Here is a 72,089-nt window from a genome sequence, read left to right as displayed (position 1 = left end):
GAACTGGGTTCAAGTCCCACTACAGGTAGAGGCAGCCCCTTGTGACTCTGGGCAAGTCACTTAACCCTCCATTGCCCCATGTAAGCCGCATTGAGTCTGCCATGAGTGGGAAAGCACGGGGTACAAATGTAATAAAAATAAAATAGATACTATTGGAGATTCTACTTGGAATGTTGCTATTCTACTAGCAACATTCCATGTAGAAGGCTGCGCAGGCTTCTGTTTCTGTGAGTCTGACGTCCTGCACGTACGTGCAGGACGTCAGACTCACAGAAGCAGAAGCCTGCGCGGACATATTGGTGATCTGCAAGGGCCGACTTCTATATGGAATGTTGCTAGTGGAATAGCTCAGATAGTAGCAACAGTGGAGGAGTGGCCTAGTGGTTAGGGTGGTGGACTCTGGTCCTGGGGAACTGGGTTCAAGTCCCACTACAGGTAGAGGCAGCCCCTTGTGACTCTGGGCAAGTCACTTAACCCTCCATTGCCCCAGGTACAAATAAGTACTTGTATATAATATGTAAGCCGCATTGAACCTGCTATGAGTGGGAAAGTGCAGGGTACAAATGTAACAAAAAAAATTACAGAGAAAGAATATAAAAAATTGTAAAGATTATTAGGACTGATGACGATGCTGATGAGTCATGAACACTATAAACTTAGTGTCCTTGTGAAATATATCACCGCTGATGGTCTGTTTAGATATATGCTGTTGTATGATTGGTTAGAAGACATTTTCACTCATGAAATTTATACTCATGTAGTGTTTACCATTTATTTGGTATGATAAATGTGCTGAGATTTTTCTCAAAATTTCATTGTTATTCTCCTGCATTGAGATTTTTGTGACCATTTAAGTAATTGGACTGGAGGCATTTGGTTAGAGCATTACTGTGTCCTGCATAAACAGTATTACAGTGATCAAGCTGGGAAGCCACATGAGTGTGCGAGAGTGAGAGCTGGTCTGACTTGTCAAGAAAATAGTGGATTGATCTGAATTGAACCAGAGCCCATAAGAACAGATGAAAAATATGTTAGCTTTCTGGTGTGCTTGGATGACAACCGGAGGCTTTATTCAATGACTGCACATGGGAACCACCAAACATGACTCACTTGATTTAAAGAAGGTTGAGGAGTGGAGGAGTGGCCTAATGGTTAATGCACCAGGCTTTGATCCTGGTGTCCTAGGTTCAATTCTTGCTGCAGGTCCTTGGGACCTTGGGCAAGTAACTTAATCCTTTATTGCTGCGTGGCTTTGTAAAAGCGAGTGTAAGATTGTGAGCCCTCTAGGGACGGAGGAACTAACCACATATGATACGTTGATGATACGTTGAAAACTTCTGCTCAATGTGCTGCTGCAGCTAGGAAAGCAAATAGAATGTTGGGTATTATTAGGAAAGGGATGGAAAACAAAAATAAGGATATTATTCTGCCATTGTATCGCTCCATGGTATGACCGCACCTTGAGTATTGTGTTCAATTCTGGTCGCCGCACCTCAAAAAAGACATAGTGGAATTGGAAAAGGTGCAGAGAAGGGCGACAAAGATGATACAGGGGATGGGACGGCTTCCCTATCAGGATAGGCTGAAAAGGCTGGGGCTCTTCAGCTTGGAGAAAAGGCGGATGAGGGGAGATATGATAGAGGTCTGTAAGATAATGAGTGGAATGGAACGGGTCGATGTGGAGCGTCTGTTTACGCTTTCCAAAAATACTAGGACAAGGGGGCATGCGATGAAGCTGCATTGTGGTAAATTTAAAACGAATCGGAGGAAATGTTTCTTCACTCAACGCATAGTTAAACTCTAGAATTCGCTGCTGGAAAAGGTGGTTAAGGCGGTTAACTTAGCGGACTTCAAAAAAGGGTTGGACAGGTTCCTGGAGGAAAAAGCCATAGAATGTTATTGAATGGATGAGGGAATACAGTATTTCTAGGATGGGCAGGACAAATTGCTTGTTCTTTTGGCCGCTGTCGGTGACATTGGTGCTGGGCTCGATGGACCCTTGGTCTGTCCCAGCCTGGCGATACTTATGTACTTATGTAATGTGTGATTGTTCTCCACCTTGAACTTGATGATTAAGCAGATTATAAATGCCTAAATTAAATTATGGAATTATTTAAAATTTTCTAACATTTTTGGTGAATTGGTACTCTTTTTAAAAATATTGATATTGTTGGTTTATCTGAAATGAATTATTTGCTTGGATTTTCGTTCATTAATAAGCATTTCTTTTTAAACATAAACCACTATTCTCTCCTAGAAGGGAACCCAAAGCGGTTTACATTTAAAAAAAACTGCAATATGATATAACATTACAGTACAATAATAAAAGTCACTAATATAGATGTACCACAATCTTACTCTCACTGGAGCAGAGATAAGTTGCTTCAGATAGTTAAGCACTAACACTCCCTCCCACTCAATACAATAAAATCCTCACTGCATCAACCCATTTTCAAACAGACTTGGAAAAGTACAACATAATACAATACAGCAACATGACAATTTGCCCTGCTGCATAAGATTGATTCATCTGCCCTTTAGTCCTTGACTAAGGCAAGTTCAAAACACATAACTTTAGTTCATCACTCAGTAGGCTTTATTGAAAAAAACAAAAGAAAACACTTTTCCCATTCTATGCCTGAGGAGATAAAGCACAGACACTGGAAAATGGCTTACTTTAATTTGGACAAGTATTGCCTCTATATTATTTCTTTATGCTATCTAACTCCGCTGATGCCTTACATATCTCATGCACCTTTCAGCCATAGATATCGCCCGAGACAGGCAAGGAGAACAAACCACTGGATTCCATCTTTCTACAGGTACAAAGCGGGTTTGAGTATCAGGAGCAACAGAGTAACTTGAAATCTCTATGGCAGCCTCCTCTCCTGTGGGCAGCTCTGAATCTCTCTGTATTCTGTACAGACTTCGCCTCACCCCTTCTTCACATTCCCGATTGGTACACTGCTACCAGGATCTGATTGAAGGGACCAGGAGGCTGTTTAATGGAACCATAGCTCAGCTGGCTCTGTCTGTGATCTGTTTATACCCTTCCCATATGTAAGAGCACCATATTATATTTAAATCTGTTTATTCTGGAACAAGACATAATGTGACACATCAACTAGATACATCTACTACTTCAACCGTACATCATTGCAATTATTGCATAACTTCCAGCTGTCTATACAATAATCATCCTGCTCCATACATTTTCCTTTTTCCTCCCCTTCCTCTATCACCCCTTTCCCCCCCAATCCCTCCCTATCCCTCCCTCCCGTCCTCCCATACCCTCCGAGACTACTTTACACAGTACTTCTCTATCCTCCCTCCGTAACATTATTTTAAATTATTGTAAATTATTATAGATTTAACAAATGTCCCCGTGCTGCTGGTGTTAGTGTTTGCCAGAATGGTGCCCATCTCCGTTCAAACTGCTGTCCTCTTTTATTGTCCAAGTGGACTACATCAATTCTCTCCATTCTCATTAACATTATCATCTGAGTTCTCCATTGTTGTAATGTTGGAGCCTTTGATGCCATCCATTCCAGCAGGATCACCTTTTTGGCTGCAAGAGCACCATATTATGATAGGAGATTAAGGAGTACTGGGTTATAGGGCTTCCACTTCTCCCTAGGTTTATGTGGGACAGGAGTGAGGGTGAGGAAGGAGCACTCCCTTAGGGTCATACCTTTGTGGGCATATCTCTGGGGTATATGTGCCCCATCAATTTCTGGCAGAATCAGCAAAGAATTTCACTGCCTGGCAATGTTCCCTCTAAGCATCATACTGAAGCACCACCCCCTATCGGAGGGGCATAAACAGAAGACTCCCTGCAGCTTAAGAGCTGCTTTCAGGGAATGCAGCTGTCTAGAGAGGTAATGGCTGAACAGGAATAAAAATCCATACTGATGTAAAAGGCAATCTTCACTTTAGCAAAACAGAGACGCACAGTTCTATTTCAGATAAAACAAGAAATCATAGCATGACTGCACGCTCCTACTGAGACTTACCTAGGCATTCCTGGAGCAAAGAATCCACTCCTTGTTTTCTTTCTTTTTGCACCTCGGGATGTTTTCTTCTTCGTATTGTAACTCCATGAGTGTTCCCCTCTGTGATGAGACAGAGCCAAACTGAGGATCTTTTCCCTAATCCCTGGGCCTGGCTGGCAATAGAAAAGTTAAAAAGGGCAAGAAAACTCTTCCTGCTTTTTAAGTTACTCTCCATAGGTATTCTGGCCACAAGGGCAGAAACCTCCAAAAGGATAAACATTTCCCTCCCAATTTGGGGCTTTTTTTTAGAGGTAAATTTAAAGGGCCCGCTATTCAGCCGATGGCAATCAGCATTTTGCTGACCTCTGTCGGTGTTATCCCTGGAAATTCAGTGATGAGCCTTGTCTGGGCTCTGGCACTGAATTTCCAAGTTTATGAAGCTGGTGAAAACACATAGCCGGTTAAGTGTGATATTCAGCACTTAACTGGCTATGAAGAACTGTATAAAGATAGGATCGCATAGAAGTCAATCCTATTTATGCAGTTACTTCGACTGGTTAATTGCTGAATATTGACATCTAACCAGCCAAGAGCTAACTGTCCCTGGAATGCCCCAAAATAGCCAGTTTTGAGTTGGGTGCTAGGTTGTTAAGTCTAAGTGCTTTGAAAATTAAGTGCCACTAAATATGACCAGTTAGCCCTGAACAAGTGATTTAAAATTATAATCACTGGTCTTTGCACCATTTTCATTATTGTTCAGTGGAAAAGGCAGTATTTAGGTATTGATTTTTGAAGTGATTTTTCCACATCCTATTGGTCAATATTTATTCGTGATAAAAACAGGTCTAGCTCAAAACATCTAAGTTTTAGTCCTGGATGTCTTTGCTTTGTTCCATTATGGCTGAAAGACATCCAAGTCTTAAGAATGCCCAAGTCCCGCCTTGAACACGCCCCTGGCATGCCCCCTTGAGATTTGGATGTCCTTCTGACGGACTTCAGAGAAAGACGTCTAAAAAGAGGTTTCGATAATACTGATTTGGACGTTTCTGTGAGATAAACGTCCAAATGCTGACTTATGTCACTTTTTGGACGTCTATTTCTTTTGAAAATGAGCCCGATAGTAACCTATGGAACTTTGTTAAGTCCAAGTGCTTTGAAAATTAAGTGCCACTAAATATGACCAGTTAGCCCTGAACAAGTGATTTAACCAGCCAGGAGCTGTTTTGGGATGGTCAGGGCTTTGTTGAGGGGGTACTTGGGGGTACTGAGTACCGGCACCTTTTCCATTGTCTGCAAAAATTGACCCATGGACCCCAAGTTTTAATGAAAGAGCTCAAGCTCTACACACCAATTCTGCCTTGTTGTAGATTCTGTGACTGGTTGCAGGGGGCCTAGCTATTGTGGGGTGGGTCCCTTAGTGATCACCTCACCCCCTGAAAGGTGGCCTGGCATTTGAGTACCGGAACCTTTTTTGCTAGAAAATATGCACTGGGGATGGTTAAATAGCTTTGAATATTGGCTCCATAAACTTTTTCTTTGTATAAAACTTCGATATATGCACAAAAAAGGACTCATGAAATTAGGTCACACCTGAAAGTAAACACTGTGCTGGCTGGTGCATCCTTGCATACTAGACATGATTGGAGACAGATTTTGGCAGAAACTGGGTGGAACTGGTATTTATACATGTATATTATGCGTGTAATCCCCTGGGAAATTGGGAAGTGAGGAAACTGAATGGATTTCCCCAGGGGATTACTGAGATTGGCATCAGGACCTCTCCAGGTTAGTGGAGGGGTGAAGAACCCAGCCCAAACAGGGAGGCATTGGAAGCTGAGTAACAAGGGATGTCATACAGGGGGTGGAGTTGAATGTTATAAAAGTTGTAGCATTGTAGATCACATGATCTTTGGTTGCCCTCACCCTCGTCAAAACCCGTGAGGAGAGGGGATATCCTGATCAGGCTCAATAACCTAAGGCTGAATAAAGCGGTAGTTTCTGCTGGAAGAGCAGTAACTGAGAGGAGAGCTCCAGGAGGGTAGGAAGAGAAAACCCTCTGGGAGCAGCCTGTTCTGTATCAGAGGGGGTAGTTGAAGAAGTGCACCTCTGAAAGTGGAAGCTCGGACAGAGAGGTCCTGCGGCAGGGGAAAAGCCCAGCGGGACGCTTGCCTGCGGAAGGAGAAGGAAGCCACATCCTCGGATTGCTCTACCAGAAAGGATGAGTATGGGAGGACTGGTCAGAACTGTAAATATGTAAATACCCTAGGTTTTTCAAGAGATTATCAATTCAGTTATTAAGACCTGGAGAATAGAGACAGACCGTTTCAAATGAAAAGCGCTACCAAGACCCTGAAGCAGTTTTACAAAACGCTGGCCACCGTTGGCTTGGAGCGGCATAAAGAAACGTTTCCAAAGTCTTCTAGTGAGAAAGATAAGTGTTCTTTCAACAATATCTTGCCGATTTGAAGAGTGTAATTCGTTGAAGGCTTTGCACAGAGTATGAGTTAGGCATAAAAGAGAAGCCACTATAGAAAATTATCATAACGATTATCATAAGAAAGGTGCAGCGAAGGGCGACTAAAATGATAGCGGGGATGGGACGACTTCCCTATGAAGAAAGACTAAGGAGGCTAGGGCTATTCAGCTTGGAGAAGAGACGGCTGAGGGGAGACATGATAGAGGTATATAAAATAATGAGTGGAGTGGAACAGATGGATGTGAAGCGTCTGTTCACGCTTTCCAAAAATACTAGGACTAGGGGGCATGCGATTAAACTACAGTGTAGTAAATTTAAAACAAATTGGAGAAAATGTTTCTTCACCCAACGTGTAATTAAACTCTGGAATTCATTGCCGGAAAATGTGGTGAAGGCGGTTAGCTTAGCAGAGTTTAAAAAGGGGTTGGACGGTTTCCTAAAGGACAAGTCCATAAACCGCTACTAAACGGACTTGGAAAAATCCACAATTCCAGAAATAACATCTATAGAATGTTTGTACGTTTGGGAAGCTTGCCAGGTGCCCTTGGCCTGGATTGGCCGCTGTCGTGGACAAGATGCTGGGCTCGATGGACCCTTGGTCTTTTCCCAGTATGGCATTACTTATGTACTTATTACGATTTTTCAGAGTGCAGTATAGATCATTACAACACACAGGAGGTTTTTTGAGCCAATGATGAACAGAGGATAGATCTGTATCCGTTTTAGCTCCAATAGACAGTCTTAAAGTCTAGGAGCTCTGTAAGGCTCTTTTTCCTCCTTAAAAACCTAAACTTAATTGAGAAAATTATAATCACTGGTCTTTGCACCATTTTCATTATTGTTCAGTGGAAAAGGCAGTATTTAGGTATTGATTTTTGAAGTGATTTTTCCACATCCTATTGGTCAATATTTATTCGTGATAAAAACAGGTCTAGCTCAAAACATCTAAGTTTTAGTCCTGGATGTCTTTGCTTTGTTCCATTATGGCTGAAAGACATCCAAGTCTTAAGAATGCCCAAGTCCCGCCTTGAACACGCCCTTGGCATGCCCCCTTGAGATTTGGATGTCCTTCTGACGGACTTCATAGAAAGACGTCTAAAAAGAGGTTTCGATAATACTGATTTGGACGTTTCTGTGAGATAAACGTCCAAATGCTGACTTTTGTCACTTTTTGGATGTCTATTTCTTTTGAAAATGAGCCCGATAGTAACCCATGGAACTTTGTTAAGTCCAAGTGCTTTGAAAATGAGCCTCAAAGTTATTCAAAGTAGTTAACTCGCATGAGTATTGTGAAAAATTGCAAGAGGTCCTTATGAGACTGGGAAACTGGACATCCAAATGGCATATGATGTTTAATGTGAACAAGTGCAAAGTGATGCTTGTGGAAAAGAGGAACTCAAATTATAGCTACGTGATGCAAGGTTCCATATTAGGACCAGGAAAAGGATCTAGATGTCATCATTGATGATACTTTGAAACCTTCTGCCCAGTGTGTAGCGGTAGCTAAGAAAGCAAATGGAATGTTAGATATTATTAGGAAAGGAATGAAAAGCAAAAATGAAAATGTTATAATGACTTTGTATCGCTCCATGTTGCGACTGCACCTCGAATACTGTGTGAAATTCTGGTCACCGCATCTCCAAAAATGTATAATAGAATTAAAAGGCACAAAGAAGGGCAACGAAAATGATAAAGGGGATGGGATTTCCCTGTGAAGAAAGGCTAAAGCGACTAGGGCTCTTCAGCCTGGAGAAGAGAAGGCTGAGGCGAGATATGATAGAGGTCTATAAAATAATGAGTGGAATGGAATGGGTGGATGTGAATCACTTATTTACTCTTTCTGAAAATACAAGGACTAGGGGGCATGTAATGAAGCAATTAAGTAGTAAATTTAAAACAAATCAGAGAAAATATTTCTTCACTCAACATGTAATTAAACTCTGGAATTCGTTACCAGAGAATGTGGTAAAAGCAGTTAGCTTAGCAGGGTTTTAAAAAGTTTGGATAATTTCCTTAAAGAAAAGTCCATAAGCCATTATTAAGATAGATTTAGGGAAAATCCATTGCTTATTTCTAGGATAAGCAGCATAAAATGTATTGTACTGTTTTGGGATCTTGCCAGATACTTGTAACCTGGATTGGCCACTGTTGAAAACAGGATACTGGGCTTGATGGCCCTTCAGGATGTCCCAGTATGGCAACACTCATGTTCTAATATTCTTAGGTATCCCTTAGAAAATAGCACATTTTAAAAACCTCACTGTAGTGAGGTACCCAGGGTCTTCCTTCTTTCCTTCCCACACAGAAATAAACTATGTTAGGGGTTATTTCGGAGGGAAACATTGTGAGAGGCCAGATGGCTGTGAGAAATGTCTCTGAAGTCTATCTGGGTGATTCCACTGGATCACCAGGGTCTTTACTCCCGCCATAAGATTGTGCCAGTGCATGGCTGCAGAAGGGTGCATGCCTGGCCCCTTTGGAGCCACATTTGAGATGGTTGGACTAGTAGTGAGGAGTGGTAGAGCATCACTGGAATAAGCATGATTGGGAAGATGTATTGGACAATTGATCAGCTGTTGGCTGGTTGAGAATCTGAGATAGTCTCCTGTTTTCAGGACTGCCTGGTTTGGAAACTCATGTGGGATCTCTGGAGCCTTTAGATCCTTGCAAGCAGCAGGAGCTTCAGGGTTTAAAGACAGTTTAATATTACATCATAACACTGAATTTTTAGAGAATCAGGCCAGATCAAAATTTAGAGGTGTTTGAATTTTTCCTGCTTTCATCTAGTTTCAGCTGAATGTTTATTTAGACAATATTTCAGAGAAGTCCTATTGCTACCTGATGCTGAGAAAATGTCTCCCGCCTCCCCCTTCCCCCACCCCAATTGTTATGTAATGTGGTTAGACAAAGCAGACAGGAGGGAGTTCTTGACGTAATGGAAAAGCCTGCGGATTAAATCTTACTCAATTTCTTAAATCATCTCAGGATGATATTGCTACGAGAGCTACCCTTCTTGGTACTTTTGTGTCTGAACAGGAGAAGATTATAGTTATGAAGGCTTACTTTAAAAAGAAGGATGTATTATTTTGTGGTCAGAAACGTCAGATGTTTCTAGATCTGGCACATTCCACTCAGGTATGCCAGAAGGAATTTCTTAGCTGAGACCTTGTGTTTATCATTAGGAGCTTTTTTCTTGTTGAACTTTCCATGTAGGTGATGAGTAGAGAGGTGTGGTAGCCGTGTTAGTCCACTTTTAAAGGTAATCAATAGAACACTGTACCAGTGATTTCATGGTAAGAATCCTGAAAGGGAACTTTAAAACAACACAGGAACGTAAGACCTTTGAAGTCAGAATGGTTAAATATTTTAACACCCACCAGACAGGACTTAACAAAGATCTGGGTTTTCTAGCCCATTATAAACCATAAAATTGTATTGCTTTGACACCCTCCTGTCTCCATGCATATCTCTCTGTCTCTCACCTACCCACCCTCAGACTGTCACTGAAATGCTTTGATGTTTCACTTATATATACTGTCATCTACCAACATTTGCTTATTTCCGATCTGACCTTCGAAAGCTAATCAAGAAATGTATTAAGTTATGTCTAATAAAAAAGTATCATATTTTCTTTTCCATGTTTTATTTTGTTTTATTTCTATTGATGATAAAATATCAGGAAACTTATTTTATTTTATTTGATTCTTCCACAATTGGATAGTTTTCTATTGGATAAAAATGATTGATGAGATTTCACTCCCCCTCCCTTAGTAACGTTAGAAGCAGATGAGTGGGGGATGTCTATTAATGCAGGTTGGTTAGTAAGGGATTTTTGTACTCCTTAGATTATTCTCAGTTTTTCCTTCTTTTTGGTTTCTCTATTCTTCTCTAAAGATTTGGGCATGTAATTGGGGACCCTGATTTATTCATTGTATTTTGCGTTGATGCTACCTAACTTGCTCTTGTTTTAATTTCTATTTTGAAATGTTTTATAAAATGATAACCCTTTTTAAAAAGGGTTATTTCAGAAATCCATCTGAGATTCCTTTACCACCATGACCTAGAGAGCCGTCTCATAGTCTTACTTCTGGGCAGAGAGCCATGCACTCAGATCTTATTGTCCACTTCAGTCTAGGAGCATAAACCGACTCATTTGCTTCATCCATGCTCTCTGGACTCACTTCCATCTAATGTGGAGGGTCTGCCAGATCAAAATATTCAGTTATCTTCTCCACAGGGAGAGCATCTGACCCTTCTCCTCCACCACTGACGAATGAGCTTCTGGATGGGAACTTTTTCTATCTTAACTTTGCTAGCAACATAGCTAAAGAAGTTCCTTTTCCCTTTCAACAGGAAGTGGAACTCAGATCGGATGTTTTTGGCCTTCTCAAATATAGAGAGGCCCCCAAGAAAACAGTAGCCATGCTCAAGGACCAACAATTCCATCTGTGGCCTATTCTAAAAAGGTGTAGCCTGCATGCAGCTTCAGTCAAAGCCCTAAACCAAAAAGGGGGTAACTGCAGAGAGAGTCAGTTACAACCCTAACCACCTTACTGGACAGTCTATATGGGTCATGGTGGTCTTTATCTGCCATCATCTACTATGTTACTACGTTATTCATATGTGTTGCAACTCTGTTCCTGGGAACATCTACATATGGTCTACGTGAAAGTAGGTGCCATATTTTGGAGCACCTACTTTTTAAGTGAGTATATCCATACGTAGTTTTACAAGACACTTTTCTGTGCTGTCACCAGGGAAGCTCACATGCCTGCCTGAGTCCTGAAAAATCAAATCAAAATAACTCTTATTAACCACTATCTCCCCTTTTCAGGGCTCAATGCAGTGTACAATGGATTTATTCACTAATAAAATACAGAAATCAGAACAATATAAAATTAAATAGAAGCTATCCCTCTCATCCAGCTAGTTACTAGCATTATCAGGAAACAACATTTTGAACCTTTTCCTTAAAGCAGTGGTTGCCAAACCTGATCCTGGAGGCACCCCAGGCAGTCAAAGTTTTGGGATATCCACAATAAATATTCATGAGAGAGATTTGCATGCAGTGGAGGAGGTGCATGCAAATCTCTCTCATGAATATTCATTGTAGATATCCCCAAAACCTGACTGGCTGGGGTGCCTCCAGGATCAGGTTTGGGAACCACTGCCTTAAAGAGAAAGGGGCCCTTTCACAAAGCAGCAGGAAGCCCAACGCAGGTTTACCGCTTGCTAAAAGGGAAGTGTACCACCAGGCTACCGCAGCAGCACCCCCAGTGCATGCTATTTTCAGTGCTAGAAAAATATTTTTTTATTTTTGTAGCGTCGATGTGTACCCGGCAGTAATTGGGCAGTGCTGCGCTCTGTCCGGTTAATGCTGGGGTAGCGCGGAAGCCCTAACCACCACCTCAGTGCTCCCACCCGAAATGGGCACACAAGTGCTTCACTTGCTGTAATCTATTTCTTTCAAAAAAAGACCCCTGCCTTTTACCCGCTATGGTAAGAGGGGGCCTTGGCATGCATCAAAAACACACGCCAACGCCAGCACAGGCCTCTTCTGCCACAGCTTCTTAAAAGGATCCCTAAGTAATTTTTTTCTAATTTAATATATTTATGAAAAGAATTCAAACGTTGACTTGCCACCAGGGCTGTGCCAACACGGTAAGCGCAGTAAGCGCCGCAGGAGGGCGCCTGCCTTCAAGGGCGCCGCACCATAGTTGTATTTGTAAAAAAAAAACCTTACTCCTCTGCTCCATCCCCGATTCCCCGGCATTTTAAATTTACCTCTCTCCGCCTCCAACATCTGCGTAGCGTCAGTGAAAGCGCTGCCTGTCTGACGTCTCTCCACCAGCCTTCCCTTCGCTCGTTCGTTCCCTCTGTGTCCCTCCATCAAGGAAATGATGTCAGAAGAAGGCGGGACACAGAGGGAACGAATGAGCGAAGGGAAGGCTGGTGGAGAGACGTCAGACTGGCAGCGTTTTCACTGACACTGCGCAGACGTTGGAGGCGTAGAGAGGTAAATTTAAAGCGCCGGGGAATCGGGGCGCATGCGTGCACGCACCAACTGATAGTCTGCAGGGGAGCGCCAACTGATGGTCTGCAGGGGGGCACCAGAGACCATAGGCATGGCCCTGCTTGCCATAGGTGCAAAATTATAATTAGCAATTCTTAAGAACTGGACATTCTTAAAACAAGGCGGTTGTAAAGTCACTTGGAGGTATATTTTCAAAGCACTTAGAATTACAAAGTTACACGGAGGGGCATTTTCGATATGACTAAGTCCAACTTTGGACATTTTGCTCAAAACGTCCAAAATTCAAGTGGGGAATATAGCCATTTTTAAAACAGAAAATGTCTAATGTTTTTTGAAAATGACTATTTGCTAGATATTTTGTGCTCTATGCATTTATCATTTTGGTCCATTTAGAAAAGAAAAAGTCCAAGTGAAAAACGCACAAAATCAAGCCATTGGGATGTAGGAGGAGCCAGCATTCTTAATCGACTGACCAAACAAACATCCCAGAAGAGCAGTGGGGCACCCTAGGGGGCATTACAGTGGATTTCACATAAAAGGTTCTAGGTACACATCTCACTGTTGCTCCCTTATATTCAGGGCTTTTTTGGAGGGGGTACTTGGGGGTACTGAGTACCGGCACCTTTTCCATTGTCTGCTAAAATTGACCCATGGTCCCCAAGTTTTAATGAAAGAGCTCAGGCTCTACACACCAATTCTGCCTTCTCATAGATTCTGTGACTGGTTGCAGGGGGCCTGGCTATTGTGGGGTGGGTCCCTCAGTGATCACCCCACCCCTAAAGAGTGGCGTAGCATTTGAGTACCGGCACCTTTTTCACTAGAAAAAAAACACACTGCTTATGTTATACAATGAGCCCTCCAAAAATTACCAAACACCTACTGCACTCAACTGTACACCACTACAATAGTCTTTATAGCTGCAGGTGCCACCTGTATATGGGTACAGTAGGTTTTTGGTGGGTTTTGGGGGGACTCACACTTTCCACAAATGTAACAGTTAATCTATGGACCTGCTTTGCTGCTCTAATAGGACTGGCTATAACATCTGAGGCTGTGATAGAGGCTGGTATGTACAGTTTTTTGGGGGTAGGAGCTGACCAGTGATCACTGGGGGAGTAAGGGGGGGGGGGTGTCAGTCCTTTATTTCTTCAGTGGTTATCTGGTCATTCAGGGAACTTTTTTGTGGGTTCTAAAAACAGGTCTAGTTCAAAATGTCAGCTTTAGTCGTGGCCGTTTTTATTTTGTTCCATTATGACTGAAATAACGTCCCGGTCTCAGGAACGCCCAAATCCTACCCTTAAAACGCCCCTGACATGCCCCTTGAGATTTGGACACACTGCAGGCAAACAGCACGGAAATTGTGAAAAATAAAACATCTAAATGCTGCTTTATGCCACCTTTTAAATGTTTTTCTCATTTGATAATGAGCCCCGTGGAGGGGCATAATTGAACAAAGACGTCTATCTCCATGGGCGTTTATCTCCGAGAACGGGTCCATGAAGGGGCGGACCGAACTGTATTTTTGAAAAAAATAGACGTCCATGTTTTATTCGACAATTTGTGAGCTGGGCGTTTTTGTTTTTCAGTGATAATGGAAAATGAAAGCGCCCAGCTCAAAAACGAATAAATCCAAGGCATTTGTTCGTGGGAGGGGCCAGGAGTCGTAGTGCACATGCCAGGACACCAACCGGGCACCCTAGGGGGCACTTTTACAAAAACAAAAAAAAAGGTAAAAGAGCTCCCAGGTGCATAGCACCCTTCCCTTGTGTGTTGAGCCCCCCAAATCCCCCTCAAAACCCACCGCCCACAAGTCTACACCATTATTATAGCCCTAAGGGGTGAAGGGGGGCACCTACATGTGGGTACAGTGGGTTTGGGGGGTGGTTTGGAGGGCTCCCATTTACCAGCACAAGTGTAACAGGTGTGGGGGGGATGGGCCTGGGTCCACCTGCCTGAAGTCCACTGCACCCCCTAATAACTGCTCCAGTGACCTGCATACTGCTGCCAGGGAGGTGGGTATGACATTCGAGGGTGAAAATAAAAAGTTGTAAAACGGCATATTTTGTGGTGGGAGGGGGTTTGTGACCACTGGGGGAGTCATGGGAGGTCATCCCCGACTCCCTCCAGTGGTCATCTGGTCATTTAGGGCACTTTTTGGGGCCCTATTCGTGGAAAAACAGGGTCCAGGAAAAGTGCCCTAAATTCTCGCTAAAAACGCATATTTTTTTTCCATTATCAGCGAAAGGCGCCTATCTCTGATCGGCCGATAACCACACCCCAGTTCTGCCTTCACCATGCCTTTGACACGCCCCCATCAACTTTGTCCGCATCCGCGACGGAGTGCAGTTGAAAACGTCCAAATTCGGCTTTCGATTATACCGCTTTATTCGTTTTTGAGAGATAAACGTCTATCTCCCGATTTGGGTCGCAATATAGGCGTTTTTCTTTTTCAATTATAAGCTGGATAGTAACCTATGGAACTTTGTCTAAGTGCTTTGAAAATGAGCCCCTTGGTCTTGTAATCAGGATGAAAAGCCAAACAAAGAAGTCAACAGTGTTTTAATAAGTAATTGAGAAATAAATCCATATAGTATCTGAAAAAGTGAGCATGCCACCTTAAAGCTAATTCTATCCTTAACAGGAAGCCAGTGTAATTTCATTAAACGTGATGGAACACTGCTATATTTGTTAAGTTTAAAAAACAATCTTGCTGCAGTGTTTTGGATAAGTTGTAGTTTTTTTTGAATGTTTGGAGCTAATGTCCAGAAAAAGGACATTGCAGTAGTCCAAAAGAGTCTTATTACTAAGATGTGCTACTGTTTTTAGCCAAGACACAGGCATCTCAGCATTTAGCGCCAGCTAAAAATGCTAGCGTACCTTAGTAAAAAGACCCCCCCAGCTGAGGTAGTATTAACGTTTGGACCAATAGAGCAAATGCATTTTGATGAAATAAAGCTCTTATCAGATGCAGTTGTCTCAGTTTATACAACCTTTACTTCCGTAGATGAATAATATGAGAATCATATGACAAAGAGGAGTCAAGAATTATTCCAAGAAACTCTAGTCTCCGACTCCACTGAGAGAACCCTGCCATTAGATAGAATAAGAGAAGGTGTGATGGCATTCTGATTCTTAAGCCTTAGAAAATCCATCACAGCACCACCCATTGGCTACAGAGGCAGAGAATTCACTGATCTCTGAGGACACGGGCCTGACTCTAGACCCCTCCAACGTATTGTAAACACTGAGTCAACTGGCTTAGAAGACCATATACTTTAATACTTTCAAATAAACAAAACATCCTTCTCTTCAAATAGCTTGAAAAAGGATCACAGGATTTACTTTCTATTCCTAATATTCCACCAGTTTCCAGGGCTAGTCTCTTGCTTTACAAGCTCTCTCTCACCCACACCAAACTTTTCCTTCTGCCCTCTTTCTTTGTAACGCTTCTCAGAGAGTGCTGCCCTGCTCCAGTCCTGCCATTAGATTTGGGCCTGGTTTAATTATTCATAACACAAACACACTCTCACTTTTCTTAATAACGTTACTAGTTTTGTGTCCCTCTTTCTATCACTTTCTATCTTCTCTTGTGTGTGTTGAAACTCCTTCCAGTCACTTCCTAGAGTTTCTACTGGGGTGGAACACTTCAAATACTTAATTCTACTTTAATAACTCTAGCCATTACTTCCTTCCTGGTTTGGCTTCTTGCCCAGGGTAGCCGTCCCCTTTCAGTATCTGATTCCTGAGGCTACCTCAATCTCCCATAACCCTCAAGTTTCCCTTTTTTCCTCTAGCCCTCGAAGATCACCTTTCAACCTTTAATTACTCACTGTGGATGAAATTTTCTCCTGTGCTGGCCTTTACTACCTTTTCCTTCAGCTAAGAGAACAATGTGAAGAAGAAAAATTCAAGTACCTCACTCCCGAAGCTTATTCAGGGAGCTTTCCTACTCTGTCTCCCTATTAGCCTGTTTCTTAGCCTTCTATTCCTCGGTAACACTTTTTTCTGGGGAGCTTTCTCTCCCTCCCTCCCTCCCCCAAATGTTTCTCCAGGTGCTTCATTCCCCTTTCTCTTTTTGGGCACTTCTCTGCTGCACATAAGTCTTTTAAACTTGGCCCCTAGCAGCCTGCATTTCTCTCAGCTGTGGAAGGTGCCAAATGACATCCCCCCTCCCCCCAAGACTGCCGCAGCTGAAAAGCCCAGTGCCTTCTGGGGCATATAGTTCTTCAGCTTTAAAGAGCCTCCACTTCCACCTTCTGGATTCATAAGGTATCCTTCATTTCTTTCCTGACAAGTAGAGCCAGCTTGCCTGTTACAGTGCGTAAAGCTTGCTTTTCCCATGGAAATGCTTTATAAAGATATATATTTTGGTAAACTGTCCAGCAGCACTCCGGTGACATTGGTAGTATATCAAGTGCCTGTAAATAACATAAAATAAATGTGTGTGTACATGTAGGTGGTAAGGGCAGGGATCTCATGGTGCAAGGAATAGCAGATAAGCAATATGTAGAAATCTTCACTTGTGGAGCACATCATTTAAAAATTAAAAAACCTTTAGTTTTGCGGTTAACTAAGGGGTCGATATTCAGCCGGAGACCCTCAGTGTTTTGCTGAGTGCCACCAGCATTATGCCCATGTCAGGCTCCAGCATTGAATTTCTAGGTTTACAGAGCCAGCTACACCATAGCCAGTTAAGTGTGATTTTTCAGCACTTGGGTGCTCACGTTTTTGATGCGCGCTAAAATTGGGGGGACAGGGACGTGCTAAACGTTACAGACACCCATAGGAACGCATTGGTGTCTCTAGCATTTAGCGTGTGCCAAAAACATGAGCCTGCCTTAGTAAAAGATCCTCTTAACTGGTTGTGGTGAACCACATAAAGGTAGGATTGACTTTTATGCAGTGACCTCCCCCAATATAACCAGTTTTGTGTTGGGTACTAGTTGGACATTTTCAGTGGCACCAAACAATTTAACCAGCCAGGAGCAGTTTTTGGCCAGTTAAATCGCTTTGAATATTGCCCCCCCCCCCCCCAATATTCTAGCAGGACCATGGACAGGTACAATATTTGCTGATACTTAAAATCAAAGAGAAATATTCAGGATCTACAGTTTGAGAGTTGATGGACCTCAGTGATTTAATCAGTGGCATAGCCACAGGTGGGCTGGGTCCACCCACTTTGGGCTCAGGCCCACCGAGCAGTGGTTACCTTTGCTGTACCTTGGGATCCCCAGACCCTGCCAGCTGAAGTCCTCCTCAAAGGAGCTCTGAACTGCCTCCAGCGTAGGTCGGTAGTCAGTGGCTGCTTTAGTGAGCTGATGGATGCTGGCATTTTATTTATTTATTTTTTACATTTGTATCCCACATTTTCTCACCTATTTGCAGGCTCAATGTGGCTTACATAGTACCGTATAGGCGATCGCCAATACTGGTTATAACAAATACAAAGTGAGGTTGTGGTAAAGTAAAGTTCATGTGTGACAGACACATTGGGGAATCGTAAGAAGAAGAGTTAGGTTATGTCCAGTATGTCCAGTATGTCCAGTACGAGCTTTGGTTTTGTTGTGTTGCTGGGTTAAGGCATTTAAGTTGGATCGTTAGGGTATGCCTTTTTGAACAAGTTAGTTTTTAGTAATTTCCGGAATTCAGCACAGGCTCAGTTTTTGCACATGCACCAAAACCAAGCCAGTGTCAAGAGGGGTGGGGATGTTATGTAATGGAAAACTTGGTCACATTGATCATCATTTGTTGTTACATATAAGTATTTGACTGTTTGTAATGTTGTTTGCTGCACAGGTAGGTGAAGACTGAATAAAAGAAAGCTGCTGCTGATTGCTGAGCTGTGCTGGAAAGAATTCAGGGCACCTTTGAGGAAGTCTTCAGCTGGGGGGACTTGAGGATCCACCCCCCCTCCCCCAGCTTAGGTATTTAATATTTTAAATCGGGGTGGGGGGCGGGGAGCTCTGGATAGGATATTGTGCTCACCAACTTTTCCTGTAGGTCCACCAAAAAGTTGAGGGCTAGCTATGCCACTGGATCAAAGTTGTATTTCTTGCCATTTGTGTGAGATTTGCCGCTCGTTAGAATGGATGCTAATCTGATCAGTTTATAATATTAATGCATGCAGCGAGAGGCACTAACCATGGTTTAATACTTTTGCTTTATAGATAGCAATAAATGCTAAATGGGAGGGAAATTTTAAAATTGTCATGACTAAAGGGAATGTCTAGGCAAAATAAAGCACACTTATGCTCTCTTAACACAAACTTTAATAGCACTTATAACATTACAGATGTCACTAACCACCAAAGAAATATATTTTCAGGGACATTCAGAATAACCACTGCATCCAAAACCTGCCCCATCCCTTGCCTCCCTCTATCCGTGGCCTCTCTTCTCTTTTTTCTGTTCAGGAAAGTCGTCAGTAGCAGCTGCTGTGAAGAAGAATGCTGTTACCTAGTTCACCCTTTATGTATTTCCCTAAAACAGGGTCACAAGATGCAACCCAATGACCTGAGGTTCAGTGGCCGCTGTAATAGAGCAGATGCTACATTCCCAACAGTGTGATAAACGTCTCTAAGAAACCTAGTGCCCACCCATGCAGAACTCAAAATGTCTTCCTTTGTGTGAGCGAAATAAATGAAATTTCTGAATTCTTAAGATATCTCTTATGGTTCCCACAGACACAACCAACCTTTGCCTCTTCATGATAGACTCTGCCCCACATTTGGATATTAATTACAGACAGACCCCTGTCTAACGTTGCATCCTCATCATATGTTCAGCTACATGTGCATTACTGAAAAGGATTAAAGAACACCACTAATCACAATTTAAATTTTGCCTTTATTGCATCACTTTGGTTTGAAGCATTAAAGGCCAGGATTTGACTACAGAGGTTTTGTGCTTTGAGAAGAATTTCTTGTAAAAGTGATGCATTAAAGTCTTGCTCATGACTGTGGCATTTTGATTTCACCGAGTGATACTTTTTATGCCTGGCAGATATTGAGATAATTTGAACAATCCAGTGTGCAAGACTGACTGGTATAGTTGCAGTTGAGGTACTGCAGCGCTCATGTCTGCATCTCCTGCTGCAGTTCTTGACCATCATTGAACCAAATACTCATCCACATCTCTCCCACAGGCTCAACTGGCAACTAACACAGCCCAATTCTACATCTTAGATAAAGTCCGGCCCAATTCATTTCTGTATTTCTACTGTGGACTCAGACCCACCTCTTTATCCTCAACAGACATACAACCCAGCTCTGCAATTCTCACCTTGGATTTGACACCATTCTGCAGCCTTCATCACCAATCATCCTCCAGAAATTCAGCTCTTTTGTATCTTCCTTGGTGGACCCAGTGTTTATTGCTAAAGAAAGAGTAACTTTTGTTCATCTAGTTTTCCTAATTCATTTATCAACATCCAAAGCCTATATCCAGTAATTGACTGACTTTGCTCAACTTTACCTTTTTTACACTCAGCTAACAATGACATGTGCTCTAAATAATGACATTCTGCCCCCTTTTTCCATCTGTCTGTATCTCCCTACTGAAGACCCTAGAATAATAGTCCTGCTTTCTCTCTGCAAAAATGTTTGAAAGTTTGTAACTTGAATAAACCTTTGCCCTGGAGACCACTGAACCCAAGATCCAATTTGGGATTTATTAATATGGTTCTTGAGACCTGCATATCTCAAATTTAGGTTAAAACTCTGAAAGACCCACAGTTGACTTGTATACATATTAACACTGGTTTTGGAGACTCCTGTGACCAAGTTCTTTTTGAAAACCATTCCTTTGAAATAGCAGCTGTAAGTCCCCCCCCAACTGCGTTCTTCTTCCCAACAGTCTACTGTTTGTAGTTGTTGGCACAGCAGTGTTAGCCAGAAGGATAATAAGGTCCATCACTGTGGTAATTGTAGTCAGGACACACTTTCTGTACCAGCCTATAGTCTATGGTATAGAAGGAGATGTAAATGCAGACAACTGTGAAAGGTTTGGAGCAGGTCCATGAGACGTGGGTCTGTGTGTGCTCATGATAGCATATCTTGAATGGGTCATAGGTACAAAGTCCTGTCTTAGTTGCTCGATCAACCTTTTCATACTCTACTCTGCAGTTAAAGACTTTTGATTCCTTAGCCTCAATGTATATTTGCTGTTCGAGGTCAAACTCCAATGTCTTGGTTGGTGGGACCAGGCTGACTGATACGTTACCCAGACCAGTGGAATTGTGCCGGAAAAATACACTGAAAGTGCCATTTCCATGATCAACAACCTTGCCTGTGATCAGCAGGTTTAGTTTTACAGTCTTTATGTTGGAGTAAAAGTCCCCCCAGCCAAACATTTTCTTAAGCTTGGCAGTCTTTACAGTTGGTCTCCGGCGAATCCTGGAGTGGGGTGCCTGACCCTGTTGAGAGACGCTTCCCAGGACATCCCACAGCTCTGGAGTGTTGGAGAGCAGCTCTAGGATTGTGGCATTCTGAAGTGAGCTTTGGGCTGCCCTTGACTTACCAGAGGCTAATCCTCTCTTCTTCTGTACTCTTGGCCTTTGCTCAGCTTTGCTGTCTGAATGTTCTTCTTCCTCAGAAGTCTCCTCCTGTCCACATATTACCTGAAGTAAAGACAAAGGAGGAATAAAAATGTAGATCTATTAATTGCCTCTCTTCCTTAGTCATCAGGGCTGGTCCTGCCACTAGGCAGACTTGGTGTCCACCTAGGGCAGCAGCAGCTGGGGGCAGTAATGGGTCAGGGATGCTGTATGTCATCTTCCTCTTTTTCTCTTTGCTGCTGCCACCACTGCTGGAGCAAAAGAGGAAAGTAGATTCAGTGTCATCATGGACACTGCTCTCCCCAACCTCTCTGAGAGGAAGTCCTGCATCAGAGGGTGTAAGGTTCAACAGCGCTTAGTGCGGGCCTCTGCCATAATACTTTGCACCAGTGCCTCCTATGCTCTTGGAGAGGAGGACGGTGGTGGCAATAGAAGCAGGCCAGGTAGGAGAAAGGAAAAGAGGGAGATGCTGGGCACTGTATATGGGGGATGGGAGATGCTGGTCTGTTGGAGGGGTTAGATAGAGAAAAGGGAAATGCTGGGAGGGAAAAGAAGGAGATGCTGGATACCGAAGAACAGTAGATGACATGCTGAACAGCAAGATGATAGGGAGGGGAAGGGAAGATGCAGGACTGTTGAGAGGGTAGGGAGAGGGAGATGGGAGATGCTGACTGTTTGATGGAGGTTGTACATGACCTTGAGCTGCCCTGGGGTGGTGGTGGGGGGGGGGTCACATGGCTGAAGGTTTGCCTAGGGCATTGGGTACTCTTTGGCTGGCCCTGTTGGTAATCTATAATAACCTCCTCTCTCCCATGTTTACACTTATGTTTATTTGAATTTGTTATCCTGCCATAGGCGGTCGGTGGCCAAACTGGGGAGGCTAAAGGGGGTGGGGTTAGGGGTGTGGTCAGGGGCGGAGCTTACATCCATAATTGTCTGACAGCACACAGAAAAAAAAATAAGTAAAAATAAAATAGTCACAATTAATACCTTTTATTAAATTTAGATATTAGATATGTATCATATGTCAAAGAATAAAGTGGTTGCTCAAAGCATATACTAACCACAATCACTCAACTGCAAAACACTATGCACAACTTTGTGCAAAAACACACTCAGAACCTTACTGTACCATAAATATTACACTGAGCAGACCTTAATACACCAATATACCACCCATACGGAAAATGCAGACCGTCAACAATATGAAACAAGGGATCATAATATCACAATTCTCATGTAGAGCCACAAAACACCCTTTTAGGGTGGATAGTGTTCACAATGAGCTCCTTTTATTAATGACCAGATAGAGATAAGAGTTTTCAAATTTCAATTTTGGCACAGTATAAGTCATCATAAACAAAATATAGGAAAACCAAAAGCATTAGGGGCTTATAGCCCATTTAGTTATGTTTAAACAAAAGAGATCTGCATGAAACAAAATATTAATTTTTTTATTTTGACTTAAACCCTTCAGAGTCAGCACCTACCTCTCCTGAAATCCAACGTGCGCTGCGTGCCACAATTTCCTCGAATTATTATGGTCTGGGTCTGGGAAGGAAGTGGGAACACCTCAGATAGCCACTCTTAACCAGCCTTGAGCCTTCCCTACTCAGTGACGGCACAAAATAAGCACTGTATGTATCCCTCATTGATAAGTCTCTGACTCTAAAGTTTAGCAATTTCATTAAAGCAAAATGTATTTTCACATATCACAAACTCTTCCTATCAAAAAAAAAGCAATCAGATTTTCACTTACCAGCTCTGTCAACACTATGGGGCTCATTTTCAAAGTACTTAGCCTCCCAAAGTTCCATAGAAACCTATGGAACTTAGCCTCCCAAAGTGCTTTGAAAATATGCCTCCATGTCAGCTAAACTTCCTCTTTGAACATACTGTTGGAACCATCAGCCAATGAAATGGCTTTTAGCTGTAGCTATCCCAGGTTACCTGATAATTATGCACACATCATTGCAGTCATGCCCTCCTCTCTGTGTACATGCTCATAAAAAAACAAAACAAAACTTTGAACCATTTAAAGATTTTAAGAATTACACTATTTATTTTTTATTTCTCCCCAGTCTCACTTGCACACCTCCCTCCAAACCTGTTCTCTTTAATTTGAATGTTGTTCACTCCAAGCTCACCCCGAATGAGAAGTTCTTCCCACACCAAAGACATATATAGCACTGGTTGTATTCTTTTAAGCAACTTCAGCAGAGCATGCCTGCCTCAGTGAGCATTGCTGCGCTGCCAGGACGACTAGGGCAGGGGAGAGAGGAAAATCACAACTTCAGGTAAAAGATTTTGCAAGTGAGCAGACCTGAGCTGGGGAGGCTTAGCCTCCCCAAGCCTCTTATACCAGGCGCCTATGTATCCTGCCCTTCATAACAAATATCAATCTAAACAGAGAAAAGGAAACGGAACGCCATCTTACACTGAAGGCCTTCTCCTTTTATTCACTTTTCAGTACTCTCTTTTTATTTAACCAGGCTGTCTATCCTGTTTTATCACTTCTAAGCAATTTTCCCTAATTATTTTTCTTCCTCCTTATTTACATTATCATCCACTTATTCATCCAGATAACTTCCACTTTGCCCATGTTGTGTCATCCTTGCTTATCTCCCTATGAATCGCTTTATTTCCTAAATCATCCTATTCCCCCTCCACTCCTCCTTACAGAGGAAGGCAGGTAATCTGGATATTTTGGGGATCCACTACTTTTAGGTCATAGTTTTAGTAGTTACCTGTCCTCACACAACCCTTCTTATCCTTTTAACTCACCTCTAGTCCTTACAAAATTCACCCCTTTCATAGAAATACAGAAACATGACGGCAGATAAAGACCATATGACCCATCCAGTCTGCCCATCCTCTGTAACCCCTAATTCTTCCTGTTCCTAAGCGATCCCACATGTTTATCCCATGCCTTTTTCAATTCTTGAACAGTCCTCGACTCCACCACCTCCACCAGGAGGCCATTCCATGCCTCCACCACCCTTTTTGTGAAATAATACTTCCTTAGGTTACTCCTAAGCCTATTCCCTCTTAACTTTGTCCTATGCCCCCTCATTCCAGAGCTCTCCTTCATTTGAAAAAGGCTCTCTTCCTGTACATAAATGCCCTTGAGATATTTAAATGTTTCTATCATGTCTCCTCTCTCCCTCCTCTCTTCCAGCATATACATGTTGAGGTTCAGAAGCCTGTCCCTAAAATTTTTGCATTCAAGACCGCTTACTAATTTCGTAGCCGCCCTCTGGACCGACTCCATCCTGTTTATATCTTTCTGTAGGTGCGGTCTCCAGATCTGCACGCAGTACTCCAAATGAGGCCTCACCAGAGACTAACACAACGGTACTATCACCTCATTTTTCCTGCTGGTCATGCCTCTCTTTATGCACCCAAGCATCCTTCTGGCTTTGGCCGTCGCTTTTTCTACCTGTGTTCTTTGTTCATTCTTCTCATAATAGATTTACCCTGATCTTCCATATTACCTGTCCCATCCTGATTTTCTTTTTCTTATTCACTAACTAGGTGACCCATTTACTACCTGGCGGTAGGGCTACCGCTGGGTTTGCATGTGTGAAGTCAGTTCTACCGCTGGGCTTGCTCAGGAGCCCGGCGATAGTTCCGGCTTCCGGCGTGCACTGTCACTGGTTCTAGGAATTTATCTAATTTTCTAGCACCGGGGGTGTGCCCAGCAGCAATCGGCACTGTTCGGTTCCCGCCAGATTAGCACTGGAGCCCTCACTGCCTCCTAAATAGGAGGCAGTAAGGGCTCCCGGCTGAATGCAATGTGTTTTGTTAGTACATGGGCATTTACTGGCCCTTTAAAGAAAAGGACCTTTTACCCATGGCAGTAAAAGGTGGCCTCAGCGCGTGGCAATCCTGCGCATCGACGCCATGGTGGGCCACCTTTTACCGCAGTTTCGTAAAAGGACCCTTAGGTGTTTATACTGTATCTCACTCATTAACTTTCTTTGAAGAAGAAAAGCAGAGTTCTCTTGTTTGGCCTAGGTCATTGTTTCTGTTTTGTGTCAGTTCCCAGTGCTTTTCTCTCTTGCTCCTTCTGAGCATCTTTCTCTTTCTCTAGTTCACTTCCACTGTCTTAAATAGCTTTATCTGATCTTGTCATAGGCAATCCGTGACACAACTGGTTGGGGAGACTAAACTGGGATGGGGCGGGGCTGGGCTGAGGCACATTACAGTCCTTGGTCAGCAGTAAAAAGACAGTGTGGTCACTTTTTTATTAAGTTATAAGTACATAAGTATTATTTCATCCTCACGACTATGTAATAATGCACAAAACGTTTTTATTAATCAGCTTATCAAACCTGTATGCAAATATTTTTTCTATAGCTCATTCATTAAACCAACTAATTACAGAGAAATCATACTCATGTATCTTTCATTCTCACACATACACTCTTCATACAACTCTCATCACATAACACTTCAGCATTTTTAATATACTTAAAGTACCATCATCTCTTAAACTGCTGCAAGTTACCGATACCATAAATTCAATACGTTAATAGTGCATATGCATCAAACTGATACATAGATCACTTTATAATCTTAACTAGACTCATGTGGCTCCTTGTTGTCTTGAGCACTTTATCACTCATTATCGCTAATTGTCATTCACTGTTGTTCACTAGTGTCCATATAATTACAGAGTCTATCAAGTTATATAATCAGTTGTTTCTGTTCGGCTAATTCACCGCTCTTATTCAGTTCATAAAAACTTGTATGTTGTCCATGCAACTTGTGAGATCAGGAACCAAACATTCACATTTTTATAATTCAAAATGTGATGAATCTTCCAACTTTGATGTCATAGACCAATTTTCAGAAACACTTCAATTCTTTCAGGATCCTACACGGAGCCGTGTTTCACTCAAACCGAGCATCATCAGGGGTCTTTGTCTGCTATCACTGAGCATGAACAGAAATCTTCCCGGATGGCTGGGGCAACCAACAGAAAGTCCTGCTACTACAGGCTCTCACAGAAAACGCCTACACATGCTCATCATGGTTGGGGACCCCCACCAGCAAAGGTACCCGATGACGGGGGGAAGAGGGGGTCAAAAGAGTTGGCACTGTGGGGGGTCAAAGGTGGTGGTGGCGGTGAGGAGGTCAAAAATGACAGGGGGGGAGGGGGTTTACAAATGGCAGGGGGGGGGGTCGGCAGTGCCCACTTACCTCGGGCTCTGGACCCCCTCCCGCCGAAGTCTGGCTATGCCCCTGTCTAGAATTCCCCCCATGACAAGTAGGCAGAATATTTATATATGACCTGGGTATCAGTGTGTTTGTGACAGGAGCTGGGGCACAGCATGGGCAGAATGCCATTGGTTATAAAGGGCACCTTATGCATTTTTTAACCTGCTCCTGAACTGCGGTAAGTGTGTGCATCCGCACTGAAGCCGGGATTTTGGCACATTTTGTGTAGGTATTTTATAGACACATTGGTGCCTCTGTGTCTTTATAGAATAGACTCAAAATAAGCACCTACTGGCCTCCCCTTATAAAATAGGCAGGGGGTATATGAATGTATGAAATAATCTAATCTAATCTTGACATTTTTATTCCACTTTACCAAAAAAAGGTTCCAGGTGGATTCCATCAAATAAAAAAGGATCGACGAGACAATCCCTCATTATAATGATATATTTCCTCGATAATAATCCCAAGTTCTATAAAATCAAACACCTATCAGGTATAAAGTAAAAAGAAAACCTTTAACCGATCTCCTAAAAGTATTGTAACAGGTAGTATTACACCTATAGCACGGCAATTCGTTCCAGGACTCTGGACCCTTATCAATCAAAGTTCTCTCCCTAGTATTCGATTTTTGACAAGTTATTGTTGTTGGGATACATAGAGAGGCATAATCGAATGGGGCGCCCAAGTTTTCATGAGGGTGTCCTCGCAGGATGGCCCCGCGAAGGGGTGGGGAAACCCATATTATCGAAACAAGATGGGCGTCCATCTTTCGTTTCAATAATACGGTTGGGGACGCCCAAATCTCAACATTTAGGTCGACCTTAGAGATGGTCAACCTAAATGTTGAGATGGTTGACCTTAGAGATGGTCGTCCCCAGTTTTCAGCCATAATGGAAATCGAGGACACCCATTTCAAAAACGACCAAATCCAAGCCCTTTGGTCGTGGGAGGAGCCAGAATTCGTAGTGCACTGGTCCCCCTCACATGCCAGGAGACCAACCGGGCACCCTAGGGGGCACTGCAGTGGACTTCAGAAATTGCTCCCAGGTGCATAGCTCCCTTACCTTGGGTGCTGAGCCCCCCAACACCCCACTCCCCACAATTTTACACTACTACCATATACCACAGCCATGTTTACATGTGGGTACAATGGGTTTGGCGTGGGTTTTAGAGGGCTCACATTTACCACCACACGTGTAACAGGTGGGGGGGGGGGGGGTGGGCCTGGGTCCGCCTGACTGAAGTGCACTGCAGCCACTAAAACTGCTCCAGGGACCTGCATACTGCTGTCATGGAGCTGGGTATGACATTTGAGGCTGGCAAAAAAAAAATTTTAAGTTTTTTTTTAGGGTAGGAGGGGGTTGGTGACCACTAGGGGAGTAAGGGGAAGTCATCCCCGATACCCTCCAGTGGTCATCTGGTCAGTTCAGGTACCTTTTTGAGGCTTGGTCGCAGTGGCATACCAAGGGGGGCGGTGGGGGCGGTCCGCCCCGGGTGCACGCCGCTTGGGGGGGGTGCCACGCGCCTGTCTGCTCCGCTCGTTCTGTGCTCCCTCTGCCCCGGAACAGGTTACTTCCTTTCGCCGGGGGTGGGGGGCGCGCTGCACCCGGGGGGGGGCGCATCGGCGATCCGCCCCGGGTGTCAACCACCCTAGGAACGCCACTGCTTGGTCGCAAGAAAAAATGAACCAAGTAAAGTCAGCCAAGTGCTCATCAGGGACGCCCTTCTTTTTTCCATTATCGGCCGAGGACGCCCATGTGTTAAGCAAGCCCCAGTCCCGCCTTCGCTATGCTTCCAACACGCCCCCGTGAACTTTGGTCATCCCTGCGACGGAAAGCAGTTGAGGACGTCCAAACTCGGCTTTTGATTATGCCAATTTGGGCGACCCTGAGAGAAGGACACCATTCTCCCGATTTGTGTTGAAAGATGGGCGCCCTTCTCTTTCGAAAATAAGCATGATAGTCTAACTTCCTGAGCGGAACGCAACATCCTGGGAGCAGAGTAGGCAGAAATTATATTTTGAAGATGTTCTGGGGCTAAACCATATAAAATCTTTTTTTAAAAATGACAACAATTTAAAACGTATCCTCACCTTTACCAGCAACCAATGCAGTTCAACAAACATTGTGGTGACATGGTCATTATAATTTCCTCCTAATATTAGCTTTGCAGCCGCATTCTGTATAATTTGAAGTTGATGTAACTGTCTTTCCATTAACCCTAACAAAGAAATGTTACAATAATCAATTTGGCTTAATACAATAGATTGCATAATAGTTTAAAGTTGAGACATCTGTGTTTGCTGTTACCTCTCAAGATATGTTTAAAAGATATATAAAAAAATTATGGACTTGTCTTGCCTCACCAATTTGCTTCATTTCTTGAAGGTGTGAATAAATATGTGGACAACGGTGCCGGTTGATATAGTGTATCTAGATTTTCAGAAAGCTTTTGATAAAGTTTCTCATGAGAGACTCCTGAGAAAATTAAAGAGTCATGGGATAGGAGGCAATGTTCTGGTGTGGATTAGGAATTGGTTATTGGACAGAAAATAGAAGGTAGGGTTAAATGGTCATTTCTCTCAATGGAGGAGAGTGAACAGTGGAGTGCCAGAGGGATATGTACTGGGACTGGTACTATTTAACATGTTGATAAATGATATGGAAATTGGAACGATGAGTGAGGTGATTAAAATTGCAGATGACACAAAACTATTCAAGGTTGTTAAAACTTGTGCGGACTGTGAAATATTGCAAGAAGACCTTAGGAAATTGGAAGACTGGGCATCCAAATGGCAGATGAAATTTAAGTGGGCAAATGCAAGGTGATGCACATTGGAAAGAATAATCCAAATCATAGTTACCTGATGCAAGGGGTGGGGAGTGGGGGGGGGGGGGGGGATCAGCACTCAAGAAAATATCTAGGTCTCATTGTAGATAATACGCTGAAATGTTCTACTCAGTGTGCACCGGTGGTCAAAAAAGCAAACGGGATGCTAGGAATTATTAGGAAAGGGATGGTGAATAAGACCAAAGATACTATAATGCCTCTGTATCACTCCATGGTGCAACCTCACCTTGAGTATTGCATTCAGTTCTGGTCACTGTATCTCAAAAAAGATATAGCAGAATTAGAAAAGGTTCAAAGAAGAGTGACCAAAATGATAAAGGGGATGGAACCCCTCTCGTATGAGGAAAGGCTAAGGAGGTTATGGCTCTTCAGCTTGGAAAAGAGTTGGATGAGGGGGAGATTTGATTGAGGTCTACAAAATCCTGAGTAGAAGGAAATTGATTTTTTTACTTGTTCCAAAAAGTACAAAAACTAGGGGAAGTTACATGAAATTAGTTTTAAAACAAGTAGGAGGAATTATTTTTTCACTCAATGAATAATTAAGCTCTGGAACTCTTTACCGGAGGATGTGATAACAGTGGTTAGCATATCTGGGTTTAAAGAAAGGTTTGGACAAGTTTCTGGAGGAAAAGTCCATAGTCTACTATTGAGACAGACATGGGGAAGCAACTGCTTACCCTGGGATTTGTAGCATAGAATATTGCCATGAATTGGGTTTCTGCCAGGTACTTATGACCTAGCTTGGCCACTGTTGGAAACAGGGTACTGGGTTAGATGGACCATTGGTCTGACCCAATATGGCTACTCATATGTTCCTGATCAGTCTTTGCCGTTTACAGGACCCAGACCATTAAAGTCTGTCTGGCATTGGTCTTACTTCCCAGTCTCTGAAGCTGCTGTCAAAGCTCACTCCAGCTATGAAATCATTTAAGTTTTCTTTTAATTTGATTCTCTCTTTTTTCTGTATAGTGATCCTCTGTGTTTATCCTATGCATTCTTGAATTCTGTCACTGTTTTTGTCTTCACAGTGTCTCCTGGGAGGGCATTCCAGACATTCACCACCCTTTCTATGAAAAAGTAGTTCCTGATATTGCTTCTAAGTCTCCCACCAATTCAACCTGAACTCATGACCTCTAGTTCTACCACTTCCCCATCTCTGAAAAAGATCCAACTTAAATGCCTAATCTCTGCAACACAACCAAACTAAAGCACGTAATGGACATAACACAACTCTTCCGTTCTCCGATTCCCTAATGTGGCTGTGCCACATGAACTTGATCTTACCACAACATCACCCTTTATTTGTTCACACTGGAGCCTGCAAAGGCCTCTCCGGTACTATGTTAGCCACATTGAGCCTACAAATAGGTGGGAAAATGTGGGATACAAATATAACAAATAAATAAATTAGTCTGCATATTACTATCTTTTAAATATTTAAACATCTGTATCATATCCCCTCTACTCTTCCTTTCCTCTAGGGTATACATATTAGAGGTCTTCTAGTCTCTTTTCATATGTCTTTTGGCACAAGCCTCATATCATTTTTGTCACCCTCCTCTGAAGCACATCTAGTCTTTTGATGTCCTTAGCAAGATATGGCCTCCAAATTTCAACACAGTACTCATCAAATGGGGTCTCACCAACGACTTGCACAAAGGCATTAACACCTCCTTTCTTTGACTGGATATGCCTCTCTCTATGCAGCCTAGCATCCTTCTGGTTACAGTAACTGCCTTGACACATTGTTTCACAGCCTTAAGATCCTCCAACACTATCACCCCAAGGTCCCTCTACTAGTCTGTGCATATCAGCCTCTCACCCCCTAGCAAATACAACACCTCACATGCCTCCCCGGCACATATGTATAGAAAGATACTCCTTCCTTGAAGCTGGTGTAACCTTATACCAGAGCTTTCCAGGAGGTTGTTTAATAAAGGCACCTAACAGAACAGAACATTGATATTTATATACTGCTATAACCGAGAAGTTCTAAGCAGTTCACAAGTCAATCAAGAAACCAGAATAAACTCCCAGGAGTTACAGAAATCCCTAAATAATCTAGTCAATAACAAATTTCTGAAAGAGACGAGTTTTAAGACACCTCCTCAATAAAGGACAAGCGTTAGAGTGAATGAAACATACTCAGAATTCTTGCCAGCATTTAGGGGCTTGGTATGCTAACAACATTTCATGTATTTTCAGTCTTTTATAGCCTTTAACAGAAGGAAAACTAAAAGGCACAATGGAGAGATTCAAGATGGCTACCACTGCAGAAGCACAGTTGCTAAGCTCCTGAAGTTTGTCATATTATCTTGTACCTTCTAAGATGAATCAAGGGAAGCAACATCTGACAGAATCCAAATTAGATGTTACTGGACTTCTAGAAACATCTGGAGAGTTTGAGGGTCTTTTACCAAATGGTGGTAAAGGTGGCTCGCGGTAGCATCAGCGCATCGGATTGCTGTGCACCTCGGCCACCTTTTCCCATCGCTGGTAAAAAGGCCTTTTTTATTAAAGGGCCTAAAAAAATTGCCACACGACCTTTTACTATTGGAGCTGTTACGGAGGCGGTAAGAGCTCAGGTGTACCGCCGGGCATTCCTCCCAGTGATAGAAAATACAAAGGTATTATCTAAAGCCAGAAATGGCACGCAGGAAAAGAGGACCTACCACTGGGCTCCTGGCCAATCCTGGCGGTAGAGTTGATTTGCTGCATGCCAAGCTGACGGTAGCCATACCGCCCTTTGGTAAAAAGGCCCCTTTGTGACTGGAAGAGCAACTCTGATGGTATCGTTTATTTTTGCTCAGGATACCCCTTTGAGGAAAACTACATTGGCTACCAATCAAAGAACGCATCACCTTCAAAATCTGCACTATGGTTCACAAGATCATCTATGCTGAAGCACCGGGATATATGACGAACTTGATCGACCTATCAACCAGAAACACATCCGCATCAGCACGACAATACCTAAACCTCAACTACCCAAGCTGCAAAGGACTAAAATACAAATCAACCTACGCATCCAGTTTTTCCTACATCAGCACACAACTATGGAACGCACTACCAAAAACCGTGAAAACCACGTACGACCACTTCCAATTCAGGAAAAAACTAAAAGCCCACCTGTAACAAAAGGCTTACCCCACCGACCCAACTTAAATACCTGAACTCCGTGACACTTTTAACACCACAGTCCGTACTGATCACCAAACAATCTCATCTGTTCTTGCTATCCTCTTTATGGTCCCACCACATGTTCTTTCATGTGGTCCCTACCCTTCCTACTTCAACTTAACCATTATTTGTATTTGTTTTACTCCGGAGTCTATCAACACCTCTCCGGTACCATGTAAGCCACATTGAGCCTGCAAATAGGTGGGAAATGTGGGGTACAAATGTAACTAATCCTATATAATAAAACGCACCTCCAACGTTCTGAAGCCGAGAAAGTGAAGCCTTCAAGCCTTGAAGCATTCCTGCAATGTTCTGGAACTACGGCTTCAGGGTAGATAGGACAATCGCTGGGTGGCTGGAGGGGGAGCAGGAGACAGAGGAGACTCGCTGGGTGACTGAAGGGGGACAGGGGACAGAGGAGACTCGCTGGGTGGCTGGAGGGGGCCAGGGGACAGAGGAGACTCGCTGGGTGGCTGGAGGGGGGCAGGGGAGAGAAGAGCGTCGGTGGATGGCTGGAGGGGGGGCAAAGGAAAAAGTAGAATCGCTGGGTGGCTGGAGGGGGAGCAGGGGAGAGAGGAGAATCGCTGGGTGGCTGGAGGGGGAACAGAGGAGACACACTCTCACCCAGCAGTCTCACTCTCTCTCTCTGAAACACACACACACTCACACATTCACTCTCTCTCTCACACACACAGTCAATCTCACACATACTCTCTCAAACATACACACTCTAAGGAAAACCTTGCTAGTGCCTGTTTCATTTATGTCAGAAACGGGCCTGTTTTACTAGTAATAATAATAAGGACGTCATCATTTGTATATTTTTTTTATATCAAAACTCTGAATTTTTTGGTTCTAAAGTTAGAATATTTCCTGATATTTGTAAGAGAATCCAAGAGCGCAGGAAATTGTTTCTTGCTTTGAAAACAAGTGGCCTTTGCTCTAAGGGCAATTTTTTTTTTTTTTTTTTAGAATATCCATGATTCAATTGTGAGAAGCCTCCTTTATATTTTATGAGCCAACTCAGTTGCAAACATTCATTCAGAGAAAGAAATCAAGGGCTTCTTTAACTAAACTGCGCTAATTACTAATGCACGCTTAGCTCCGGGTTAAAAAGCACTCCAGTGGGGTGTGCTCAGGTGACCTGCAGTGGTTTTGGAATTGGTGCTCACTACGCACGTGCTAAAAAATAGAATACATTTTTTTGTGCTGGGGACGTGACGGGGGGGGGGGGGGCAGGGAATAGGCATGTTCTGTGTAATTGGTTAGCGTAACTACATCGCTGTGTGCATGATTAGTGCGTGAGCCCTTACCGCCTGCAAAATAGGCGGCTGTAAGGGCTCATGCGCTAATGGCCATGAGCTAATGGGGAAATTAGGGTGTGGCCATTAGGAAAAATGAGGCTGTTTTACTGCCGCACCAAGAGGTCCTTTTACTAAGCTGCAGTAAAAAGGGCCTGCGGTAGCGGTGGGGGACATTTTTGCCATGTACCAGGGTCCTTTTTACCACAGCAGGTAGGGGTAGCTCTTACCGCCACCCATTCAGATGGCGGTAAGGGCTCCCATGGTAACCCGGTGGTAACCGGGCAGTGTGCGGCACTGTCTAATTACCACCAGGTTAGTACCATGCTAGAAATTACGGTAATAATTTTCTGTACCTCTGGAAATGGCTTGCGCTCGAGGCAGAACCACCCCCGGCGGCTGCGTTGGGCCAGTGGTAGTTCTGGGTTGCCACGTGGCAACCCTTTAGTAAAAGGATTCCTAAAAGTGGTCTTAGCGTGTGGGAAAGACCCACGCTGGGGATAGTGCAGGCCACATTTTAGCATGGCGCAGTGAAAGGGTCTCTAAACATGGCATCGCCTGCCTCTACGGTTTGCATTTAGGAGATTTATGCATATGGACTGGTTTTAATCTCACATTTTCTTTTTTCGATATCTGTTTCCTATGGATTTATTATTAGATCTGGCTTTTTTTTTCTTGAATCTTGGATCTTTCTTATTGTGCTCTACAATTTTCTTCATTTTGTGATGTAAGAGCTTTGTGTTACTTGCTATATGTTTATTTCTTGTTTATAATATGTCTTAAATTTGGATAATTGCTTTTCTAGACGGAATTGTCTTGATGTAATAATTGAAAATTTTAAAAAAGCAAAAAAAAAAAAAGAAAGAGGAATAGCAAATGCACCTATGTGCCTTCAAGCATTATATACTGAGCTATAATGTTTCCCTTTTAGATTGTTTTGTTATTTTATTTCCCATAATATACAAAAATACATGTCAAGCACATCTTGACATTGATATAGAAGACAACAGCAACAGAATGTCAGGAGACACCAAACTGAGGTACAGTATCTTTCTATCAGATTATGAGGGATAACAAAGGAAAAACCGATAAACAGAACAGGCGGGAGGTACCAGGCTGCCGCCCCGCATAACGCCATCTCCTAGACTGCAAGCCTGGAACTTGCCTTCAGCTTCGATTTAGAGCAGGCGAGTAATTAAAAAAAAAGAAAAAAAGAAAATCTAAACCAATCCAGTTCTCAAAGGGCAAATATACACAGGAGAACTGGTGCAGGGCTGTCAAACAACAGTTTTAATTAAGGGAGGCCAGTGGCTGGCAGAACCTTTAAACTGGCAATATAATGGCTGGGAATCCCAGGCCATCTGACTCCCTTGGCTCCCTGCATGCCCCCCCTCCCCCAAATCATCTTTCCAAAGCAGCTCAGAGGAGCTGTGTGGTCTGATCCTGAGGAAGCAGCAGGTTGTGAGTGAGAGCAGGGATTAAACCAGTGCACATTTACCAGTTCACATCATGGCCTCCCACCCTGCTCCAAGCTCGAAGTGTGTTACAAATTCAGGTACAAAGGGTTTACAATATATTTATTTATTTTGTTACATTTGTACCCCACATTTTCCCACCTGTTTGCAGGCTCAATGTGGCTTACATGGTGCCGGAGAGGTGTTGGTAAACTCCGGAGTAAACAAATACAAATAATAGGTTAAGTAGTGGTAGGAAAAGGTTCAAGGTTCATGTGGTGGGGCCACATGAAGGAGAACAGGAATAGATGGAATAGTTTAGTGATCATTACGAGCTGTAGTGTTGTGGTGTCGCGAAGATCAGGCATTTATGTTGGGTCGGGAGGGTATGCCTTTTCAAACAGGCAAGTTTTTAGTTTTTTCCTGAATTGGAGGTGATTGTACGTGGTTTTCACGGCTTTTGGTAGAGCGTTCCACAGTTCTGTGCTGATGTAGGAAAAACTGGATGCGTAAGTAGATTTGTATTTTAGTCCTTTGCAACTTGGGAAGTTGAGATTTACGTATTTTCGAGCTGATGCGGTTGTGTTTCTGGTTGGTAGGTCGATTAAGTCTGTCATGTATACCAGTGCTTCGCCGTAGATGATTTTGTGAACCATAGTGCAGATTTTGAAGGTGATGCGTTCTTTGATTGGGAGCCAGTGTAGTTTTTTGCGTAAGGGTGTTGCGCTTTCAAATCATGTTTTTCTGAAGATGAGTCTGGGAAAATGGTGACCTTTTAAATGAATTGATAGGAGATCGATCTATGGCTGCATCTTCTGAGCATTATTGAGTCATGGTTAGGTCAACATGACTGTGTAATATTTAATCATTTGTGTCCAAAGCTGGTTAGAGGTTTTTGTTATTCTTCTGACCATAAAAGAGGAGGGTGAGAAGGAGTATTTCAGTCTAGGGAAGCAGTACAATTGCTCACAGTATTGGGGGTGGAATATTTGTTGGTAAGAATGGGGAGAGTGCACATAATTGGTATTTTGATGATCTATCCAGTGCGTAATGGTTTAAGGAAAAGGATGATTAAACCTTTTTTGGGTTTCAGTTGAAACTATAACTGCCACTGAGAACATCTGAACGTTTTCAGCTAAAATTGAAACTTCAGCCAAAATGCATCAGCTGGTTTACGCTGAAGTATAAGGACTAGATTCACTAACGTGCATAACGTTGTTAGCATGTGCAAGTGCCCTTAACAAGCCTCCCTGCAAGAAACGGGACCCACACTAAATAAAATTCAATGTTCAGGGTTAATAAATATTTAATTTATTACCCATTGGAAGCCCTTCTAAGTGGTTTACCTTCATTGAATTAAAATAAATCAAGTAACATGCATTAGCACTTTTCAGTAAATCTAGTGTGGAATAATGGAGGATGAAAATGAATTGTCTAGGTCACAAGGAGCATCAGCAAGAAACATGGGATCTGAACTCTGGTTCTGCTGCTCTTTCCACAAGGCTACTGCTCCATTCCAAGCACAGCCTAGTTTAATTTACTTGATAGATGGCCAGTCAGTCTTACACATTCTCACAGGCATCCTGCTGCTGGCCACTATACCCAGAACCGGCCTGTATGTTTATCCAAGCCGCTTCAGGAATGGTGAACTGGAAAGACATAAATAAAGAAGTGGCAGTGTAGCTCAGTTGCTAGGAAAACAGGGAAAGGAGGGTTCAAACCCTGCTTCTCTCACTGACATGCATAAGTCAAGTCACTTAACCCTCCACTGCCTCAGAGACAAAAGTGCCTCGGGTGCAGGGACTGTCTACAGTGTTGCCAGATGGAAAAAATTTTCCACGCCCAAAAACCGCACAAAGTCATTTGCATATGAATGACATCATTAATAAATATTGAGTCCATTTGCATACAAATGATGTCATTAAGCTCGCCTCCGTGGGGCTTCTATTGGCAGCGGCCGCAGAAAAACCAGCCAACCTGCGGCTGTGTGAAAAAACTGCAGCTGGCAAAAAAATCGTGGTGGGGCAAAAAAAAAGCTGCCCAAAATCCCGCAACCCGCACGCAGCGGGAAAAAGCCGCAGCGGGTCGCGGAAAGGAGCCCAATTGGGCGAGAAACCCGCAGCCCTGGCAACTTTGACTGTCTACTGAACCTGCATGCAAATACAAAATGAGTGAAACCCAGGGAGGGGCCATTAAAAGACTGAAGGGAGTGGAGAGATAGGAAATAGATGAAGCTCTCTGGTGGGGCTCTGCACAAAGCTTTGCTTAGGGTGAAGTGTAATGTTAATTCTGCCCTGTGTCTCAGTAGCAAAGTCCTACCTAGGGTAGACAGCAGTATAGTGAAAGCAAGAGAAGTGGTGGATTGGGCACGCAGTTAGCAGAAAGGGAAATGGGACTTGATATACTGTCATTCTGAGGTTTGTGCAACTACATTCAAAGCGGTTTACATATATTCAGGTACTTATTTTGTACCAGGGGCAATGGAGTGTTAAGTGACTTGCCCAGAATCACAAGGAGCTGCAGTGGGAATTGAACTCAGTTCCTCAGGATCAAAGTCCACTGCACTAACCATTAGGCTACTCCTCCACTAGCAACATTCTATGTAGAATCACCAATAATAGCAACATTTCATGTAGAATCTCAAATAGTAGCAACGTTCGATGTTCCACTGCACTAACCACTAGGCTACTCCTCCACTAGCAACATTCCATGTAGAAGCCTGCCCTTGCAGATCAGCAATGCGGCCGCGCAGGCTTCTGTTTCTGTGAGTCTGATGTCCTGCACATACGTGCAGGACGTCAGACTCACAGAAACAGAAGCCTGCGTGGCTGATCTGCAAGGGCAGGCTTCTACATGGAATGTTGCTAGTAGAATAGCAACATTCCATGTAGAATCTCCAATAGTAGCAACATTCCATGTAGAATCTCAAATAGGGAAAGGGAAATGGGACTTGATATACTGCCTTTCTGAGGTTTTTGCAACTACATTCAAAGTGGTTTACATATATTCAGGTACTTATTTTGTGCCAGGGGCAATGGAGGGTTACGTGACTTCCCAGAGTCACAAGGAGCTGCAGTGGGATTCGAATCCTGTTCCCCAGGATCAAAGTCCGCTGCACTAACCACTAGGCTACTCCTCAAAGCTGCCTTGCCTCTGGACATATAGAACAACAGGACTGGAGGAGGAGGAGTCTACTAGTTAGGGGGACTGGCTTCAATTCCCACTGCAGCTCGTGACTCTGGGCAAGTCACTTAGGGCCCCTTTTACTAAACAGCGGTTAAAGGGGCCCTGTATTTGCCACGTGCCGAGGCCCCTTTTATCGCAGAGGGGTAAAAAAACAAACAAAAAAAAAGCAAATGGCTGTGCGGTAAGTGCACTCTTGCTGCGTGGCCTTTTTCAGGGTGGGGGGGAGTAGCCCTTACCGCCAACTATTTAGGAGGTGTTAAGGGCTCCTGCACTAATCCAGCGGTAAAACAAATTTCTGTCATGCCAGAAATGGTGCACGCTGGGGTTGGCAGTACCACCGGTTCCTGTGGAAGGCCGATGGTGGCGCCAGATTGGCGCACGACAACACTACGGTAACTCTACTGTGGCGTTGTAAAAATGCCCCTTAATCCTCCATTGCCTCAGATACAAAATGAGTACCTGTATCTAATATGTAAACTGCTTTGATTGTAACCAGAAAAAGGTGGTATATCAAATCCCATCCTCTTTCTTTCTTGTCTGTTTCTGGATCTGGGGAACTGTATGTGCGGAGGAGTGTGTGTGTGTGTGTGTGTGGGGGGGGGGGGGCTGTTGGTCTCTATCTGCTGTGGATATTTAGCTAGGACTAAGGAACAGCAGGTGTCAAATGAGCTGCTGTAAGCAAACCCAGTGGGGTTTAAATGTTCTGTTCAGAGAAAAGCTGGGGAGGGAAGAAAGCAGAGAATCAGTGAGCTCTCCTCACACAGCAAGACCTCAAGCAAGAGCTGCAATCAGCCTCGCAGGCCAATGCTCAGAATGCCCACAGTAAGCCAGCAGCGCAGCAACCTAGCTTCCCAATGCTCAAAGCAAATTATTTTCAAATTCTATGTGTACTGTCAAAAGCAAAAGGGGGAACGTGCTTGGAGTACGCGCAGAAGGGTTTCGCGGTAAGTTCAGCTCTTGTGCACATGCACCTGGCGTACCTGAATGTCTGTTTTCAGCACCTTTAAATGTGTGCTTCACTTTTAGATTTGCTCTGACTCGCACACAATTCGTTTCTCACTACCAGTGCTTAAGGGCTTGTACGGGCTTCCTTCAGCTTCCAAATTATATAAAACCCATTAGATTTTAAAGAAGAATCATGAGAAGTCCTCTCTTCAAACACCCTAATGCCTGCTCCAAGCTGGCATAATTTTTTTCAGCAGTAAGGTGGCTTTGTTTTGTGTGCTGTTCTCTGAGCATTGGGAGGGAATAGGAAATGACCTTATTAACATCCGTTTTAGTGCATTACAATGCTACTTGCACTAATCTTTGGCGTGCACGTTGTCTCCCATGCTAGAGCCTCTGAGCATTCTGCGCTCACTAATGTGGGTGCTAATCTGGCGCTAATCACCTCTAGCACTTGCGTTTGGCTCTGAGCATTGGTCTGTCAGTGAATGAGAGGAACCAACCAGGCTCATATATCACAGCGGCGTAGCCAGACTTCGGCGGGAGGGGGGGTCCAGAGCCCGAGATGAGGGGGCACATTTTAGCCCCCCCCCCGGCGCCACCGCCCCCCACCACCTTTGACTCCCCCCAGCGCCAACCCTTTCAACCCCCCTGCCGCCGTCAGATACCTTTGCTGGCGGGGGTCCCCAACCCCCGCAGCCGAAGTCCTCTTCTCTGGCATGGCCATGTTGCTGATCTGCAAGGGCAGGCTTCTGTTTCTGTGAGTCTGACATCCTGCATGTACAACGTGCAGGACGTCAGACTCATAGAAACAGAAGCCTGCCCTTGCAGATCAGCAACGCGGCCGCACCAGTGTACCAGGATGTCAGACTCACAGAAACAGAAGCCTGTCCTTGCAGATCAGCAACGTGGCCGCACCGGTGTACATGCAGGACGTCAGACTCACAGAAACAGAAGCCTGCCCTTGCAGATCAGCAACGTGGCCGCACCGGTGTACATGCAGGATGTCAGACTCACAGAAACAGAAGCCTGCCCTTGCAGATCAGCAACGCGGCTGCACCAGTGTACCAGGACATCAGACTCACAGAAACAGAAGCCTGTCCTTGCAGATCAGCAACGTGGCCGCACCGGTGTACATGCAGGACGTCAGACTCACAGAAACAGAAGCCTGCCTTTGCAGATCAGCAACGCAGCCGCACCGGTGTACGTGCAAGACGTCAGACTCACAGAAACAGAAGCCTGCCCTTGCAGATCAGCAACGTGGCCGCACCAGTGTACATGCAGGATGTCAGACTCACAGAAACAGAAGCCTGCCTTTGCAGATCAGCAACGCAGCCGCGCCGGTGTACGTGCAAGACGTCAGACTCACAGAAACAGAAGCCTGCCCTTGCAGATCAGCAACGCGGCTGCGCCGGTGTACGTGCAAGACGTCAGACTCACAGAAACAGAAGCCTGCCCTTGCAGATCGGCAATGCGGCCGCACCGGTGTACATGCAGGACGTCAGACTCATAGAAACAGAAGCCTGCCCTTGCAGATCAGCAATGTGGCCGCACCGGTGTACATGCAGGATGTCAGACTCACAGAAACAGAAGCCTGCCTTTGCAGATCAGCAATGCAGCCACGCCGGTGTACGTGCAGGACATCAGACTCATAGAAACAGAAGCCTGCGCTTGCAGATCAGCAATGCGGCTGCGCTGGAGAAGAGGACTTTGGCTGGAGGGGGTTGGGGAGCCCCGCCAGCAAAGGTACCTGATGGCGATGGGAGGGGGGGGTTGAAGGGGTTGGCGACGGCAGCGGGAGGGGGGGTTGAAGGGGTTGGCGACGGTGGGGAGGCCAGGACCAAATCTACGGGGGCCCATGCCCTCGTGGCCCCACGTAGCTATGCCCCTGATAATCACATAATGCGCAGAGCTGCCAGGTTACCCAATTCCAGGAGTGACATTTTGTAGCCAGTCCTGATTTTAAACTTATATCCCAAAGCAGCACAAAATCTTTTATTTATTTATCTATCAATTTAAAATATTTACAGCCTGCACTTTTCACAGCTCAAGGCAGGATACAATATACATAATATTTTAGACAATACCAACCTAAAATGCAATACAAAGTGAAATAAAATGTCCTTGATCAAAGCTACTGCACAGACTCAAATTATCAGTGCTGCAGGTCCCATAATGCACCTGGGAGGCTGTCAGAAATCCTGACTTGGCTTAGAAGCTCCCTCCTGGATGTAGTAACTTAGCAGCTCTGTGGGTGAGGTTAGGATAACTATGATTCTGTCTGATCATACACAGTGATACTGCAGTTCTGTCTGTGGCTACAAACACTGATGTGACCAGCTAGCATTGTTGATGAAACTGGAATGAGGGTGAAGTGCGTTCTTTGGTCCCTGCACAAACAAGTGGAATGAGACTCCGATGCCGCAACATTTCCCATGCACAAACTGCTAGTCAATCAGTCCAGCCAACTGGAGACTCTCACATGATGTCACTATGGGATCTTTACCCATTGCATCTTGCAGAGCAGTTTAAAGGTTATGGACGTGTGAACTTGTTCATGATAGAACTGATAAAGCTGGATTTCAGCCTGGGTTTCATTCAGCTGGTATTAGAAGCAAAAGCTCATTTGATTTTCTTTTCTTTTACATACATCTGAGGTGGTAAGATCTGCAGCTGGCTCATGCCATAACTATTATTATTATAAAAAAAAATCTTAGGTTTTCAGATAAAAATGAGTTTAACAGATGTACTTTCCCAGAGATCTGAACATCCTTATTTAAAAGCATGACTCACTATTAAAATAAGATCTACCTTGTAGAAATGTAAAACAAATACTCCTGGGAATGTTACATGTAGGGTTCTTTTTCAGACTCCCTTGTAATTTTTCCCTCTGAGGAATCCAGAGAAGAATCCGATGCAATTTGTGACATAACAGTTCATGTAGACCGATGGGATCTGTTGTGATGAGATGATAATGTCTTTATTCCCCATTTTCAGTGCAATACATTTAATGCAGTCTTAAGACCACATTTTTGCACTGAGTGCCTCGTTTTCTTTTTGGGGATCATTTTTATCATGGATACAGATTCTGGAGGTTGGACTGGCAGAGGAAAAAGGAGCAGAGGGCAGGTTGCCTCTCCCAGAGTATCAGCTGGAAATCCCATCCCAAAGTCTGGCTTGGAAGTCCTCTTCCAATGGTTGCTTTTGACCCCTGTGCTGATGCAGCAGTGCTGGAGCAGTTACTGGAGATCACTTCTACCTAAAGCAATGAAATTGAGCTGCTGACAGCCTTGCATATAACCAGAGCTGCTTTCCATAAGCAATTGACTATTGGTAAATCCACCCTTCATGGGTCTTCCACAGTTGGCCTTCAGAGAGCTGGTAAGGCAGTTTCGCCTCTGGTTACCAGTGCACTCACTGCTCTGGTGCTTCAAGGTTTCCAGGTAGAGGGAACGGGAACTGCTGCAGGGCATGCACTTTGAGAAGTCCGCATTGGCTTTCCTCCTATACCTGTCCCAGCAGGGCAGTCTTGGGGCCCTCCGCACTGGCTCTTTGAGTGGAATTTATGCTACTGTTGACAGACATACTGTGTTAATTTAACTTTCAGACCCATTTTTGTCTGAGCCCCTTTTGTTGCCACATGGCTTATCCCTGCCTGTGTCCAGCACAGTGTACAAGCATGCAAGATGATGTTTTGGAGGTCAAATTTAGATTTCTAGTTAGGAGAATGAAGTCTAGAATCTCCTGGGCAGGATTTTCAGCTGTGTTCCCAGTTCCTTATGCAGGGACCCAGAAGCAGAACTTCAGGTGCAGTCCTGTCCTCCTTCTCACAACCTAGCCCTGTCAGTCTCCTATTGCACTTATCTTTACCGCCTGTTGTAGGGCTTTCCCAGCCCAGTGAAGATGGAATTTCTGATCGCCTCCTGCCAGACAGTGGCTGTTTATGGCTCCCATGGGAGGGAGATAGATTGGGATGGATAGCTTGGCCCCCCTGGCTGTCTGTTGAGGCAGCAGGCAGCATTTGTCTTTGACTGGCGGGGCCTAGGGAACCCTTCCAGCCATGTTGTTCCAATGACTGGTTCCTCTCTTTATTCTTTGATTGATAAGTCTGAGAAACCTTGCCAGTCATGCTCTGGTGACTGGTGGCTGTCTTCTCCCATTCTGCAGTTTTCTTTCTGTGTTGTCTTTTATCTGTCCTTCTGTGGAAACAATCATGCAACTTTTTGCTGCCAGAAACGTTATGTGTATAAGATCCTGCAGCTGGGCAGATGAAAAAAAAAAGAACACTGCAGCTAGACTCGTATTCGGCAAAACAAAATATGAAAGTGCTAAGCCACTAGGAGAAAAACTACACTGGCTCCCACTTAAAGAACGCATCACGTTCAAAATATGCTCCCTAGTCCAAAAAATCATTCACAGAGAAGCACCAGCCTACATGTCAGACCTGATAGACTTACCATCCCGCACATTCCTCAATCTAAACTTCCCTAACTGCAAAGGTCTAAAATACAAAGTAATGCACGCGTCAAACTTTACCTACTTAAGTACACAGTTATGGAATGCACCGCCACGCAACTTAAAAACGATTTACCAACTAACGAACTTCCGCAAACTACTGAAGACCCATCTCTTTAACAAGGCTTACCACAAAGATCAACCAATGTGATTATACATAACTCCTCCACACATAGTTAGAACTGCCTTATAATATCTGCTTGTTATACTACTATCATGACTGTTCATTATCATATTGCCAAAGATTCTTCTGTAACACTAAATGTCTATTTTTATTATATTTCCATTACTCATGATGTATTGTAAGCCACATTGAGCCTGCAAAGAGGTGGGAAAATGTGGGATACAAATCAATAAATAAAAATTACAGACACACAGATCATCAGAGAGATAAGTAAAGGTGCCTAAAAAAGAGAGAAAGTAGTTTAAAACTAGATGCTAGGTGACAGTTGCTGATGAGCGTATGATTTGCAGTGATATATCTTCAAATGATACCGATAAAATAGAGTATCCTGATAGAGAGGATTTAAAAGATGCCAGGAGAGCTCAGATGTATGTAAATGCAAAACAGACTAACTAAAATGATTCTAAGATTTCTGTATCAGCTTCTAATAAGGAACAAAGTGTGAAAAAGAATTATAAAAATACATTTAGGTGTTTATATGCAATTACCAAAAGTCTAAAAACAAGATGGGAGGGTTAGAATATATGATACCGGATCTGATGTATTTTCTTCCCCAAGTTGTCTCTGTAGAGATATATAGCAGCCATTACAGCTTACTATATTGAAGAGAGTGTGATCCAGTGGAATGCCACTAAGTGGCGCTATTCCATTAGAAAGGTTCAACTAAGAGTGGAAAATCGTTCTTTCGCTGTCTCTCCTATATATTTTTTGCTGGTACTGATTTTAATTATCTTTTTCTGAGGTGACTTTGCTCACTCCCTATCTCATACTGTGTTTAAGTATGTTAAACTAGCATACACTGTAACAGTGTCTATGGGGAAAATGCTTAGTGTGGCCTCCTAAATAATGATGCAGACAGAATAAGCACCTCAGATACCTGGCTGGAAAGAAGATAAACGATAGGACACTGTGATACCAGGGTACAAACAGTGTCCAATTGATAAAGCAGATCAGACTGATGTTGGGGTAGTCCTATATATAGGACTAAAGTTCCACAGGAAACTGTATTTGGAAATCTACATGGACAGAAATTTCATGCATTGCAGGGAAAAGTATAGATATATGCATATAGCGTTATCCCTCTGACCAGGATAGTGAGAGACTGCTAGCAGTATTTAGACAGTCCATTAAAGTCAGAAACAAAATAAGAATGAGGGATTTTAATTACTCTAATATCAGCTGAGTGAATATCTCCTCGGGGCATGCTAAGGAGTTAAAGTTTCTGGAAACAGATGAGAGGAAGAACTAAATAAAATGAAATGAAACTTTAGATATAGTTCTCAGTGGACCACTGGAATTGGTACAAGGTATAATGATAGTTGGAGCTACTTGGCAATAATGATCACAATGTAATAAAATTTGGAATCATTACTGGAGGGAAAATGATAAATACAAATACCATAGGAGCATTTAATTAAAAAAAAGAGAGAGACTTTGATTAAATGAGGAAATTAACAAGGTCACTAAAAGGAATAGTTGTGATGGGGGGGGGGGGGGGGCTGTGGGGTGCATGGATTTTTAAAGAACTCCATCTTGGAAGCCCAGATAAAATATATTCCATATGTTAACAAAGGGCCTCTTTTACTATGCCACGCTAGCGATTCCTGGTGCAGATAATGAGAGGAAGCCCATTCAATTCCTATGGGCTTCCTCTCATTTGCCATGTGGGAATTGCTAGCACGACTTAGTAAAAGAAGCCTAACAGTAGAAAGACGATCAAACAAGTCCCAGCATGGCTAAATGGAGCTGTGAAAGAGGGCTGTTCAAGCCAAAAAAGGTATTTTTTTTTTAATAGAAAGGTGGTTCTAATAAGGAAAATAGGAAAGAATAAATTAGAATGAGGCCATTAGAGTTTAATAATGTAATGTAGTATTTATATACTGTCAACTCCAAGGTTCAAAGCGGATTACAAAAAACTAAGCGCTTCTTTAGCTAAGCCACAGTAGTGATTCTCTGCATGGCAAATGCAATGAAGCTCATTCAATTCCTATGGGTTTTGTCACATTTGCCATACGGGAATCACTACCGCAGCTTAGTAAAAGGAGCCCTAAAATAATATCAAATTAAATAGTAGCAAATCAGTGGGACCAGATGATATTAACCCTAGAATTCTGAAAGAATTGAACTATGAACTCAAATGTCTATTATTGGTAATATGTGGCTGTCATTTAAGTTTGCCAATGTCAATTTCTCAAGAGGGCTCTGGGATGACCATTAAATTATAGATCAGTGAGGCTGATATTGGTGCAGCACAAAAGGAGTGGCGGAGTAGTGGTTAGTGCAGGGGACTTTGATCCTGGGAAACAATTCCCTCTGCAGCTCCTTGTGATTCTGGGCAAGTCACTTAACCCTCCATTGCCCCTGGTACAAAATAAGTACCTGAATGTAGTTGCAAAAACCTCAGAAAGGCGGTATATCAAGTTCCATTTCCCTTTTTCTGTTTGAGATTCTACATGGAATGTTGCTACTATTTGAGATTCTATTGCTACTATTTGAGATTCTACATGGAATGTTGCTATTCCACTAGCAACATTCCAAGTAGAAGTCTGCCCTTGCAGATCAGCAACGCGGCCGCGCAGGCTTCTGTTTCTGTGAGTCTGATGTCCTGCACATACATGCAGGATGACAGACTCACAGAAACAGAAGCCTGCGCGGCTGCATTGCTGATCTGCAAGGGCAGGCTTCTACATGGAATGTTGCTAGTGGAGGAGTAGGCTAGTGGTTAGTGCAGGGGACTTTGATCCTGGGGAACAATTCCCTCTGCAGCGCCTTGTGATTCTGGGCAAGTCACTTAACCCTCCATTGCCCCAGGTACAAAATAAATACCTGTATATAATACGTAAACCACTTAGATTATAACCACAGAAAGGCAGTATATCAAGTCCTTCTCCCCCAAACCACAGAAAGGTGGTAGATCAAATCATATCAACATGGTTGGAAGAGGGATCTTGTGCTTTACTAGTTTAAGACTTAATAAACGCTCTTTGTAAATACTGTACAAGAAAGTAGTTTACAACATATACAGTAAGTACAATAAATAAACAAGAAATGAGACAATAATAAAAAGGCCAACAAAGAAAAAAACATGCAGACTAAAACTCTGACTATACAAAAATGAATTCTAAAATGAAAGTAGACATCAAACAGTATAGTCACATCATATGAATTACAAAAAGCTTGTGTAAAGAATACAGATTGCAAACTATTTTTAACTCTTCAATATGATTTTCTTCCCAAAGAGAAAGAAGAAGTGAATTCCAAAGGGTTGGTCCTAGATACAAGAAAGTAGTTTGATGAGCGTCTTCTAAGCCAACCTGAGAGTGAAGAGACCTCAAGGGGCAATAACATGTTCAAGTCTTAGTCAAATAACAGGGATTGACTATATAGAAAGATTTATGCTTTAACAACAATTGTTTACATTTTATCCTAAGGGACTCGAACCAATTTGATTGCAGCATTCTGAATCACCAGAAGAAGATGGATAGAAGTCTACGGTGGATTACGGAATTATAGTAATCCAACCTACTGATTCAGAAGCAGCATATCCTTGAGTTCCAAGATAGGTTTCATAGATCTAATTTGTATAAGTGCAAAAAAGAATTTTTCATAACTGTAGAGATTTGCTGATGGAATATTAACTGGGAATCCAAAATACTACAAGTTTCTAATGTAAAAAGGTAGCTAGAAAGTGGAGCAAGACTGGGTCAAGCATAAGCCATTGTCTGATAGGCACTTTTACATAGTGGTGGTAGGGCTACTGCAGATGTAGCGTATACCAAATCAAAACTACTGCCTAGTTGGTGTGCTCACCCGGCAGTAATTTCGAAGTTGGCGTGTGCTGTTTCCAGGAGTAGAAAATATTTTTCTATTTTCTACCACAAAGGGGCGTTCCCAGTGGTAATCGGCTACATTGGTGTTGCTGCATTAGTACCCTGAGTGTAGCACGTTAGCCCTTACTGCTAGGTCAATGGGTGGCAGTAAGGGCTCAGGCAGTAAATAGCCATGCACTACTTTAATTTTAGCACACAGCCATTTACTGCCCCCATTAAAAAATTGGATTGACAACTGCTAAACTTAAAGTTGTGTTTACACTGAGGGGGATAATCGAACAGCGCTGGCCATCTCCAAGTACGGCACTGCAAAGGGGCAGAGCCAACCGTATTTTCGAAAAAGATGGCCAGCCATCTTCTTTTTTTCGATAATACAGTTGTCAGAGATGGCCGAGTTTGAGATGGTCAGCCTCAGTTTTTGCCCATAATGGAAGCCGAAGCCGGCAATCTCAAACCCGACCAAATCCAAGGCATTTGGTCTTGGGAGGGGCCAGGATTCATAGTGCACTGGTCCCCCTTACATGCCAGGACACCAACCGGGCACCCTAGTGGGCACTTCTAAAAATTAAAAAAAAAAATTTAAAAAGCTTCCAGGTGCATAGCTCCCTTACCTTGGGTGCTGAGCCCCCCAAATCCCCCCCCCAAAACCCACTCCCCACAACTCTACACCATTACCATAGCCCTTATGGGTGAAGGGGGGCACCTACATGTGGGTACAGTGGATTTGGGGGGGGGGGGGTTGGAGGGTTCCCATTTACCACCACAAGTGTAACAGGTGGGGGGGGGGGATGGGCCTGGGTCCACCTGCCTGAAGTCCACTGCACCCACAAAAAACTGCTCCAGGGACCTGCATAGTGCTGTGATGGAGCTGGGTATGACATTTGAGGCTGGCAAAAAAAGTTTTTAAAGTTGTTTTTTTGAGGGTGAGAGGGGGTTAGTGACCACTGGGGGAGTCAGGGGAGGTGATCCCCGATTCCTTCTGGTGGTCATTTGGTCAGTTCGGGCACTTTTTTGGGACTTGGACCTGAAAAAAAGGGTCCAAATAAAGCTGACCAAATTCTCGTGAAGCCTGGCTTTCTTTTTACCATTATTGGGCGAAGCCGGCCATCTCAACGCACGCCCCCGTCCCACCTTCGCTACCATGCCAACATGCCCCCTTGAACTTTCGCCAGCCCCACGACGGAACGCAGTTGAAGCCGGCCAAAATCGGCTTTCGATTATACCGATTTGGCTGCCTTCAGGAGATCACCGGCCATCTCCCGATTTGTGTCGGAAGATGGCCGGCGATCTCGTTTGAAAATCAGGCCCACTGGGTACTTAAACAATACTTTCTTCATAAAGATCAACTTTTTTTGGACTGTAAAATAAGAGTTTACCCAGATATCTCGAGAACAACACAGAAGAAAAGACAAGAGTTTCTCAAATTGCGCCCGAAAGCTTTGCAATTGGGGGCCTTATTTTGGTTGAACTTTCCATGCAAATGTGTTTTAAAATTCAACTCTGCTAAATATGTTTTCTTTGAATTAAAACAGTTAAATTCTTTTTTGGAAGCTAAACTGGCTAAACTACCTATGATACATCCAAGGATTGTAACAACTTTGACTCCGTAATAGTATATGCAGGGCTTTCTTTGAGAGGGTACTTGGGGGGTACTGAGTACCAGCACCTTTTCCATTGTCTGCTAAAATTGACCCACGGTCCCCAAGTTTTAATGAAAGATCTCAGGCTCTACACACCAATTCTGCCTTGTCATAGATTCTGTGACTGGTTGCAGGGGGCCTGGCTATTGTGGGGAGGGTCCCTCAGTGATCACCCCACCCCTGAAGGGTGGCCTGGCATTTGAGTACCGGCACCTTTTTCGTTAGATAAAATGCACTGAGTATATGCAACCCGGTAGCTCTTCTCGGCCGTCTTTTTCTTACTTGGTGTTAGATGTTATTAATCTAATCTAAGTTTTGATTTCCGTATGTATTGTGTAATGCCTCCAATTGTTGGACTAAAGATGAGCGATAGATCATTCCTTTGATTAAGAAATGTATAATTATTATTTTCAATGTATATATTTTGACTTAAAATCATCTTTTCAAATTTCAAGTGATATGTTGAAATTAAAATGAAAATTTTAATTAAAAAAAAAAAGCCTTTTTCCCAGCCGTGTTAAAAAAATGGCCCAGCGTACGCCAAAAACATGCACCTCACAACCGCAGGCCACTTTTTTTTACTGCGGCTTTGTAAAAGGACCCCTGGGAAACCCAATTCAGACAAGCATTAAAGGCAGTGTGAGGTTGGGAGCAGAAGGTTCATAAAATGCCACAATCTGAAAGTCATCAGCACAGAAAATGCACTGAAGCCTACAACTTTGAATAATGGTGCCTAGTGGAGCCAAAAACAGATTAAATAGGATTGGTGCCAAAATGGATTCCTGAAGAACCCGTATTCTTTCTGTTTATGTTTATTTAGACTTTATTCAGGTTAAAATCAAAGCAGTGTACAATTTTTAAAAAACCATAAATAAAATTACAACAAAGTAAAAAAGGAAAGAAAAGTAACGTAAACAGTGCTGTCAATCATTAAAGAAAGCGGTCAGCCTCTGATCAAGATTAGGACCATCTTATGTTGCCTTTAAAAAACAGTTTAAAACCAGGCTTTTCAGTCAAACTTCTTGTATTGGATATTTTTGTATTTTAATTTTTTTTCTCTTTCTCACTCTGATTTTTTAATGTAAACTGCTAAGCTGCATTTTCAAGGCGATTTGTGGTATATTAGGTTTTAATAAATAAATACTGCTCCACCTGAGACGCCAAAATAAAAAGGTGGGTCTTAAGGACTGCCCTAAATTTGGTATAGGATTGTTCGGATCGAATACAAATCTGGAGGGAGTTTCATAAGGAAGCACGACAGAAAAGAAGGCCGAGTGTTGGGTTGACTCCAACCATAAACACAAAACTGGGGGGAGACTGAGACTGTGCTGAGAGGCAGAATGAAGAGCACAGGGAGATGTGTAAGGGGTAAAAGAGGAGAGAAATGAAATGGGGAACCAGAGTGTAAAGCCTTGAGGGTCGAGGTTAAAATCTAGTGCTGGATGCGATAGAGAACAGGAAGCCAATAATGGTGGGACAGGAGCCGATAAGTGTAGATAAGAGTATGCTGGTTGATATTATATATTTGAATAATCAGAAAACATTTGATAAATATTCATGAAAGACTCTTAGGGGTAATTGTATAAAGTGAGCACTGACATCTCCATGATGATTGCACACGTAAATGATTCGAATAATGGAATGTACGCCTGCATGTGTGAAAAAATTCCACCTAAACACTCTTTTGTAAATACATGCATATCTTAGATGGAGACTGGGTGGAGTATTGGTTGACTTACACACAAAACTTACTATCTCCAGCATTTAGGTCTCAGGACGTACACCAGTTTCATGGCTGGTAGAAGTGCTGAAACCTAATTTAAAGGCACCTGTTTCCCCTGTTAAGCTAGTATTCTACAGAGTAGGTGCTTACTTTCCTTTAGGAGTAGCCTAGTGGTTATTGCAGTGGACTTTGATCCTGGGAAACTGAGTTCGATTCCCACTGCAGCTCCTTGTGACTCTGGGCAAGTCACTTAACCCTCCATTGCCCCTGGTACAAAATAAGGACCTGAATATATGTAAACCGCTTTGAATGTAGTTGCAAAAAAAACCTCAGAAAGGCGGTATGTCAAGTCCCATTTCCCTTTCCCTATTTGAGATTCTACATGGAATGTTGCTATTCCACTAGCAACATTCCATGTAGAAGCCTGCCCTTGCAGATCAGCCACACAGGCTTCTGTTTCTGTGAGTCTGATGTCCTTCACGTACCTGCACCACGTCAGACTCACAGAAACAAAAGCCTGCAGGGCCGCGTTGCTGATCTGCAAGGGCAGGCTTCTACATGGAATGTTGCTAGGGGAGGAGTAGCCTAGTGGCTAGTACAGCAGACTTTGGTCCTGAGGAACTGAGTTCAATTCCCACTGCAGCTCCTTGTGACTCTGGGCAAGTCACTTAACCCTCCATTGCTCCTGGTACAAAATAAGTACCTGAATATATGTAAACCACTTTGAATGTAGTTGCAAAAACGTCAGAAAGACAGCATATCAAAGTCCCATTTCCCTTTCCCTTATACTTGGAGAACAGGGTGCCACATAGGCACATGGTTATATGATTACCCTCTAAGGACTAAAAAGACATGGGATTAGAGGTAAAGTCCCATTTTGCAGGATTCTATATAGAGCGCCTAGTGTTCTGTGCTGAAATCTAAGCATAATCCATAACAACATGCGTAACTTAATTGGCTTAACAAGCTAATCAGCACTGACAACAGCACATAATGAGCACTAATTGACAATAATTAGAATTTATACGCACAACTCACTAAGCGTATTCTGTAATGAACTGCGTTTCAATTCTAATGCGCGTAGTTCAAAAGGGGCACGGTCATGGGGAGGGAGAAATGGGCATTCCCAAATGAAAATGCATAGTTATAGAACATGGCCCAGTGCGAGTAAATCTACATGCAAGGATTTACGCCATGTTTACTTTGGTGTAAATGGAGGCATCTAGTTTCAGGCACTGGGATATCAACTAAGCATATTTTATATACCGTGCTTAAATCTTATAGAAGACACTTAGGCAGAAATGTTTTCTGCGTGGATTTTTAAAGTGCCATATATAGAATCTGGCCCATTGAACTTAACTGGGAAAAGGATATGAAGCAAAGAATGGGGTTACAATAGTCTGTTTTCTGAGTAGAGTACCTCAGGCAGACTTGGTGCAAGGACATCATGTGGTCTGTTTTACTAAAGATTTTCTCCCATTTTGAAATTGTGTGGAAAATGCTTAATAAACAGGGCCCTAGGTGTCCTAGGCAAACCTTCAACTTTGTGCCCCCAGGATCAATTAACTTTGATGCCCCAGCACTCCCTCTGCGATTTTGGTAATTCAAGTCAACAATCATGATCATCCCAACATCATTTTCCCTAGAATGATCCTATAACAAGGCATAATTGTCTATCATGCTCTTAAGTATGAAACTTTGCTTTGTGTACTGCGTGTTCACGCTTTCCAAAAATACTAGGACTAGGGGGCATGCGATGAAACTACAGTGTAGTAAATTTAAAACAAATCGGAGAAAATTTTTCTTTACCCAACGCATAATTAAACTCTGGAATTTGTTGCCGGAGAACGTGGTGAAGGCGGTTAGCTTAGCAGAGTTTATAAAGGGGTTAGATGGTTTCCTAAAGAACAAGTCCATAAACCACTACTAAATGGACTGGGGAAAAATCCACAATTCCAGGAATAACAAGTATAGAATGTTTGTACGTTTGGGAAGCTCGCCAGTTGTCCTTGGCCTGGATAGGCCGCTGTCGTGGACAGGATGCTGAGCTCGATGGACCCTTGGTCTTTTCCCAGTGTGGCATTACTTATGTACTTATGGACATATACACATAGGGGTCCTTTTACAGAGCAGCGGTAAGTCCAATGCGGGCTTACCACTCGCTCTTCCGGGACTACTGTCATCCCAACACAGCTGCCGGTGGTAATCCTTCCCTGAGTGCTCGCCATTTCCGGAGGAAAAAGAAAACCTCTGGAAACAGCTTGCACAGTGGTAAAGGTCTAAAATACAGATTAACACATGCGTCTAGCTTTTCCTACATGAGCACGCAGTTGTGGAATGCATTGCCACTTGACCTGAAAACAATCTACGACCTAATGAACTTTCATAAATCACTGAAGACTTATCTCTTCAACAAGGCATACCACAACGAGCCATAATAGGAACTGCAGCGCATCACCATTTACCTGATATTCCGAATGTTATCTCTCTATACCTGATTGCTTAATTCTATTATGTCGTCCATGTTCTTTATGTAATACCAATTGTATCTTTTACTCTGGAATGGTGTGGTAGCCTTGTTAGTCCACTCTTAAGGTTATCAATAGAAATCAAACAAAATAAAACATGGAAAAGAAAATAAGATGATACCTTTTTTATTGGACATAACTTAATACATTTCTTGATTAGCTTTCGAAGGTTGCCCTTCTTCGTCAGATCAGAAATAAGCAAATGTGGTAGCAGATAGTATATATAAGTGAAGCATCCAAGCATTACTTTGACAGTCTGACAGGGTGGGAGGGTGGGGGTGGGTAGGAGGTATGCATGGGGACATCAAAGCATTTCAGGCCAGATGCTTAAGACAAGATTCAATCTGCACAGACATCACATGAAGATAGCCAGTGCCAGTCAGGTTCCCACCCAGGTGGGCCAGCATTTTACAAGACCAGGACACTGCACCAGTGATTTCATAGTTAGAATCCTGAAAGGTAACTTTAAAACAATATAGTCACATAAGACCTTTGAAGTCAGAATATTGTGACACCCAACAGACAAGACTTAACAAGGATCTGGGTTTTCTAGCCCATTATAAACCATAAAATTGTATTTCTCTGTTTATCACCCCCCTCTCACCTATCCACACCCATCCTGTTAGAATATCAATGAAATGCTTTGATGTCCCCATGCATACCTCCTACCCACCCCCACCCTCCCACCCTGTCAGACTGTCAAAGTCATGCTTGAATGTTTCACTTATATACACTGTCAGCTACCAGATTTGCTTATTTCCAATCTGACGAAGAAGGGCAACCTTCGAAAGCTAATCAAGAAATGTATTAAGTTATGTCCAATAAAAAGGTATCATCTTATTTTCTTTTCCATGTTTTCTTTTGTTTGATTTCTATTGATACTCTGGAATGGCAAATGCCATAATGGAACATTGTAAGCCACATTGAGCCTGCAAATAGATGGGAAAATGTGGGATACAAATGCAACAAATAAATAAATAACCCGGCAGTGATCAGACATTGCTGCGCGCAGTCCAGTTGCTGCCGGGTTAGCGTGGAAGCCCTTATTTCCACCTCAATGGATGGAGGTAAGAGCTCCCCGTCACATGGCCACGTGGTAAGAGCTCTCTTACCGCATGGCCATGTGTGCCTGGGGTCTTTTTACCCGCTGTGGTAAAAAGGGGCCTGGCACACGGGAAAAACAGCACCTGCCACTAGCACAGGGCCCTTTTCCCACAGCTTGGTAAAAGGACCCCATAATGAGGGCCTGGATAGTGCCTGTGTATATCAGGTCAGTGGTACTGAAACAGATACCAGATGCTGCTATCTGGATCAACACTTTTGTACTGTGAGCTCCTGAATTTAGGTAGCTAAGTTGCATGCCTGAATTTGTGTCCTAATTGCAGACAAACTTAGGCATATAAATTCTTAGCTGAAAATTCACCTAAATATAGGAGCTTAGAAGTTCTGCTGCTCAGTTTCGGTCTACCATTCATTGGTCTAGATTTAAGAGTTTAATTTAGATCCCTAGCTTTTTTAACTTCCTGAAATCTACCCCCACTGCCACCTACTTTTAAAGGCTCCTAAATTTAGGAGTTTAGTGAAACCAAGTGCATAAATTCAAGCACTCATTTCTAGATTTTTAAGACGCCAGTAGGAGCCCTAAACCCTTTAGAAATCGATCCCAGTGTTGTCCCTTAACCGCAACTGCTGTTTGCTACCCCACAGAAGCTGCCACCCTGGTCATCTGTCTGTAGGTCAGTGGTTTCCAAACCTGGTCCTGGAGGCACCCCAGCCAGTCAGGTTTTCAGGATATCCACAATGAATATTCATGAGATAGATTTGCATGCAGTGGAGGCAATACATGCAAATCTCTCTCATGAATATTCATTGTGGATATCCTGAAAACCTGACTGGCTGGGGTGCCTCCAGGACCAGGTTTGGGAACCCTGGTCTAGGTGTTAAACCAACCCTGACTGCATGGATCTTTAGTGGGATGAGTATTAACATAATTATCAATAATATGGAAAGGAAAGAAACTAGTGAGGTTATCAAATCTGTAGATACACAAAGTTATTCAAAGGAGTTACAAAACAATTAAGATCCAAGGAATTGCAAGAAAACTTTGCAAAATGGTGAGCAAAGGTTTAGATCCAAAATGTTGAGAATGGGTGATATTTCGTGTTATGGGTCCATAAACAGTGTGAAAAGTTACGTTTGAACTTCTGTAACTTGTTTTATTTTTCACATAAAAGGATAGGGTTTGTACTGTTATATTACAAATTGTTTGCTCTAACAGAATTAATTACAACCTCATGTTTTGTTCCTGTTGACGTTAGTCATGTTTTCCCAGAGAAGTTCGCAATTGAGGAACAGGGTGCCTAAACAGCAGAATAAATTTAATATGGACAAGTATAAAGTGATGCCCATAAGGAGACGTGGAGGGGCATTTTCAAAAAGGACGTCCAAGTTTCGATTTGGATGTCCTTGCAAAACGTCCCAATCCAGGGGCAGGGAAACCTGTATTTTCGAAACAAGATGAATGTCCATCTTTCGTTTCGAAAATACTGTCAGGGAAGTCCAAATCCTTAAATTTCTCCATCCCTAGACTTGGACGTCCCTAGACATGGACGTTTCTGATTTTTGGCGATTTTCGAAACGCCCATGTCAAAAATGACCAAATGCAAGCCATTTGGTCATGGGAGGAGCCAGCATTTGTAGTGCACTGGTCCCCCTGACATGCCAGGACATCAACCGGGCACCCTAGGGGGCACTGCAGTGGACTTCATAAAATTCTCCCAGGAATATAGCTCCCTTACCTTGTGTGCTGAGCCCCCAACCCCCCCCCCCCCAAAACCTACTACCCACAACTGTACACCACTACCATAGCCCTTATGGGTGAAGGGGGGCACCTAGATGTGGGTACAGTGGGTTTGTGGTGGGTTTTGGAGAGCTCGCTGTTTCCTCCACAAACGTAACAGGTGAAAGGGGGGATGGTGCTGGGTCCACCTGTCTGAAGTGCACTCACCCACTAAAACTGATCCAGGGACCTGCATACTGCTGTCATGGACCTGAGTATGACATCTGAGGCTGGCACAGAGGCTGGCATGACATATTTTTAAAGGTGTTTTTTGAGGGTGGGAGGGGGTTAGTGACCACTGGAGGAGTAACGGGAGGTCATCCTCAATTCTCTCCAGTGGTCATCTGGTCATTTTGGGCACCTTTTGTGCCTTAGTCGTAAGAAAAACAGGTCCAGGTGAAAATGTCCAAGTGCTCATCAGGGATGTCCTTATTTTTTTCGATTATGGGTCAAGGACATCCAAGTGTTAGGCATGCCCAAGTCCCGCCTTCGCTACGCCTCCGATACGCCACCTTGAACTTTGGCCGTCCCTGCAACGGAGTGCAGTTGGGGACGTCCAAAATCGGCTTTCGATTATACCGATTTGGACGTTTCTGTGAGAAGGATGTCCATCTTCTGCTTGATGTCGAAAGATGGGCATCCTTCTCTTTTGAAAATGAGCCCAATAATCTCAACTTTAAAAATGGCATGCAGAATTCCTTATACTGAGGTTGATTTTATAACTCTTTATCTAGTTTAGCAGGTCAAGTGGATGCCTATTTTCAGCTTATTTTAGGTGCCTACATATCCTTCTAAAATTGCCCCCCAAAAGATGAAGAAATCACAGCTCAAATGAAGCTGTGGATGTTTATGCCTGCTAAGGACAGGTGTTCACACGTAAAGAACATGGCAATGTGTATATCTTATAAAACAGGTGTGTAAGTTAAGAGTCTGGCCACACGCCACCAAAACCCACCCTCAAACATGCCTACAACTGAGTCATATAAAACACATTCTTGTCACTTTACATGCATATACAGTCATGTGCAAAGTTGCTTTTGTAAATTTTTCAATGGCCCATGGGGCTTTTTGGATCTTGGGTTTACTTGCTTATTTTCCTAAGAAAAATCCAGTCAGACTTTCCATTTGAAAACGGAGGCCTGCATAGACTCTGCAGGCACAAAGTTCCTGGCTGAAATGAGCACTTTTTGAAACCTTATACGTGCATCTGAGCATATGTAAATCTCAATATGAAATTTTTTGTTTATTTCAGCTTACTGAAAAAGTGTGTTCTTAAATTTATTTAAAATGCACCTGTAAATTGTAGTCCCTTCCAAACCATACCCAGACTACGTCCCCTTGAATTGTCCGTGTGATGTGGATCGCCACCTTTAAATAGCCCTTCCTGACATCACTATTTACAGCATGGCAATACTGACTTTCATTTTTGATTTATAGCCTGGCAAAAACGTCCGTAGATTACTGCAAAACACTGGCCGACATCGGGGAGACCTGATCTGCTCAAAAGCTAAGTTTATATATATGGAAAGAAAATGAAATGTTTAGAGAAGGGAAATAAAAATGATGAAAACTATGAACATGGACTAAAATGGTTAAGGGCTCAGCTTGCAGAAGAGAACTGAGAAGGGCTATAATCGAAATTTATGAACTTGGGAATAGTGGAGATTGAGTAAATACAGAGAATGGTCATTTCAAATATTACTAGGATGAAAAGACAATCCATGAATTAACTGGTAGCAGATTTAAAATAAATTTAAGAACACACTTTTTCAGTAAGCTGTAGAATTTCTTACTGGAGGATGTGAGCAAAGCTACTGCTATAGCTGGGTGTGAAGAAGGTTGGACAAATTTTTGAAGAAGAAATACATCGACAACTGCTAGAAGTCAAAGCTTGGGAAAAGCAATGTCTCTCTGCCAGGAGCTGGGAATAAACTAGACTGAATATTTCTTGCAGTGACCCGGATCAGCCACTGTCAGGGGCAGAATTTTGGACTCAGTGGCATTGCTTTTGTGTGAACATGACAATGTATAAAATTGCTTAAAATGTGAACTACAATAGCAGAAGATGAAGGCAGGGAGAACCACAATCATTTCTGCTCATCTGTTCTGGAAGTTACAATAGCCAAACATTAAGGAAATGCTGACAGGGTTCCAGCCTCTTGTCCACAGTGTTCCCTGAGCACCTACTAATTGCCAGTTCTCCATTTTTCCTGTGGCTTCTTGGTCCTTTTTGATCCCGCACTCACTATTATCCAAAGGCTTTCTCCTCCATTTTTAAGGAATCCTCCCCCACTCCCCTGCCTGTGCATCTCACCATTGCAGCAGCACCAGTTTGTGGCCAGGAGCCATTGTAGACCATGGGCTCCCTCTGATATCTAGTGCACAGCCTTTTTGATTGTGGCAACCAGGTGCTGCTGTCACATGATGGTGGAGGACCTTCCCCCCAAGGAGCTGTCCATGGTGCTGCTGCAGCATGTCAAGCCTCATTGAACCTGAGGGACAGAGATTCAAACTCTGCTATCCTGAGGGCTAGCACTTTACAAAAGCCAGCTAGGGAGTGGAAGCAGGAGCCAGAGGCAGGCAGCCATATTGCTGGTTTTCATTTTATTTAACTTTTCTTATGGGAAAGGGCTTTTTACAAGAAACAGATTTCTTTATTACCTTAGTTAAGTTATGCTTTAGAGCCTTAGCTTTTTTTACCTGCCTGAAATCTTCCCTGTTTGGCAGTTAATAAGAGACATTAATATAAACTGTGGATTAACTAAAAAAAAAAAAAAAATCACATAATTTTCCAGTTAACCTGAGGTTGTCTGCATTATGACAATGATTTCTCTTTCTTACATTACAATGTCTCATTTGGATAGAGAAGCCCAGGGCCAAGTACCATGACCCTTCCTGCTCCATCTGGGAGCTCAGTTCAGGCCTCTTACAGCACTTTCTTCACATCACTAGGCTAAGCTGCTTCCTGGAGCCCTAACATTATTGTCTGAGTTGCACACAGCTGTAAGAGGGTTCAAAAAGTGATTTGGTTTCTGTATTTTTGAGACTTGATTAAGTCAATGAACTGAAATCTATAGTGTCTACACACCTCTGATATCTTGACTGCACTACATGCACTTCTCACCCTACATACAATTCCCAAACTCTGAGCCACCATTCCCCAAATCTCTGACACCTCTGTTTCTCAGCTCCTGAGCCAAATACTTCCCCCATTCCTGACCCCTGTCTTCCCTGCCCTTACACAGTTACACACCCCTCTGTCTCTGACCTGTTGGCCTCCTCTCATTTTTGTAGTGGGAAGAGATCTACTCACAAGTTAGAAACCCCCCAAAATTTGGAGTTTCCCCAGCAGATCCCCAGCCTTCCTCACAGCAGATCCAGGCACTCACAGTCTCACCCCTCTCACCTTTCTCTAGTGATTCCCAGTCACTTAAAGCGCCAGCAATGAGTCTTCTGCAGAAGTTATGTTTCTGTTGGGATCATTTCCTACAGACTCTTGAACTTGCCACGTTATGTTTGGAGCCACTTGTTATTCTAGGATCCTATAAACCTGCGATCTGACTCACCAGATAAATGCTGCCCTGGACCAGGAAGATGAAGCAGCAGTGAGTCAGCTGCATGGTCCTGCTCTCTGCTCTCCTCCTCCTCCTCTCCCGATGTCTGGTGCTGATGCTGCCGATGCTACCTCACACGCTGCTTCCCTGCATCCTCAAAGTCCTCCAAGCAATCCTCTGTTGGCTGCTGGGCTGCAGGAGGGTCAGGTACCAGGCACTGGGGAGTGGAGACCGGACACACAGCCCAGGCAGGTGTGGGTCTCCTCAGCTCTCTACTCCCTGCTAGCAAAAGAAACTGAAGGCGATCTGTTGCTCAGATGTTGCTGCTGCACAGTCAGCTCCTCTGCCTCTGATCTCCCCCCCTAGCAGGCAGCAGCAGGTAGATGTTCCTGGATGTTTACAGATTACCTCTGCTTTTAACGCTTTCCTGTCACAGAATAGCAAAAGGCTTCTGGCAGGGCTGCTGCTGCTGCTTTTGGCTGTGGCAGTCGTTTTCCCTCTGGAGGGGAGGGGCAGTGAATCCCTTACCAGCTGCTGCTCGGTATCTACACACTGCCTGACATTAGCCCCTTGCCAATAGCGGGCTCATTGAGTGAGTAAATTCCCCCCCCCCCCAATCCCACAGAACACAATTTAAGAACTACCAGGTCCATCTTGCCTTTGTCATGACTCTGGCAGACGGGGGGGGGGGGGGGGGGGGGCATCCTGTAAGTTTCTCTAATTCCTGTTTTAGATGCTTTTATAGGGACAATTTTTAAAGTATATGTGAGGCCTGTAAGCTCATTTTCAAAGTAAGAACATAAGAATAGGCATACCGGGTCAGACCGATGGTCCATCGAGCCCAATATCCTGCTTTGAACAGTGGCCAATCCAGGTCACAAGTACCTGGCAGAACTCAAATAGCAGCAACATTCCATGCTACCGATCCCAGGGCAAGCAATTGCTTCCCCATATGTTTCAATAGCAGACTTTTCCTCCAGGAATTTGTCCAAACCTTTTTTAAACCCAGATACGCTAACAGTTGTTACCACATCCTCTGGCAAAGAGTTCCAGAGCTTAAATATTCGTTGAGTTAAGGGGTCCTTTTACTATGCTGCAGGAAAAAAAGGCCCTGTGCTGGCAGCCAGGGCCCTTTTTCCCCACAGCCAGTAAAACCAGAAAAAAAATGGCCACGCCGTGAGATAACTCTCACCATGTGGCCATGCAGCGGGGAGCCCTTAAGGGTTCTGGCGCTAACCTAGAGGTAACTGGGCCAGCATGTGGTGATGCCCGATTACCGCCAGGTTATTGGTACGCTAACCATTTCTGGAGGGGGGGGGGTCTTTTTTCCCTGGAAATGGTACGTGTTCAGGCCGGGACTATCGCTGATGGCTATGTTGGGCAGGCGGTAGTCCCGAAAGAGCGAGCGGTAAACCCCCATTGGGCTTACGGCCGCTCTGTCAAAGGGCCCCTGAGTGTCCCCAAGTATATCTACTTTTTTTGAAAGAGTAAAAAATTGATTCACGTTTACCCATTCTATACCACTCAAGATTTTATAGACCTCTATCGTATACCCCCTCCACTGTCTCTTTTCCAAGCCAAAGAGCCCTAACCTCATAAGCTTTTCCTGACATGAGAGGAGTTTCCATCCCCTCAATCATTTTGTTCACCCTTCTTTGAACCTTTTCTAATTCTGCTATATCTTTCTTGATACAACGACCAGAACTGCACACAACACTCAGGGTGATACAGAGACAATATAGTGTTCTTTGCCTTATTTTCTAGTCCTTTCCTAATAATTCTTAACATTCTGGTTGCTTTTTTGGCTGCCACTGCACACTGGGCAGAAGATTTCAGGGTATTGTCCACGATAACACTTAGATCTTCTTCTTGGGTGCTGATTCCTTAGCATTAGGTAGCTATGATTTGCATTTTTTCCACATTAAAATTTCACCTACCTAGATGGCCGTCAGTGTTCGACCTAAGATTCCTTGCTCATTTCTCAAGTTTTGCCACACAACTATTGGTTAGATGCCGAAAAGGAGAGGGAAAGTAAGGGCAAGCTTACCTATTACTCTCCCGCTGGTCAAGTGCCGATTCTACACTATGGAGTTACTTTTTGAGACCGAGATAGAGGCGTCCTTGCTGCCTTGCCGGGACAGAGAACGTTGGGGCTTGAAGAGACCATTTTGCTCAGTACGTATGCCTGAATGCTTCCACAACCTTTGGTGTGTAGCTCTCCTACTCCTGTGGAAGCAGCTGAAGCAAAGGCCAGTGGCTGTGAATAACAATGCTGTAAATGGAGCATTAGGAGCCCTGAAGGGAGGCAGAGATAATGTCCCCCACCAGATTGGATCTGGAGTAGGTGAGCTGTTAGTAGGATGACTGCAGGAGGAGGTCCTAGTGGATGCTTGGACCTTAGCTGGGGAGCTATCATTGGAGTTTGAGCCATTGGAAGGTGTGGTTTGAGCTCACCCTTGCTTCTATTCTGAAGGTGATTACTACGCTGACTAAAACAGTGAGTAAAAGGATGGACCAAATGTACGGATCAGCTGAGTCTGTGCTTGCACGGGTTTTAAAAGAGGAGAATACTAGGAATATCAAGGGAATAGAGGGTAGTACGAAAGACAATAAGGAGATTCAAGTTAAATTAATTAAGACCTCTATGGACACTCAATATAAACTGGGGCAACTATAAAACCATCTAAGAGCTTGCAACATTAGGTTTCTGAATTTTCCTAAGTTTGATTTGAGGTCACCGAGAAAGTTGATTAAGAAGTATTTGATTGAAATACTATGGGTGTCCAATGATTCTCCGATTAATAAGATCTATTGCCTACCATGTAAAAAAAAAGACAAAGTATGATGCTTAATGTAGGACACCTGGATTGGGTTAGAGTGTAAGCTCTTTTGAGCAGGGACTGTCTTTTCTTCATGTTCAATTGTAAAGCGCTGCGTACGACTGGTAGCGCTATAGAAATGATTTGTAGTAGTAGTAGGATTATGTATCTCCGGACAGTTTGAATATAACTGAATTTTTAGAAACATCTCAAGAAGTGGCAGAGACCAGTACTACCCTGTTAATTTCATTTGTGTTCGAGTCTGATAAAAATATAGTTTTGAAAATGTTTTCCCGAAATCATAAAGTGCTTAGAAAGGATATTTGGGCGTTAACTGATGTCTGCAGCTTAGTCCCTTTTGGATTATGTTTTTCTTTAATAGATTCTCTCTGTTAGGGCCATGTTTACTAAGCCGTGCTAGTGTTTTTCGCACGTGCTAAAATTAGTGCGAGCTAAACGCTAGAGTTGCCCACATATTCCTATGGGTGCCTTAGCATTTAGCGCATGCTAATCATTAGTATGCACTAAAAACGCTAACATGCCCTTAGTGCTGCTTATTAAACAGGGCCCTAAGGTTACTAATGGCCCCTTTTACAAAGCTGCAGTAAATGCGGCCCCGAGGTAGCATCGGCATGTGGATTTTCCACGTGCCAAGGCCAGCTTTTACTGCAACAAGTAAAAGGGTTTATTTTTAAAAAAGGACATGGCCGTGTGGTAAGTGAACCACTTCCCACACGGCCGTTTTCCGGAGGGATACTACGCTAACCTGGCAGTAACTGGCCAGCGCGCGGGGCTGCCAGATTACTGCTGGGTAAGCCCCCAGCGCTAAAAAAAAAAATATAAACTAATTGTTTAAGTGCCTGAAATGGCGCGTGCTGGGGGATTAGATGATTTCGTTTCTTTCTATTTTGATTGAAATGATTCTTAATGATGTTTCTAGGGATGTTATCCATATTTTCTGATGCAAGGATTATTATTATTGCTTGCAAATTTGTTGAAATAGTTAATAAAGAGAAAGATAAAAAATGTCATCTGCCACTTGGATGCCCAATCTTCCAATTTCCGAGGGTCTTCCTGCAAGTTTTCACAGTCTGCATGAGTTTTAACAGCTTTAAATAGTTTTGTGTCATCTGCAAATTTAATCACCTCATTCATCATTCCCAGTGCCAGATCATTTACAGTATGTTAAATAGTACCGGTCCCAGTGCAAATCCCAGTACGGACTCCACAATACATCCTCCTCTACTGAGAGAAATGGCCAATTAACCCTACCCTCTGTTTTCGATCAATTAACCAGTTCCTAATCCACAGCAGATCATTGCCTCCTATCCCATGGCTTTTTCAATTTCTCAGGAGTCTCTCATGAGGGACTTTGTCAAAATCTTTCTGAAAATCTACATCAACTGGCTCACCTTTATCCATATTTATTCATACCTTCAAAGAAATGAAGCAAATTGGTGAGGCAAGACTTCACTTGGTTAAATCCATGTTGACTGTGCCCCATTAAACCAAGTTTGTCTATGTATTCAGTAATTTTATTCTTTATAATATTTTCCATTATTTTGCCAGCACTGAGGTCAGGTTTACTGGTCTATAATTTCTCAGCTCACCCCAGATCCCTTTTTAAAAATCAGCGTTACATTTGTCACCCTCCAATCTTCAAGTACTATAGTCAATTTTGGTGACAGGTTATAGATCACTAATAGCATATCAACAATTTCATGTTTAAGTTTTTTTTACTACCTTGTGGTGTGTACAATCTGGTCTTTAATTTGTCGATTTGGCTCAGTACATCACCCTTGAAAACTATTTCTGGTATAGGTGGATCTCTAATAATTCACTCAAGCTCCAATATTCAATTTGAAAATCTGAACACAGCCTCACACTTGACTGTGTATCTTTAATGTAGAACACTCGCTCTGCTCAGAAACCTATAAATACTGTTTTCAACCAATGATGGAGAAAAAAGCCTCAGAGTCGCCGCCCAGCCAGCCCAACTCAGCAGGCTATAAAGCATAAGCTTGGCGTGCCATCATGTAGCTTTAAAAAAACTCCATCAAATCATACTCATTTCAGTATCAAATAGCAAGTTACTGTCTGAATAGTCTTTTAATTTGCAGTCGTATGTGCCTACCTTCTATAGATCAATGATAGTTTATATGGTATATATTTCCAACGTTCAAATGCGGAGAACACTCCAGAAATCACTTAGTTCAATCCTTATGTTCCAGTGATCCGGACCCAACGGTGTTACCCGCTTCTAAACCCGACAGGGAATCCCCGTTTCGCTATTGCTGCGTCAGGGTTTTTTTTACTCTGTTGTCCACAATGTCTCCAAATTTCATAACATCGAATCTATATAATACTGCATCTTAAGGAATGGCTGTTCACAGATCGCAGGTAGATCTCTTACATCCTCCAAAGAATTCATACAGTATCTCCGCTGTCCTCCCTGATTCCCCTTTTACACCTTAATGATATAACGGTCCCACAAATTCCCTCACAGGTTTTCTGCTTCTGATATACCTGAAAAAGTTATTAGCATGAATTTTCACCTCTTTGGCAAGTTTCTCTTCATTTCTTTATCAGCGCTTTGCATCTAACTTTTTAGTGCTTATGTTGCTTCTTGTTTTCTTCATTTTAGATCCTTTTTCCATTTTTTGAAAGATGCTGATTTGGTTCTAGCAGCCTCTTTCACTTCACCCTTTAACCATGCTGGCTGCTGTTTGCTCTTCTTTCCACGTTTATTACTACATAGAATACATCTGGTCTGGGCTGAATAACATCCATGCCTGATTTAAAGTCCTAACTTTTGTGGCTGATCCTTTTAGCTTTTTATTAAGCATTTTCCTCATCTTTTCATTGTTGCTCTTTCAAAAATTAAATGCTGCTACAGTAGATCTCCTTGGTGACTTTTATTAAGTCAAATTTGATCACGCTATGATCACTGTTTCCCAGTGGACCCAAGATTTTCATACTAAGTCTTACATTCCACTAAGAACTAGATCTAAAATATCTTCCCCTCTTGTTGGTTCCTGGACCAGTTGCTCCAAGAAGCCGTCATTTATTACATCTAGGAATTTGAAATCACAGAAAATCCAACAAACAAGATCCAACCAATTGTTCAATGTGGGAGTCAGCAGTATTAAAAAATAAGAATAAACAAGTGGGGGAAAAAAGATCTCGGTTAAATAGGAGCCCTGTGCCCGCAGTGAAACACTGTCAACAAAAGGCACACTTTCTATCCATGGTCAAGAAAAAACTCCACTTTGTTTCAAGAATTGTATCAAATGTTAAAAATCCCAACTTCATTTATTTATTTATTGCATTTGTATCCCACATTTATCCCACCTCTTTGCAGGCTCAATGTGGCTTACAATTCTTCAAGGGTGATGGAGGTAGAATCACATTGAAACATACAAAATACCAAAAATAGCAACTAGGTTGGACATGCTCTGTTATAAAATACAACAGCAGTGGAGGAGTGGCCTAGTGGTTAGAACACTGGTCTTGCAATCCAGAGGTGGCTGGTTTAAATCCCACTGCTGCTCCTTGTGATTTTGGGCAAGTCACTTAACCCTCTATATTGCCTCAGGTACAAACTTAGATTGTGAGCCCTCCTGGGACAGAGAAATATCCAATGTACCTGAATGTAACTCACCTTGAGCTACTACTGTGAGCAAAATCTACATAAATAAATAAACAGCTCCACCATAAAAAGGTCAAAACAAAATAACTTAATCTATTCATCTTCCACAATAACCACAATGGGCTCCCATAGTAAATGACAGCATATAAAGACCTATATGGTCCATCCAGTCTGCCCAACAAGATAAACTCATTTTACATGGTATGTAATACTTTATATGTATACCTGAGTTTGATTTGTCCTTGCCTTTCTCAGGGCACAGACCGTAGAAGTCTACCCAGTACTGTTCTTGTACTAAGTTCTGAAGCTAACATCAAAGCCCCTTAAAATTTACACTCCAGCCCATCCCTATCTATTCAGTCACAATCAAGGCATAGACCTTAGAAGTCTGCCCAGTTCCCTTTTTGTTTTCAATTACTTGTGTCACCACCCAATCTCCGCTAAGATTCCACAGAACCATTCAGTCTAAACAGGATTCCTTTGTGTTTATCCCATGCATGTTTGAATTCCATTACCATTTTCATCTCCACCACCTCCCGCGGGAGGGCATTCCACATATCCACCACCCTCTCTGTGAAAAACTATTTCCTGACATTAGTCCTGAGTCTGCCCCCCTTCAACTCAGTCTCTCAAATCCTAACAGGGATTTCCTGCTTTGCTGCATGTTGTTTCAAGGGATGACCAGAGCTAACTCCATCTGTACTTCAAGCTTTAAAATTATACTGTTGCCAAATTTGCTAGCTTTCCTAATTTCTGTTAACATTTCTTCATCTGTCTGTTTATTATGGTCTGGCAGATGGTAGTATAGCACTACCAGCATACTCTTTTCTTTCACACCTGGAATTTCTATCCATAAGGATTTCACGTTGTTATCTGTTTCCTGCAGAATTTTTATTTTGTTTGATTCAAATCCCACTTTAACATATAGCACAATCTCCCTCCAATTTGATCCACCTTATCATTCTTGTACCCTGGTAACAAAGAGGGGCATAATAGAACGGGGGCACCCATCTCTAAGGGCGGCCATCTCTGGGTTCAGCCCCGGGAAGGGGCGGAGCCAACCGTATTATTGAACAAGATGGGCGGCCATCTTTCATTTCAATAATACGATCAGGGCCGGCCAAATCTCAACATTTAGGTCAACCTTAGAGATAGTCAACCTAAGTGTTGAGATCGCTGGACTTAGAGATGGCCGGCCTCAGTTTTCGGCGATAATGGAAACCAAGCCCGGCCATCTAAAAAATGGCAATTCCAAGCCATTTGGTTGTGGGAGGAGCCAGCATTTGTAGTGCACTGGTCCCCCTGACATGCCAGGACACCAACCTGGCACCCTAGGGGGCACTACAGTGGACTTCAGAAATTGCTCACAGGTGCATAGCTCCCTTATCTTGGGTACTGAGCCCCCCAAAACCCACTCCCCACAACTGTACACCACTACCATAGCCCTTACGGGTGATGGGGGGCACCTAGATGTGGGTACAGTGGGTTTTGGGTGGGTTTTGGAGGGCTCCCATTTACCACCACAAGTGTAACAGGTAGGGGGGATGGGCCTGGGTCCGCCTGCCTGAAGTGCACTGCAGTACCCACTGAAAACTGCTCCAGGGACCTGCATAGTGCTGTGATGGAGCTGGGTAGGACATTTGAGGCTGGCATAGAGGCTGGAAAAAATGTTTTTTAATTTTATTTTTGGGTAGGAGGGGGCTGGTGACCACTGGAGGAGTAAGGGGAGGTCATCCCCGATTCCCTCCGGTGGTCATCTGGTCAGTTCAGACACCTTTTTGAAGCTTGGTCCTGAAAATAAATGGACCAAGTAAAGTCGGCCAAGTGCTCGTCAGGGCCGCCCTTCTGTTTTCCATTATCGGCCAAGGGTGCCCATGTGTTAACCACGCCCATCCCTACCTTCGCTACGCTCATGTCATGCCCCCTTAAACTTTGGCTGGCCCTGCGACGGAAAGCAGTTGAAGCCGGCCAAAATTGGCTTTTGATTATACCGATTTGGCTGGCCTTAGGAGAAGGCCGGCCATCTCCCGATTTGTGTCAGAAGATGGCCGCCCTTCTCCTTCGAAAATAAGCAGAAAAGTGTCCTATTGATTGCCGTTCTACCAGGTCTCTGAGATGCCTATTATATCTACCCCTTTGTTTAGTGCTATATACTATAACTCTAACTCAGATGAGGGATTACTTCAAGGAATTGTTGTCTGGATGGGAAGATCTGGAAGATGTTGGAAAAAGTGGGCAAAACTGAAAGGAACTATTGTAATGGAGACAAACCTTTTTGTAAGAAAAGTACATAAAGTAAGAGGAAAAGGAGCTGAAAAGGTAAGGAAAAAGAGTTAATAGCCTTTATAATGTAAGCCCCGCCCCCTGGGAGCTGAACCACACCTATTACCCTTTTAATGTAGTCAGTGGCCAATACCTCAGGTGTGGCTCTTCCCCAGAGGACAAGATCATGTGTACAAAACAAAAATAAAACAGAAATAAACGTGAATAGGGATTGGTGAATACCGATGAGAGAAAATTCAAAATTTACTCTTAGATCAACAATATAAAAATAATGCTTCAAGACAGAAGGAACTATAATTAAATATACTTTTATCTTTCTTTTATGGTACCCTACAGGAGCCATTTTTTAAAAAAATTGCCAACAAGGTACCACGGTCAAGAATGAATACTTTGTGTTAATTTCTTTTTCAACAGGTATTGCAACATTTTCAAAACAAGACTTCTCTCCACCCGGGTAAGTATATATATATACAGTCTTTAAGCTTATCTCTTTCTTTTATTTATGTGTAGTCTGTGTCATGTTACTTCAGGCTAGAGAAAAATTCCGGTAACGGAATTCAAACATGCATGGGATAAACATAAAGGAATCCTGTGCATAAGGAAGGGATCCTCAGGAGCTTAGCCTAGAATGGGTGGCAGAGCTGGTGGTTGGGAGGCGGGGCTAGTGCTGGGCAGACTTATACGGTTTGTGCTAGGGCTGGTGGTTGGGAGGCGGGACTAGTGCTGGGCAGACTTATACGGTCTGTGCCGGGGCTGGTGGTTGGGCGGCGGGGATAGTGCTGGGCAGACTTATACGGTCTGTGCCAGAGCCGGTGGTGGGAGGCAGGGATAGTGCTGGGCAGACTTATACGGTCTGTGCCAGAGCTGGTGGTTGGGAGGCGGGGATGGGGCTGGCCAGACTTGTATGGTCTGTGCACTGAAGAGGTCAGTACAAATAAAAAAGTAGCACATATGAATTTATCTTCTTGGGCAGACTGGATGGACCGTGCAGGTCTTTTTCTGCCGTCATCTACTATGTTACTATGGGGCTCATTTTCAAAGCACTTAGCCTCCCAAAGTTCCATAGAAACCTATGGAACTTAGCCTCCCAAAGTGCTTTGAAAATATGCCTCCACGTAACTCACCTTAAACTACTGAAAAAGGTGTGGGCAAAATCCAAATAAATAAATATTCTCTCTTTCTTTTCTTTCTTCACCTTTCTTTAGTTGGAGCTCATGCGATTCTTCAGGATTCTCCACAGAGAGGTACCTACTGCCTAACTTTAATAAATAATAATAATAATAATAATAAAAAACAATACCCTATGGCTATGCTGAGTTTATTACAAACTTTACTTACAACTTTCCTAACACTAACTAAAGGAAAACAAAAATGAATTAAAATCCCTACTAACCCACCCATTAGATTACCCACATACAACTATTTAATCTGTTTTCACTGCTTGTCCTGTTTCTGAAATATAACACTACCAAGCCTTGGCAATAATATCACTTATGGAAAAAGTGATAAACCACTCAAAAATTATTAGCTCATTGTTAATTTCAGTTGGCAACAATTTCTTAAATCAGTGATTTACCATTTAAACATCACTGTTTGTTTCGCTGCTAGCCAAAGCCACTCACAAATTTAGCAAGGCTAGACAATGATTTCAATCATGAGGGGTCTGCCACTCAGAAATTATATAATGCTCTCGCAAACCTTGACAGAAAATTAGCAGTTTCTTTTGTCAATTTCCTTCAGAATAATATCTCCCAGCACATCTTTTCCCCCACCAGTCCTGGCACTAAGGATATTTCAACTTAAGTCTGTCAGCATTCTTTCCCATTTATCAGGACTAGTGTCACTTGACAGCTTAAACAGTGAAAAATTATTTTATTAGTTTCCCAGAGCCTTTCCTTTACATTTAAGGACAACCCAAAGAAAAATGGATTTTGTCCCCCAAATTTCTCACTTTTACACAATCAAACTCACTTCCCCGAAGCCATAAACTACACGAGGCTTCTAAAATTATCTTAAACCATTCACAGCCCTATCACAGAGACCAAACCTTGGTTGAAAATCACCAAAATGACCAAGAAAAACCCTTTTCTTTCTCAGCACCTTTTTCACATAACAACTTTTACAAACACTTCCCTCCCAACTGCCAGCCTGAGCCATTTGGAACTCTCCTGGAAGTTCTGACAGCTCAAGAACTGCACGTTCTGCATACAGCATTCCCTTCACACACACATACACACAAAATCATTTCTTGTAAAGAAACCCCATTTAAATACATTCCCCACAATTTCCCTTAACTGCACAGGATCTTTTCTTGCAATGTTCCCATGTTTCCAATGCACTTGAACACTCTCCGCTGCACGAGCCTGCAGCTCTTCGGACACACACTTCTCCCACTCTGCTCTTCCTCTCTCCAATATCTTTGGTGCACATGCGTGTATGCCCAATGAACCGAGTCCGACGACCCAATATCTTCAGGAGACTCTTCCCATCCTGCCCCGATCACCCTGCAGCAGTGCCATGTCACCGGAACCAGCCCAGCACTTCAATTCTACACGAGTCTCAACCAGGATTTCGGACAGATCAGAGCACTGAAACTGTTCTAGTGTCTGCAATGAACTCATTCAAACAAGCAATTGCAACTGGCAACAACATACTCCTCTTACAATTCGACTTGTCCAGTGCCTTCGACATGGTAAACCATGGAATACTATTACATATACTAGAATACTTCGGAGTAGGAGGCACAGTTCTCAAATGGTTCAGAGGATTCCTGACCACAAGATCATACCAAGTAACAACAAACATGGACAGATCAGCCCCATGGATACCTGAATGCAGAGTTCCCCAAGGATCCCCCCTCTCACCAACCCTCTTTAACCTAATGATGATACCTTTAGCTAAACTACTAGCCAATCATAACCTCAACCCCTATATATATGCAGACGATGTCACGATCTATATCCCGTTTAAACATGACCTGAATGAAATCACCAACGAGATCAACCAGAGCCTCCAAATCATGTACTCCTGGGTGGATGAATTCCAGCTAAAACTTAACGCAGAAAAAACACAATGTCTTGTACTCACTTCACAACATAGCACAAGCAACTTCACCACCATAACCACACCATATTGTTCTCTTCCAGTCTCACAAAATCTGAAAATTCTTGGAGTTACTATCAATCAAAACCTCACACTCGATACTCACGTGAAGAATACGACGAAAAAGATGTTCTTTTCCATATGGAAACTCAAAAGAGTAAAACCTTTCTTCCCGAGATACATCTTCCATACCCTAGTACAGTCAATGGTAATAAGTTACTTGGA

General features: G+C 43.2%; 1 protein-coding gene across 1 annotated transcript; it reads right to left on the bottom strand.

Moving 5' to 3' along the window:
- Positions 1–20,387: 20,387 nt before the first annotated feature.
- NXPH3 (neurexophilin 3) lies at positions 20,388–60,077 on the bottom strand. The gene is made up of 2 exons (XM_030221790.1): positions 60,024–60,077; positions 20,388–21,119 (listed from the first exon to the last, which is right to left on the bottom strand). Exons 1-2 carry the CDS (start codon positions 60,075–60,077, stop codon positions 20,388–20,390), a joined length of 786 nt encoding a protein of 261 aa, XP_030077650.1.
- Positions 60,078–72,089: the final 12,012 nt, after the last annotated feature.

This window comes from Microcaecilia unicolor, chromosome 12 (genome assembly GCF_901765095.1).
Source record: "Microcaecilia unicolor chromosome 12, aMicUni1.1, whole genome shotgun sequence".
Lineage (NCBI taxonomy): Eukaryota > Metazoa > Chordata > Amphibia > Gymnophiona > Siphonopidae > Microcaecilia > Microcaecilia unicolor.
Note: the sequence above shows the minus strand (reverse complement) of the source record. Positions and strands in the feature narration are given on the sequence as shown.

What these genes read in the sequence shown, in the direction of transcription:
- NXPH3 (XM_030221790.1), bottom strand. Translation starts at nt 60,077, where the DNA reads ATGCAGCTGACTCACTGCTGCTTCATCTTCCTGGTCCAGGGCAGCATT. An exon ending in TCCAGGGCAGCATTTATCTG is followed by an intron (nt 21,120 to 60,023) that starts GTGAGTCAGATC and finishes TCTTTACTTCAG; the next exon opens with GTAATATGTGGACAGGAGGA.